The sequence below is a fragment of the Acartia tonsa genome, chromosome 4 (assembly GCF_053477335.1).
Source record: "Acartia tonsa isolate MP-2025a chromosome 4, ASM5347733v1, whole genome shotgun sequence".
NCBI lineage: Eukaryota > Metazoa > Arthropoda > Copepoda > Calanoida > Acartiidae > Acartia > Acartia tonsa.
Genome location: NC_137263.1, coordinates 217958 through 290046, shown reverse-complemented (window position 1 = coordinate 290046; position 72089 = coordinate 217958). Strand labels below are relative to the sequence as shown.

At 33.2% G+C, this 72089-nt stretch overlaps 1 protein-coding gene and 1 long non-coding RNA gene across 2 annotated transcripts; both read left to right on the top strand.

Moving 5' to 3' along the window:
* Positions 1–20518: 20518 nt before the first annotated feature.
* LOC145315589 (uncharacterized) lies at positions 20519–28018 on the top strand. The gene is made up of 3 exons (XR_013878085.1): positions 20519–20589; positions 26971–27057; positions 27857–28018. It is a non-coding gene; the product is annotated as an uncharacterized LOC145315589 (long non-coding RNA).
* Positions 28019–29630: 1612 nt separating this feature from the next.
* LOC145318115 (adhesion G protein-coupled receptor L2-like) lies at positions 29631–61663 on the top strand. The gene is made up of 30 exons (XM_080159465.1): positions 29631–29712; positions 33477–33560; positions 35093–35140; positions 35871–35897; positions 37001–37059; positions 38543–38912; positions 39141–39218; positions 39558–39621; positions 39770–39822; positions 39984–40045; positions 40128–40204; positions 40851–40913; positions 41279–41346; positions 41425–41482; positions 41781–41883; positions 41977–42089; positions 42450–42502; positions 42768–42847; positions 42913–43002; positions 57632–57746; positions 57990–58071; positions 58204–58301; positions 58836–58922; positions 59176–59277; positions 59406–59460; positions 59768–59838; positions 60131–60197; positions 60279–60370; positions 60656–60756; positions 61496–61663. The coding sequence occupies exons 1-30, from the start codon at positions 29631–29633 to the stop codon at positions 61544–61546; spliced, it is 2553 nt and encodes an 850-aa protein (XP_080015591.1). The 3' UTR covers positions 61547–61663.
* Positions 61664–72089: the final 10426 nt, after the last annotated feature.

The following is a 72089-nucleotide window of genomic DNA, read 5'->3' as shown; positions in this document are numbered from 1 at the left end:
CTGACGGTCAACCACCCCAGCTCCGCACAGCCAAGCGAGTGGTCCTGCCTGGCCGCGGGGTTATGGCAGTCCCTGTTGAGCTAGTAGGCCATCGCACCAAGGATGCCATTCAACTAGCTGCCCCAGAACAGAGGTTTGGGGAGGACCTTGTTATTCCAGAGGGCTTGTATGCCCACAGGCCTGGCTCTGCCACTGTGTTTAGAGTACTGGTGGTCAATGAGGGGGAGGTGCCCCTCTTGCTGGATGCTGGCCTCCCAGTGGCAGGGGAGCTGGTCAAACCTGACATTCTGGAGGTCTCTGATACGCCTCCCCCGCGTCTCCACTCGGTCCAAGAACCTGCTGAGCCCATAGACATGCAAGAGTTGTGGGAGGCCTTGGAGATGGAAGACAATGAGTTCCTACGCAAGGACCCCTTGCTCAAAAAGGAGGTCTGGACTACATTGTCAGAATACAGGGACGTCTTCTCCAATTCTACCCCCGGCTGCACAGATGTGGTGGAATTGCAGCTGCGCCTCAAGCCAGGGACCCAGCCGATCCGCCAGAGATTTAGGGATCTGAACCCGCGGCAAGAGGCTGAACTGGAGAAACAACTGGACACTTGGCTGCAGGAAGGAGTCATAGAGCCGTCGGACTCCGCCTGGAGCAGCCCCCTGGTGCCCATCAAGAAGAAGGACGGGAGCACCCGCTGGGCCGTCGACTACAGGGCCCTCAACAAGTGTCTGGAGCTGGACAGCTACCCCCTGCCTAGGATCCAGCAATTGGTGGAACGAGCTGGCGGGCACCGTGTCTACAGTGCTCTAGACGCGGTGGCCGCATACTACACCATCCGTGTGTCTGAGGATAGCCGGCCCTGCACCGCCTTCACCACCCCCAGGGGCTTGTATCAATGGAAAAGGATGCCCTTTGGCCTGGCTACGGCACCGTCTGTCTATTCCAGGTTTATTGCAGGGGTCCTAAACCCACTAGGCACAGCCAACCTCCAGTCCTACCTTGACGACGTCCTGACCTTCCACCAGGATACCTGGGCCCACCTGGCCAGGCTCCGAGAGGTCTTGGAAGCCCACCGCAGGGGAGGGATCCGCCTCAAGCCAGCCAAGACCAAGTTGTTCCGGTCCAAGGTGGATTATCTGGGTCACACCCTCAGCCGGGAGGGGATAGCCATGCAAGAGGACTATATTGACCGCATCCTGGACTGGCCAGCCCCTAGCACCCCCAAGGATTTGCTGGCGTTGCTGGGCTTCTTTGGATACTACCGCCTGTTCATCCCAGAGTATGCAGACCTCACCTACGAGATGAATCGGCAGAAGACGGCCAAGGCCCTAACCTGGACGCCTGAGATGGAAGCCCAGCTGCTGCAACTCAAGGACAAGTTCCGACAGGCCCCCATCCGAGCGCCGCCCAGGTTTGATTTACCAGCAGTGTTCCAGCTCACCACAGATTTCAGCAGCCGCGCCATCTCTGCCATACTGAGTCAATGCCAGGAGGGTAAGGAGAGGCTGATTGCCGCCGTGGGACGCAAGACAACCGACCCTGAGACGCGCTACCCGTCCTGGAAGGGAGAGATGGCCGCCATTATCTATGGGATCCGAAAATTCCACGGCATCTTGTCCTACCGCAGCTTCCAGATCAACACTGATTCCTCTGCCCTGCTACAGATGAAATCACTGAACACATCCACAGGGATGGTGGCCCGCTGGCAGGAGGAGCTAGCGGCCTTAGACTTTACCGTCTGCCACAGGCCTGGCACCCAGAATACCAACGCCGACGCCCTCAGCCGCCGGGAAGATGCCAACATGCCAACGGCTAGCGCCGAAGAATTAGCAGAGCAGGCTGAGTATATCCACAACCTGGCCCAGCTAGGGGAGCCCGCAGCTAACCGGCCTCCTGCCGCCCGACTGGATTCAGCTAGAGTGTTGGAAGCCCAGACACAGGACCCCCTCCTGCTCCGTGTCCGCCAATGGGTGGCTGATGGCAAGGCCCCAACCAAGGCTGAGCTGCGCGGCAAGGAACGAGACGAGCAGCAGTACGCCAGCCGCTTCTCAGCCCTGGGGCTTGACGAGCATGGCTGCCTCACCACCACTGACCAGACTCTGACAGGAGAGAGGACAAGATACCTGCTGCCTTCGGCCCTCCAGCAGGATGCGTTCTTCCTAGCCCATGGAACCCCCATGGCTGGGCACTTTGGGATGGACGCAACTATCGCCCGCGTTGCCATGCACTTCTGGTGGCCCAACCTGGCCCGTGACGTCCGCCTGATGGTGCAAACCTGCCCTGAGTGTGTCCAGAAAGTTACCAAGGAGAGGCTGAAGCAGGGGATCCACGTGCCCTCCCGCCAGGGGTATCCACAGCAAGTCCTATTCATCGACCTGGTGGGGCCACTGCCAGAGACCCCAGCAGGAAACCGCTACATCCTCACCTGCCAAGATGGATTTAGCCGGTTTGTCAGCCTCTACGCCATCCCCAACAAGCGCACCCTCACGGTGGCTGAAGCCCTGTTGCACCGCCACCTGGCCACGTTCGGATGCCCCCTGAAGATCCATTCCGACAATGGAATGGAATTTACCGGCCAGGTATTCCAGGAACTGGCCTCCCGGCTCGAAATTGGCCTGACACATCCACCACCCTACAATCCGCAGTCCAACCGAGTGGAGAGGTTTCATAGGACGCTCAACACAGGCATGCGCCTGTTCCTAGACAGAGACGATAACAACTGGGAGCCCCACCTGCCTGCCATTGCCTTTGCCTACAACACCAAGGCCTGTAGATCCACTGGTGTGACCCCGTTCCTGGCCTTCTTTGGGAGAGAGGCCAAACTTCCGGTGGACATGGTGCTCCGGCTGCCAGAGACCGAATATGCTTCAGTTCCAGCCAACGTCCAAGCTCTGTTGCAGCGCTACTATGCAGTTTATGATGCCATCCAGCAGAAGGAGGAGGGAGCCATCAGGAGGAGCGCGGCAGCTTACGAAGGCACGGCCAAGTATGAGGTTGGAGACTTGGTCTGGTACCTGGCCCCTCGCCTGGTGCCAGGAAAGGCAGCCAAGATTACCAAGAGATGGACTGGCCCCTGGAAAGTAGTGAGGAAAGCTACAGAAGTCCATTATGTCATCAAACCTGCCTCTCCAGTAGCCAGGATCTCAGAAGTTACCGCGCATGTAGGCCGACTGCGCAAATACACTGGAGATGTGACTGCCCACCAGATCCCAGAAGACATCCAAGTTGACGTGGACGGCGACGAGGATGCCACCGAGCTGCCAGTTGGAGCGGCGGCGCCCGCAGCTAGCAACCCAGGAGAGTTCCCAGTGCACCAGCCAGCCGCAGCCGCCCCACAGCCTAGCGGCCAAGATCGTGACCCAGTGGAGGAAAACCTGCAGGAGCAACCCAACGAACCACCGCCGCCGCCGCCCGCTCCAGAGCCACTCAGAGATGCCATCTGGAACCCTGACGCAGACATGGAGAACCTGCCAGCCGGCAGCGGACCTGTAGGAGAAGAGCCAGCCACTGCGATGGAAGAAGCCGCCCCAGAAGAAGAAGAAGAAGCCATGTGCCCCCTGCTGATGACAGCCATCCCCATCCGGGTAGGAGCTAGGAGGCCAAGCAACCTGAATCAAGCAGGCGCCCCCATGGAATTCTATGCGCCCTTTGCCATCACCATTCCACCCTTAGGAACCACCAGAATCTGCCTAGGCCTCCGTGTCCAGTTACCAGCCGAGACAGAACTGATCCTGCAGACGAGGCAAAATTTCCAGCGGCGAGGCTTGGCCGTGGCCAACCCACGCCTAGAAGCCAACCAGGAGCTGACAATGCTGATCACCAACCACAGTCAGACCGAGCAACGAGTGTCCCGAGGAGCCTGTGTAGCCCGAGCTGTCCTCCATCAAGCTGTGCCCCAGGAACTGCCTGTCCGGCGCAGGAGCCGGCTGTCGTATCCCCAGGTTCAAGGCCTGGTGGCTCAGGAGCCACGCAACCCTTGAAGGGGAGGTTGTGGTAATACGACACCCATACGGACAGGCCGAATACAGAGTTGCTTCGCTGTGACTTATGATAACAAACCCCCCGCACTAATCCTATTATATCACTATCCATCTCATGACCGCTGTTAACCCCGCACCCGGCGGTCAAACTAAGCCTGCCTAAATGTGGGGAGGGGACTTGAACGTGCAACTATCACGAGTCCATCATGCACTTATATAATCGGGAGGCACTGCCTCCCCTTTTACCACCGCTGCCCCCACAGCCTGTCTACCGTCGGGCGCTAAGCCCTAGCGCCCCACACCCCCTTCAAACCTAACTATTGTCATATTTTTGTTGTATATATATAGTAAACATAACTTGTAAATATTATTCAGTTTAAATATATAATTCTGTATGATTGAATCCTGCTTGTTTGTTTGGTAGAATACTTAAAGGCTAGGGCCCGTTGAATCCGAACTCGTTACCCCGGGGGCCGAGTACGCTCGGCTTACCAGACAAGCACCTAATTATTATGATAACAGATCTGTAATGTAAATGTATATACCAATAACTACCTGCACCACTATTCCAGTAACTTTTTTCGTCTGCTAGCAAATTGTTTATTGCTACTTGGCTTATGTTTGATGAAATATTCTATTTTCAAAGACCCAATTGAGAGTCAGCACAAGGTCATTGGGATGGGTGGATACTGTTATGTAACCCCTTCCCCCTACAGTGTTTCACTCTAATATTATGATTATATAAAGCTCCCAAGGGAAAGACAAATATTATATTATTGACGGGGGACCGGGGGGGGTGGGGGAGGGTGTCCATTGCATTATTAAAGAACTGTGAACGAGAAACTTTCTCATCAGATTATCGAACCTTAACATCATCTCATTTATATAATCTCAAATATAGGGCAAAACTGTCTCTCATTTCCTTAAAAAACGGCCTTTTCCGCCGATTTTTACTATGTCCAGGAAAAAATGTTTGGACTATATAAATGTGCAGTTAATTGTCTTTTTTTCCTTCTATACCTAAAACTAAACTTTTGTCATAGTTCATTATTTTTCCTAACGGTTAAGCTGACTTTTAACATAATCCTTGCTTTAAACCAATGTATAGTTACTTACAAATTGGTAAAATAAGCAATATTTTTATTGAAAACCAAATACAATAACAAAGCTTGAAACAGGTTTTTCAGGTATCCAAGTAACTTTAGATGGCCCATCTCTTGCTCACCTTTAATTACAAATTTGATAAATAATAAAGGTGCAATATTTCTTTAATTCTTCCCTTGACCTATGTGAAGCTTCACTGCTAAGGAAAGCATATCAGTTCACCTGTTAGTGAGATCTTTTGCTACAAACACGCACACACAGAGACCCACACACACACACACACACACACACACACACAGACCCACAGAGACCCACACACACACACACACACAGACCCACAGAGACCCACACACACAAATCTTGTTACTTTTCTTTTTGTTTTGTGTTTGTAAACTTTTTCAGCGGCTGGATGCATAAGTTCAACGAGATACAGAGGGAAAAAAATAGCCTAAAACTATCAAACTGAAGATCAAAAATGGCCCAAAACTGACTTGGAAACGGTGTCAAGCTTTATAAAATTTGAAAAGTTGATGGGTTCAATATCTAACAAATTTTAATTATTAGATAAGCTAAAATATGAATGTATTTTTTTACATATAAGAAATGCTTTTGCTAATAACAGGTGCAACAAATTGGACATCTAAAGAGTTGATTGTCTATTAATGGTTGATTACTTTATAAGATGGCCCTACCATAGGTCATTTGGAGACAAACGGCTGTAAACAAATCCTTTTAAACCTCACATACTGTAATGATCTGAAGCACCAATTGTTCCTCAATGTTATGGAAAGTATGTCTAGGGTAGGTTTTTGGCTATTTTAATAAGATAGGCGTGAAGATATAGGCTAGGGCATAGAGTAATAGATTTAAAAGTTAGCTGTAAATAGTTTTTAGTAAAAAGCTTTTTTATTTGGTAAGATTATTGTGTCTGATTTACCATCTACTTATTAATATATTTACCCCACATTAGTAATAGTTATTCATTGCATTGTATTATAGACAGGTCTCTGCAGATAGAAATATTAAAAATTTTAAATTTAAGTTTTGTTGGCCCCGCTAGGACGAAGGACCAGGCTACTTAAATTGGTATTGATTTGTGATTTTTTTATTCCAATACTCGCAGAAAATTGTCTATGATACATTACAATACATTATTTAATTACTAGCGGCTACGCCCCTAGAGGCCTCTAGGGGCACTTAAGAAGGAGAGAGTCGAATTTAATACCCAATTTCTTATTTTAGATTGGTGCCCCCCCACTCATTTTTAATTTTAGTTCAAAAAATTAAAAAAAAAAATTTTTTTTGGGGGGGGAATTTTTCATTTTTTGTGGGGGGTTGGGGGTGTCCCACCCCCCAAGAAAATAATTATAAACCTTCCCGGGACGTATGAGAAGCTACCCTGTTAAGGAGAACCTGATCGGTTCAGCGGTTAGCGAGATCCTTCGGTACAGACACACAGACACACAGATACACAGATACACAGACACACAGACATCCTGTTACTTTAGTATAAGGATTTATTCTAATCCAGCGGATGTTAATCGGTTTAGAAGCCATACTGAAAAAATATTTGTCTGTCTGTTGGTTTGTCTTTGTGTCTGTTTGTTTGTAGCAAAGGATCTCGCTAACCGCTGAACCAATCGGGTTCTCCTTTACAGGGTAGCTTCTCATAGGTCCCGGGAAGGTTTATAACTATTTTCTTGGGGGGTGGGACACCCCCAACCCCCCAAAAAAATTAAAAATACCCCCCTAAAAAAAAAATTTTATTTTAGATTTATTTTTTAAAATCTAAATTACGAAAAATTGGTTTGATCATACCTCTTGGGGCAAAGCGCCTAGAGGCTAGAGACAGAAATCAATTTTGTGGGGGGCAAATCCGCATGTTTCTATGCATTTTACTATAATATTTTATAACAATCATGCTTGTCCTTCATGAGAAAGATAAAATATTTCATGGGACATAATATCAAAACAAAGATAACAACATCCATAGGTACCAAAGCAAAAGTTAAAGCTATTTTCTTATAAAATAATTATTCTACTGATTACTAGGACAAAATATTCAAATTTTAAAATTATTTTGTGTGGACTTCTAAATGCTTAATAATGAATGTACTTAATCATATTGAATGTTCGTTTGTTGTCTGTTTTAGTTGATAAGCTTTGCTTTTTTATACTTTGTTTAACTTTAAGTAATGGATTTATTATTTTTTGGATCTTACACCAGATTTTTATGTTCTATAATTAAGTGAACTCTGCAGTGAGCTAAAATAACGATCTCCCCCATTCCCTCCTCTCCAATTCGACCAATAAATGTGAGGGGGATATTGCAACCTGAATTGACAACAATTTTTCTCCTGTCATAATATCCACATATATTCTACATCCATTCTTTAAGTAACGCATTCTTTATTAAATCAAACCTGGTTTTGAGTTTGTAAAACTGATATATTTCACAATACAATTACGAGCTCCTCTCAATTTGTTACACTACTATCATATTAGTCTGTAGAACCAATTCCACATGATTACTTGGTGTTTTCTCATTGTCGCTTCTTATTGAAATACATTCTATTTCATTGTCATAATAATATTACTTTCCTAGATCACTAACAGCTTAACCCGTAGCCTCTAGGGGCTTTGCACCCTCTACCCCATTATACATTAAACCATTTGCTGACTTTCCTTAAGATTGTAAAAATACGTTACAAGATCTTTTAAAATACAGAACAACTTAACACTTATTTTATTATTGAAAGGTTGTAGTTTATAACATGTAAGAAAAAATGTAATTGCAAAACTTAACATTTTTACAGTTTAAGTGTAACATATCTATAATACAAAGTAGCTTGATGTCTGTCCGTCTGTCCGTCTGACCGTCTGTCTGTCCGTCTGTCTGTCTGTCCCTTAAGATCTCGGTAACCACTGAACCGATCGGATTCTACTCTTCAGGGAATATACCTACTGGTCCTGTGGTGGTTTTAGGCTATTTTCTTGGGGGGTGGGACACCCCCAACCCCCCCAAAAATAAAAAAATCCAACCCCCCAAATTTTTTTTTTTACATTTTTTGTAAAATCTCAGTTACTGCTGATCAAATTGGGCTCTACCCTTCTAGCAATATACCTACTGGTCCTCTGGTGGTTTTAAGCTATTTTCTTGAGGGGTGGGACACCCCAACCCCCCAAAAATAAAAAAAAATCCCCACTTCCAAAATTTTTTTTTTTTAATTTTTTTAAAACAAAAACCAGTAATTGGGTTGGGGGAACCCCACTGCAACATGGGGCGAAGCCCCCATGAATCCCCCCCCCTAGAAAAAAAATTAAAATATCTTTTTTTTTATTTTAATTTTTGTGTATGCGAACAACCTAGGTCTAATTTTTACGAATTGAAATTTTTGTGTATACGGCAAACAACCTGGGTTTAATTTGTACAAATTAAAATTTTTGTGCATAAAACGCACAACCTGGGTTTAATTTTACCACAGAGTAATTAAACAAAGAATAATTTTTTGAATATTTCTATTAAGGAGGGTTGACTTCCCAAAACTATATAGGGCGAAGCCCCTAGAGGCTAGGGGCGAAGCCGCTAGTTTGAATATATAATAAATGCTTATCACGCTGTTATTAGTCTTTATCATTTTGTCACACAGAAAGGTCACGCATTAAAGTTGCAAGGTATCTACATCTTTTCATTAAAATATAATTAATTTTTTGAAAATCTTCAGGGAACTAGGGATGGAGTAAAAGATGAAAAAAAAAATTTCTAAATCATTTATAGAATTCTCTCTTGGGTAGCCTATAAACATTAGGACTGACAGAATACATTAACTGCCATTGTCATCTTCCTCCCTGATATTTATATAACAATAAAGTTTATGTATATTGGCACTCCAATGTAATGTTTTTTTCTTTTTTAAGACAAGGAACTTATAGACTTTAAGCTTCACAACTAGAGGATACAGCAAGATACAGTTGCAATTAAGGTATTTATAACTTTTTATTAATGAATATTACTTAATTTTTTCAAATTTTCAGGGAAAAAGGGATGGAATAAAAGATGAAAAATAGATTTACCCCCAATCCATTCTTTCTTATAAACCTTGGGATAAAGGAGGACCTGTAGAATCAGTTGATTGTCATCTCCCTCCCTGATATTCATATAACTCATGTAGTTTATGTATAATGGCAACATAATTTTTCTTTTCTGTTCAGGAAAATTTGCCATTCTTGTGGACTCTAGGCCACCATCTAGAGGATACAGTTAGCTTATGTCAACAATAAAATTAATTCAGAGGAAAATCACGAAACCTATACAAGATTTCAGCTGTCTCTTGGGGGACAACTCTAAGTAGAATTGACGATATTTTATCTGCCCCTCCCCCCCACAAACTTATTTAGATTTATTTGGCTATGTCTTATTCCTGTTGTGGCCTATAAGCCAAAACATCTAGAGGATACAGCACAACAGGTACAAAAGTTTTTAAAATTCAGCATGAAATGGGGGAATAGATAAACAAGGATGCGATATCTATAAAATCGGAGATCAAGATGCTGTCCTATCTTCACAATCATTATTAAAACAATGATGCACATGAAAAGTGTTCAAAAAGCTTAAATTGAAATTAAATGAAAGTAATAAAAGAGTTGCTTGTTACACTTTGTAAATTGTACCTGAATATTCATTTATGTATAATGGCACTCCAATGTAATGTTTTTTTTTATTTTCAGGAAAGGTTGACAAATTTGTCACACACAAACATAGAAGATACACCAACAACAGGTAAAAGAGTCTTTAAAAGCGAAGCTTTTCTATAATTAAGGTCGTCCGTACGTCCATTGAAAAGATGATTCCTGTTAGATAGGATTGCATACCTCTTTAACTGTTGCCAGAAAGTTTTTTTAAACAATGATTCCTAGGACACTAAGGAATAATATTTTGAATGAGCATCTCTAAGTATGTATAACAAGGATGAAACATACATAAAGATAAAGATCTCAAAATCAAATGACATTATACCTTATCCTCCTTAGAATCATTATTCAAACATACTAAAATATGAATATGAAATTTAAATAAAAGTGCTATGTTTCTGGTAATGATAAAGTTGCTTCGCTTGATAAGTTGTACTTATCTTTTACAGTACAGACAGATAGAAAGACAGACTAATACTTATTGTTTTTAAAATTTATTTAAATGATATTAATTCTAATATATTTTTTTATAACAGTGAATGATCGCCACCAAATTGGTTAAGAGGATCTCCCCACACCTCACAGAGAAGAATTTTAAAATACCATACCCTCCCCCCCCCACTCCCCATTGCACATTGCACCTATATAAACCAACCTAAATATAATATTTGATTATTGTGATGTGGAATTGTTGTTATATTTGATATCTAATAAATATTAATTGTGATACCTTGTTGTGATTGTAGCTCTGTTACTCTACTATGTGTAGATTGGTCTGTCTGTTTGTTTGTGGGTCTTCTTTTTACATTTTTTTATGACTCTGTTTGAGGATTAGTAATATCCAATTAGCACAAAGACAAAGACGTCCAAGATTTTTCTATTCCTTATATATAGATATTTTTCGGGGACTTTAGTGAATTATAATAAGGGTTGATTCATTAGTTAAGTGTTCAAACGTTTCAACCACTAATTTTAATCTACAGAGGGCATAAGTTTTGTATTATCATTAGGGATGTACATCAATTTATCTGCCATTGTCTTATCCCTTTAGAACCCTGGTAGCATATCTATATAAGTATCCATGTCCCTCACTTAATTATTTTTGCCCATAGGGTCAGAGAGAGAGAGGTGACAATTTTTTGTCTGTTATACTAGTACCCAAAGTTTTACAATAAATTCTTACTCGTTGGCTTAACAACTTTGGGGACTTTGAAGTGAAGTTTGATTGGTTTATTGAGTTGAGCGTTCAACCAGAACACAGTAAAAGTGTTGGACTGATTATGCCGCAAAAAAAATTAGCCAATGAGATGCCACTATAAATTTTACCATTGGTCAATAATATAATTATTAGGGAGGGAAAGAACAATGGACTGTAACTAATCCAAGTTTGAAAAAAACGTTCTCTCATGTGTTTACTTAAAAACTTTGGGTACTTCTATTCATCTTTGATTGGTTGACTCAAACTATTGTATTCAAACATTTCAACCAATAATTTTATTTTATAACTGTAGGGGTAAATTTGCGTTAATTATTTGTTTATAATAATCTATCATCCATTGTCTTATCCCCTAAGATCCCTGTATAGCTATAATATACTAGATACCTATAGCTACCCTATAACTAAACTACGTATTTAGTAACTTACTAAAATCATCTCTCTCTCTCTCTCTCTCTCTCTCTCTCTCTCTCTCTCTCTCTCTCTCTCTCTCTCTCTCTATGTTTCTATTCTTTTCTCTTCTTTTTCTCTCTGCCTCTGTCAGAACTATAACGGCAGTATAACGTCATATTATTTCAAAAGTTTATGTCCACAATATATGGCTTAAATAAAAAGTGGTTGCAGCTGACATAATTACACAGTGATAAAGGGATAAGACAATGGCCGATAAATTGATATACATCACCAATGATGATACAAAAAATTACCCGTTCAATAGATTATGATGTGTAGTAGAAGCGTTTAGACACTTAAATCAAAATCCAATAAAAGTCTCAAAAGTAGTTAAGTCAACAAATAAGAAAATTAATATAAAACTTTTGGGACTAATTTAAGTTTTTAATAAACAGCCCATTGTCCACTCTCTCCCTGCATAATACCAACATTCACTAGGCTGTTTTTAATATAAAGTTTTTGACAATATTTTTTACCATGATCTTTCTCTTCCTCATAGTTTTATTTTGATAATTTGTATTAATCTTCGCATCTATGATCTTTTTGGTCTTGTTAACAAGAAGAAGGGACTTTTTTTTTCATTTCATTTTCTTTTATTACTTTATTTTTTGTTATCATTTTCTTTAAATCTAAAATACCCATTTAGATTTATTTTAGTTAATCAATAAATGTTAAGATTAGTGACATTTTAAACAGGGATCTAAAGGAATAAGACAATGGCCGATAATTTCCAATGATGATACACAAAATTTCCCCTATTGTAGATTACACTTATTGGTGAAAACGTTTGGACACTCAACTAAATGAATCAACCAATTAAAATTCGTCCCCAAGGTTGTTAAGCCAACGAATAGGACAATGTTATTTTAAGACGTTGGGGGGGACTAGTGTAATAAACAGTCCAATGTCCCCTCCCTCCCTACATTTTAAAGCTTGCATTAATAGTTAATTATTTATCATATCTTATTATAGACAGCTGTCCGCGGATATTAAGTTATAAATCAAAACCCGTATTGTTAAACCTACGGGGGATGAAGGCCTGGTCTAACAAAACTGGTTTTAATATTATGATTTTTATTTCAATATTCGTAGAAAACTGTGTATAGTTCGATATGATACATGATTTTTCAGTATGGCCTAGAATCGGTTCTAATCCAGCAGATATTAATCGGTTTGGTAGCCATACTGGAAAAGGCCTTAATATTATTTAGGTTTATTCCAGCAGCTACGCCCCTAGGGGCCGTATAGGGCAATTGAGAAAAGGGGGGAGGGGTGAATACGATCAATTGTTTATTAGATTTGAAAAGAAAAATAAATAATAAATTTTGAGAGGGGCTATTTTTTTCTAGGGGCGATTTCTCTAGGAAGGATGGTGGTATTCTCCCCCAATATAGTTATTAACTTTTCCAGGACCTTTGAGAAGCTACCCTGTAAAGGAAAACCATATCGTTTCAGCGGTTAGCGAGATCCTGCAGTAAAAACATATAGACAGACAAACATCCTGTTAATTTATTATAAGGATTAGATTGACTTCGAGTATGGGATGTATTCAACATACAGACAGACACACAGACTGATGGATAAACAGACAGACTGATTGATGGATGGACAGACAAAGTGAGTTATACAGAAGAATACTTTATAATTGACTAGGGGCTGCGACTCCAGTTACTAGGGGCTCTGTATTTGAAAGGGTATGTATAGGGAAAGGCAGAAAAATTGTCTAAAATCATCCAAAGACTTTAATCTAAGATTAAATAGCCTGAAACCATTCCAGAACCTATTTGAAGTTTCCTTAAAATTAAGAACTCAATCAGTTCAAAATCCTTTAAAATTTTAAGCTGCAGTAATAAAATAAGAATACGTTTTTTAATAGGATGTTTGTTTGAGAATTAAAATGACCTTAAAATATACACTTTTAGTTCTGTTATCTTTTTATTATAAGTAAACATTTTAACAGAATGCTTTTTCTTAGGAAATTTCCATTCCATTTTCAATTCATGTTTAATTGGATATATAATATACATGGATATATTGACATGGGTAAATTTCTCGTCAATTTAGCTTGCAGGTATGGATTTCATTCATTAGTCAGTTCGCTCATGGGGATGTGGTAAAGGAGGGTTGATGGGGGGTATTGTATTATTATTTTAGCCAGCTGAGAGCATTGCTTTTTCAGAGTACATGAAATATATGGTGCAATATCCATGTAATAATAGATCAATTCAAGTTTTATACACGAAGCAATGCTTTTTTGTTATCTTACACTGGGATTTCTAACTACATTTTATAACTAATAAATATTATGTATTCCAATTAGCGGCTACGCCCCTAGAAGGTATTAAGGTGAGATGGGGAAAAAGAAAATAGCTTAAAACCATCACAGGCCCAGTAGGTATATGCCCTGAAGAGTAGAGCCCCATCGTTTTAGTGGTTACTGAGATCTTAAGATTCAGACAGACAGACAGACAGATGGACAGACAGACAGACATCATTCTTTTTTGTATTATAGATAAACGTGGTCACATTAAAGTTCAAGTTTTAAACTCGTAGCATTTTTTGTTATCTTTGCATAACCTTGCTTCAATGCTTATTCATTAGAATTTCTAATTACGTTTTATAACTAAATTAGTGGCTACGCCCCTAGAAGACTCTAGTGGCACTTAATTTGGGGACGACATCCCCTCATTTTCAATTATAGTTTTTAAGCAAAGAAATATAGTGGGTTATTTTTTTTAATGGGAGGGTGGTGCCAGGTGGTACCCTCCTGAAAATAGTTATAAACCTTCCAATGACCTATGACAAGGAGTACCATATCGGTTGAGCGGTTAGAGAGATCCTTTGCTTCAGACAAAAAAGACAGAGATTTTGACATATTAATTATTATAATATTAATTAAACTTTTAGAGTGTATTTCCAGTGAAGTCTTGTAAACTGCTGAATCAATGACTTCACGCTGTTTAGGGAATTATGGGTATGGTCATTAGCAGGTTTTAAGCTATTTGGTGACTGAGGGATGGAGTTTACGTTGATATTTTTATAAAAGTATTAAAGCGACTTTCTGTTTGTCTGCATTGAAAACTTCTATTCTGATGTGGCTCTGTTTTACAGTGAAGCTTTTTATATAGTTCCCAGAATGGTTTTTAACTATATTTGGGGAGAGTTTAATTTCATGAGAGTTGTATGAGGAAAATACCCAATCCCTTCCAAAAAAAATATATATTTGAAAGCAAGGGAATCAATCTCAACATTATAGTAAAACACTGGAAAGAGAAAGGGTTAAATAACTGTATTTCCCTATTGCAATGACCTTGTGCCGACTCTAAATTGGGTCTTTGAAAATCAACCAATGGTAACGGGAATATCAACACAGTCAAGAAGCAGAAAACAATTTGTTAGCAGACGAAAAAGGTCATTGAAAAAGGGGGGAAGTATTTATCTGTATATACATCTATACTATAAATCTTTTATCTCACCCCCATCCCCATACTAGGGTTGGGCCGGATACTTTTTTGGCCGGATACCGGATACCGGATATCCGGCTGATTTCAAATGCCGGATATCCGGTATCCGGCCGGATATCCGGCATTGGCCGGATATCCGGTTATCCGGCCAAATTACCGGATATCCGGCCGGATAACCGGCTAAATTACCAGATATTAAAGTAGCAAAAAAAAAATTTATTAATAATCTTTTGAGATTTCATATATAAAATTTACATAAGGATAAACATATTCAAAAAATGTTCTTCTAGCTTCAATAATAAGAAAATTATAGCCATTTAAATTTTAAAAAGCAGAGATTTTTGGTGTAAAATATAAAAAAAAGTTATAGCCGGATATCCGGCCGGATAGTTTCAATATCCGGTATCCGGCCGGATATTAAAAATGGCCGGATATCCGGCCACACCGGATATCCGGCCCAACCCTACCCCATACCCTCTTTAGAGCGTTCCTAGAGGCCTATATGGGCGAAGCACTAGTGTTAAAAATATTAAGGAGAAAAATTTAACATTGATAAAAATTATGCATCCGGCAAAAAAACGTGAAATTTATCATACATATATTCCATGGAAATTTGCTAAATAAAATTATTTTCAAGTGCTTAGTTACAAATAACAAAGATAAGAAAAGAAAAATTGTACATTCTATCAGGCAGGGAAGGACATTTTATGTTAAAACAAGGATGATAACTTCCATGAAAGAAAAGCCTTAAAATCAGAAGAACAAACAAAAAATAACTCTTGTTAAGTGTCAGAACTTAATAATAAGCGCATTCATTTGTAAGTCAATACAAAACTGTATATAAATTTGTTGCAAAGTTGCGTAAATAAATTTGTAGTATAGATGTATAACCAGACAACTACCTGGATCCCCCTGTTAAGGACCTTTTTTCCCTTTTAAAGACCCAATTGAAAGTCGGCACTTGATACATACAGTTATTTTACCCCTTCCCCCTCTAGTGTATTAGGTTAATGTTGCGTAAATACAGGATACAGTGTAAGGACATACTTTCATTTGATTATAGAGATGATGCGCTTAGTATATTGTACCTCATAGTCATAGAAATCATTATTACAAAACGTCAGATGAATAGGATAATCATATCATATACAGAGTTGTTGTCAAAAAAGTTATAAAAAAACAGCATGTTTTAAATGGACAGACGAACATTCTGGTAATAGTTATAGATTTGCTACGCTTTCTAAATTGTACCTTACTATTATAGGAATCATCATGCAAATTTTAAAATTGATAGGACAATTGTAACATATCTTAGTGAAAAGACGGACCAACCCTAATTATTGAAAAGCCTCGCTTTTAATTGGGACAATTTGAATTTATTCCATATATAGAAGCATAACAAAAAATATGTTTAAACCTTACAGTCGGGTTTACGAGAAAGTGAGATAGGCTGAGGGGTCAAAAACTATTCAAAGTTTGAGCTAAAATCTGTATATGTGTTCAGAACCTACATACAAAGGTTATCAGGAAATGTATAACTAAGTATAGAGTATCTTAGATATTGATGTATGTAAATGCATCACTCCACCACCCCCTCCCCCTTAAATGCTTAATGGCCTGACAAAAAAAAATGTGTAGATTGTAATAGAAATGTTTAAAGAAACCTTTTCTACAAACAGACAGAGTTTTGTAGGATACGTTTTAAAGAACAAACATTTATACTTTTTTTTCGTTATGAATGTAAAACACTACTATTCTAAACATTTTTTCATTTGAAACCTACTGATCCACCCCCCCCCCCCCCCGGGCCCCCCCCACAAATTTTTACAGAAAAAAATGAAAAATAAAAAGGGATACTTTTCGTTATGAGGCCTGTGCTTAAAGTGCCTTAAACTTGCAAGGCTATTCAGTGCCTAATTTAACCTTACCAAACCTGCTGTAAATGAATCAATAAACAAATAACTTCGACTTATCTGTAATTTATTTTAAAATAAAATAGGGTGGTGGGAATTTTAGTGCTCAACCGGCCAGGGATCTAAAGGGATAAGACAATGGCAGATAAATTGATGTGAATCCCCAAAGTTAATACACAAAATTATCCTTTATAAAAAATACTATTGGTGGTTAAAACGTTTGGACACATAACTTAATAAACCAGTCAATAAAAATTCATTTAAAATTGTAAAGTCCCCAAAGTTGTAAAACCAGCGAATAAAAAAAAAATTTATTAAAAACTTTGAGGAATAGTGTAAGAAACAGCCCATTGTTCCCTCTCTCTCACTGTCAATGGCACGCCGACCATAGGCGTCCAAGGGGGGGGTAATGGGGCGATTACCCCCCCCCAAACAATTTTGGGGGTGCCGTACGGCACCCCACCCCTACCCTGGCGGTGCCGTAGGCACCCCCAACAATTTAGGAGGGGGTATTTCCCCCCCCCTAAACAATTTTGGGGGCGTAAATACCCCCCCAAAATAAAAAATCTCTAATTAAAAAAATTTTTGCGCGCTTCGCCCGCATTTTTAATACTATATATTTAATGAAATTTAAATTACCCCCCCCAAAAATTTTACCCCGGGGGTAAATTTTGGGGGGGGTAAACTAAATTTACCCCTGCCAACAGATTTCAGGGGGGGTAATTACCCCCCCCCCAAGCAAATTTTACCCCCAAGGTAAAAATTTTGGGGGGGGTAAAAAAAATTTGTAGCGTGCTTCGCGCGCCTTTTTACCCCCCCCCCCAAAATAAAAAGCTTGGACGCCCCTGACGCCGACCCCTCTTTTGGGGGATGTTATCAACCTTGATTTAAAAAAATCTTCCTGTCATTAATTCTGTAATTGATTGTTTATTTAGGTTTGTTAGAATATTCCTAATTGAAGCTAGCATAAAGATTCAAGTAACATTTACTTCCAAAATCCAAATTAAAATGACCCAACAGTTATTGTAAAAAGAATTGTTTTTTTTTCAGTCAGAATGTTATTTCTAACATGATTCTTTATATAGTTTGTTATTCCTAAGATGATTAGGCAATATATCAAATGAAAAGAAATTTGGCATAAAATTAAAATATGTTTACATAAAGTATCCTTTTTCAACAGGTTTACATTTTGCTCAGACTTTGAATTATATTATGTTTCAATAAATGTTTCTACTAAATTGTAATGATTGTTTGTCTCATTGCATTGTTTGATATATTAAGTTTCGCTTCTGTGGTTGCTTTTATTCTTAATTTTACTTTCCTCTTTTCTCTATATCACTCTCTTTCTCTCTCACACACACACACTCTCTCACACTCACACACACACACACACACACTCTCTCTCTCTCTCTCACTCTATAACAAACACACTCTATCTCTGTCTTTCTCTCAGGTACAGGTACATGAGTAGCTCCGCACTATTTATTTTTCTTTATCTTACTACCTCTCTCTTCAATTTTAGGATTTTTAAGTATTGAAGCTGGGAAGGTTTATACATATTTTGGGCGAGGGTAACACCCCTAGAAAGAAATTATCCCCCCCAAAAAAATTTATTTTTACTTTTACTTTTAAAACTGAAATAAAAAATTGGGTAGGTCAATTCAATTCACCCCTCAAGTGCCACTATAGGCCTCTAGGGGCGCAGCCGCTAGTAAGAATAAAAAGAACTAAGATTGACATGATGACGTCAACGGAAAATTCTAGTATGTAATGATAAAAATTTTGTGATTGTTTACTTATTATAAAACTAAAAGTGTACATTCATTTTATGTGATAAAAAGAAAAATATTTAGTAGCTGAGCTACTCTACAAGTTTTGCTAATTTTATTTTGTTTCTACATTTAACTTTTAATTTTTAGCACTTTCCCACAAAGTATCTTGTTAAACAGTGAAACCATCAAACTAGATTTTTAAAATTGAAAATATGGGGATGGGGTAGTTTTTTTGTTTGTTTATTACTTTAGGTAGCCCCGCAGGTTAGGGCACCACAGGTACAGGCAACCCTAAGAATAGGGGAACCATGAAGGGGTTAACCATACAAAAAATTACATCCTCACATTCCCTATTTTAATTTTGTTTATATAATATGCTAAAGTTTCCCTACTAATGGAATGGATATAGAATACGTGGATATTATACAGGGGGAAATTTGTCATCAAATTAGCTTGCTAAATGGAACTCAATTATTGGTCAGTTCTTTCGGCCAGTAGAAGATAAGGGATGGGGCTGGATAGGGAATCGTTACTTTAGCCAGCTGCCAGTATTACTTTATCAGAGTACATGAAAATCTGGTCCAAGTAATAATTTATTGATTAATATTTTATTTGTCATTTTTATCTTTCATATTAAGTGTGGAGAAGAAAACATTATAAAAACTGTGTATATATGAAACAAGGATGACAACATCCATGAAAGCAAAGCACGGAAACTATAGGAAAAACGGACATTATATAGTGTCAGAACTGAATAATCAGAATATTATCAGATTATTGAGTTGCTTCGCTTATAACATTATACTTTGTTGTCCCAGGAATCAATATACCAAAAATCAGATCAATTGGATAATTAGATCACGTAAAAATTTCTTGTTAAAAAAGTAAAAAAATCAACATGTCTAAAATGGACGTACGGACATTCTGGTAATTATTATAGAGTTGCTACGCTTGGACGGACCAACCCTGATTTTAGAAAAGCTTCCCTCTTAAAAAAGGAATTATCTAAACAAGTATGACAATATACAAACCAAGCATAGCTTATCCTCACATAAGATTAAAAGCAGATAAGTGCAGAAGGGGGGTGGATATAACCTCTAGATGTTCACCTCCTAACCTCTAACCCCCCCCCCCCCCTCCTGACAAATCATTGATAAAATCCTTATAAACATAAAAAAAGCTAATGGACACTAAATTTCAATGGTTCCCAAAATTTTAAAAACTTGCTCTCACATTTGTTGGTTTCGAAACTTTAGTGAGCTCATTTGAATCTTGATTGTTTGGTTCAAACTATCCAGAAGTGTGTAAATCCCTATTTATGAAGTAGCTGCGCTACATTATACATAATAAAAAATATGAAAAATATAGTGATAAATTTTATGGAGAGAATTTATTTCTCTAGTTTCCAAGAATTTTCTTATCTTATGCTTACGTTAATTTAACCTATTCTACCTGGCTATGAAGCTACTCTATTACATAAATATCTGTATGTCTAAGTGTATCAAAAATAAGAATAAGATTTTTTCTTGGCTGCTATTTATGATAGTTGACTATAATTATTGTTAATGGAAACAATTTGTTTTACAAAATAATCAGTCTTTATTTTAAGTTTTTCAAAAACATATTTATAGGCTATAAGCAAACAAGAGCTGGATCTTTAAATCATTTCAATGGTGCGCCAAGTCGGAGTGCCTCGAATTTCAGCCAATCACAGCGCGGCATTTCGTAAAATGCTGTGCTCTAATTGGTGTACACTAAATTAATGTTATTATTATATATGATCATTTTTCCATTGTCTGATTTGTTGAATTTTGCTTTTAAGCTTAGTAGCCTTTTTCTAATTGTTCTAACATAATTTATTGTCCTTGATAATGATAATGATAATAAACAGCATACACAAGAGATAAAAAAAATATTTAAGAAAATTCTAGTTAGTTGTTAATATTTAGCCATTCAAGATGGCTATTGTTTATATACTAGTCATGTTTTTTGCTTTTGCAACAGGTAAAAGTCTTAACCTTTAATAGACCAAGGGGTTGGGTTGGGCTTCGGGGAGGGGGGGGGGGCTCAAAACCTCTTCTACCAATTTCTAAATATTTTTTTAAGATTTTTTAGTTATCAAAAAAATCAGGTAAAGTTTTACCTTCTTTAATACTTTATTTAGCAACCTTTGTCTTTGGGTACTTTATTTTACCCAAAAAAATTCTTATAATCTATTAAATTGTTTTTTTTGCAATTTTTAAAGAATGTAACAGAAAATTAAGTGTTTATTCCATTGTTATGATTGGAAACTATTTTAATTTTGTAAAAAAAGATCAGAATAGCAAATCAGTCATATCGTTAGTTTCAAAAACTAATTTAAGGCTTCAAAATATCAAAATTGGTGCCAAATATTGCTAAATTCCCTAATTTTCATACTGGGGGTTAAACGTGTGAAATGAAGGTATATGATAAATATTGAAATAGCTATACATTTTCATACGGCCAGGATATCGTTGTAAATCACTAATTATCCCTTTCCAAAACTTAGCTAGACCGTTTAATTTTATTGGGCAATTTGAGTTTTTTTAAAAATATTGGATTTCTCAAATAAAATAGCCTGTTCATATGATCACGGAACCTTTGCATATTTCTAGCAAAAGTTTTTTTTTGTTGGCTTTTGTCTGAAGCTTAACGTTAATAAATACACAAATTTTTAAAAGCAAAAAAGAAAGATAAATATACAAATTAAACTATAAGAAGCTACCCTGTAAAGGTCAGCTAGATAAAAACAGACGCAAACACGCACATTCAACATCAACATTTGTGCCGTGTTGTTATTTTTGTTTTTTTGGTCAGTAGCTTAAGATTAAGAAATATCTGAACTAGTATCCTATTAGTATTATATAGGTTATTTTTTTCTAAATACTTACTCTTCTTATATTTATTTAAGTCTCGTTGTGAAAGATCCCTCCCCTAATATATGATATGATATGTCATCGGTCAACTTTTGCTAAAAGAGGTGGGGGGGGGGGGGGAGTATAGGTCAAGTGAAAGTTAAATCCTAAAGGGTATTTATATTTCCATCCAAAGTTGCAAGTCAAATATGAATATGAAGGGGGGGGGGGGTTAAAATGTATATTGTCCTTGTTCACGTGACTAAGTTGACCCTTTTATCAGGTCATAAATGTTGTAAGTATGTATAGCGATTTAGTAAACATATATATTGGGGAATATTAACAAGGATTAAAACATCCATAAAAACTAGTACTGAAACTTTATGACAAACGGATACAGGAAGCAAATGCCTACATTACCAGAAATGAAAAAAGCTATCCGCTTTCTTATGGATGGACCAGCCCTAATTACAAAAAAGCTATTGTTCTGTAAGATTAAAAACGATTTCTGAAACTGTATAACAAACGGATAATAACACTTAAATAGTTTCAGAATAGTCGAAGGAATCAAATGCCTAAATTACCAAAAAAGCTATCCGTTTTTTACGGACGGACAAACTGACCCTAATTATAGAAAATTATTGTTCTGTATGAAGATCTCATATTTCTCATGTGAGTTCAGTTAAGTTGACCCTTCCAGTTTCCCTTCCTTAATCAGGTGACATAAATTTTTCCTCCCCGCCCCCCCCCCAAAAAAAAAATATTGTACAGCGATTAAGCGAAGATATGTTAATTTTATTTACCATAAAAACGAGTACTTAAGTCAAGTTTTTATTTCTATATATCAATGATTTCTTTGTATGTAGATTTCTAGAATGATTTCTATGTCTTTTTAATCAAAAAATTTAATCAACTTATATCGACAAATTACTGCTTTGTGAAAAAAAAACTATAGATATATTTTAAAAATTAAAATCCACGGAAAATGTCTATAATATGATGCGATGCTGGGGCCGGGGGTTAGCGAGATCTATTAGTACAGACACATAAAAGATAGACAGACAAAAAGAAAAAACTAAAAATTATTAAAGTGATTATTTAAATTTGGGTACTATCATTATATCATATCTTCATCTTAATTGCTATATAATTGGCCAAAAAGCCTTCATAAAAGACAGGAACTTAAATCTTTAGTTGTAACATATAAAATCAATACAATCAATCTTACCTAACTTCCAGCCAATTTGGTTGGTCTACATTAAATTACTGACTTTTATGAAAGCTATATTTATATCAAACTTAAGTTAACATTTCTTAAAATATTTTTGTAAAACTTTAAATTTCATTTGTGTTTATTTGTTTTCTTACCAATGAAAGTTTAAAAAATGAAAAACAATTTGAAATATTCATCCTCTTACAGATATTTAATGTACTAAAATTTCAACCACTTCCAACCCCCCCCCCCCCCACCATCCCCTCCCGTACCCCTTCATATATACCAGTGGTTACGATATTCTCCACCCCCATCTTGTATCAATGTATTAAATCCTGCTTTGTGAAAAAAAAACTATAGATATATTTTAAAAATTAAAATCCACAGAAAATGTCTATAATATGATGCGATGCTGGGGCCGGGGGTTAGCGAGATCTATTAGTACAGACACATAAAAGATAGACAGACAAAAAGAAAGAACTAAAATTATTAAAGTGATTATTTAAATTTGGTTACTATCATCATATCTTTGTATAATTGGCCAAAAAGCCTTCATAAAACTCCTAGGAAAGTACAGACGATATTTTTTCATCATTACTACTATCATCATTATAATTTTATATCCATGTTTATTTATACGGTCAATGAAGAAAGTTAGTTTTATAAGTTTGTTTCTGTCAAAAATCAAAATGTATTTCCGTGAGAAATGAAATCTTGTTGTTTCTCTCCCTCCCCCCACCCCTCCTTCTAACCATTACCACCAGGCTAAACCAATCAAATGAAATTCTCCCCTCTTTTATAAGTTTTTAACACCTGCCTTTGCATTTATATTTCTTACAGATTTTTCTTTCTCATAAATTTAAATGAATTCTATTTCAAATATTATTTTTTCAAGATTATATTAAATATTAAACACAATTTTACGGATATAGGATGTACAATTATAATTTCTACTATGAGTTATCCTAAAGGGTATTTATTTCCATCCAAAGTTGCAAGTCAAATATGAATATGAAGGGGGGGGGGTGAGGAAAATTTTTAAGGTTTAATTTATACTAGGACAATTCTAAGATGCTTAAATTAATAATGAAGAGCTATTAATTACTGACCCAACGGTTTGAAATAGATATTTATCGCATTGTGCCGTATATGTAATTTAGAAGCCATATTGGAATAGATATTTATCCTATCATATTATGGACAACTGACATTATTCTTTTATTTTAGTAATTATGGGAAAAGTGAAACAAATTTAAAATGCACGGAAAAATGTCTATAAAAAAAACTTAATTATGAAATAGCTTCGCTCCAAAAAAAATAAAATACTGAAGGGAAACAAATCTAAAATCTTAAATATATATGAACATAGCTTTGTAAGTATGTCTGTCCAGGCGATAAATTTAATTCAAAAAATAGATATTTATCACATCGTATTATAAGCGTATGACCGGAAAATAAAAACGATTTCTTTCAACTGAAGTCCAAAAAAACCGTATATAGTTATTCCGAATTTTACGATTTGTATTAATATAAATAGATTCAGATTTCAATTTGAGATCCTTTGGTAGAGATTAACAGACATCCTATTATTTTATTTTTTGGTTTTCAATGATAACTATGATATATAGACAGAACAGAAATGTACAATCGTTAGATTATTAAAACCAGTTTTTTTAGCCCTGAGGAGCCGTTTAACTATGAAAGAAATAGCTATCTGTCTTAAAGAACGAACGAATTAAAAAGTAAAAACTTTGTATATTTGTTTTACATAGAAAGAGTAGTTTTTATTGCAAATCAAATATATTTTTTTTGCATTTGTATGTTATCCGTGGACCGTGGGACATGAAATTTCGTTGTTTCTCTTAAATAAATTAATAACCCCTCGCCTCCCCCCTCCCCCAAGCCATGTTATACAGACTTAGTATTCCCAGCATCGAGGAGGACGAGGATGATTCAGGACCAGCAGAACAACAGGTCCAGGAGGAGACTGAGACTACAAGCCCAAGCAGTGATGATAATGTTCTTGGATCACCTATGTTCGTAGCTGTGTTCAAACAGAGAAAGCTGGCCTACCAACAAAAACAACAACAGGAACAAGCAAAGAAGAAAATTGATGAACTTGCACTCATGAGATCGCAACTGTATCAAGGACTAAGAAAATGGCGCGTTCAAAATGCCGTAACCCTGACAGACTATTATCAAAAATGGACAAACGTTAACGGAGCACAGAAGAGAGGTTCCAGATCAGCGACACTGGAGCTAATCCATGGAACAGTTGCCAACATGCTTGAAGAAGACCAGTACCCCGCACAAATCAGGGAGCTTTTAGCGAACCTTATCCTTCTGCCTGTAAGCAATTCGAGGGTGGAAAGAATATTTTCCACCTCAAATTGCTTTTCAGCGAAAGGAGGTATAACCTAAAGGGCCATCTGGTTAAGGAACTAATGTTCCTGGGGTTTAATGATTTGGTTCCCAAATCAAACCTCACGGATTTTTTAAGTTAAGCCATGATGAAGTTTGTTTTGAGATCAATCATTTTACAAAATATTGTATTTTTTGTATGAAAGAATAATAAAATGAAATAAACTTATTAATACAATTGAAAGTAACAGGATCATAATAATGTATTGTATTTGTATTTTCAATTTTGTTTGAACAATATGAAATAAACCTATTATTTATTAGAGCTAATTTGTTATTTAACAATCTCCGCTAACCCTCCCAACTCGAACTCTCATTGGTCTGTTTGTTTCGTGTCGTCCGACAGATTTTGCGCTCTCCTTGGTTAGGCTCGGAATTGGTAAAGTTAAAGCTAAGAAGATGTCTTTATTAATATTACTAAAGTAGTAAAGAGGAGGGAGGGGACTCGAGTATTATTATTATAAAGTCTCCTGTATTTATTTAAATGTATGATTTATGGGGATTAACCCTCGGAATATGGGAGGGGGGGGGGGGTGGTAAGTAACTGGTAACATGATATTACGGTCAGCCAAGGTGTTCGTACAGAAATGTTGTAAGAATTATTCTTTAGAAAATTCAAGCTATATTTTAAATTTGAGAACTTAAGTAACTGATATAGATATTATAAAAAAAAATTTTGTTTGGTATATTAGATAAATAAATAGCTATTTCTGATCATTGATACATCAAAGTCAAGCAATATTTTGAAAAATTAAGTATCACATATAGATATTACATATAAATAAATAGCTACTTCTGAATCTGATCATTGATGCATCATTGTAAACCACCCCCCCCCCCCCCCACGCCAGAATTCATTAACAATATATATGCACCTGTTTCTCTACTTTGTGTGACTCACGTATAAGATATTTTAAGAAATATGATTGGGGGGGGGGGGGGGGGGGTTACATCACATTTTAAAAAAATAATACATAATTAATAAATCTACAAAATCCTATTTCTTTATTTGAACTGACAAACACAACAGAACATAAAGTAACTGGAAAGATGATAGAAAAAAAATCTATTCACCAAACCTTATTATTCCAAGTCATAAAATCCTAGTGAGGCCATAAACCTTCTTCGTATGATAATATTTTTATGATTTTCTGACAATGTTTGACCGTAAAGATATGTGAACATATGTAGTATCTTACAAATACATCCCAAATCTAGCATAAGTTGACCCCTTCTATCCGTATGAAAATATTAACAAAGGTGTGAAGTCTCAATTTCCTGTCGTTTGAATATATTGGGAAATTTGTATATTGTTAGGGTTATTTTAGTATTTTGAAAATATTGAAAACAGTAACATTTCTCTACGAAATCACCCATCGTTTAAGATTTTGAGTATGTTTTGAAAAATACTATAAACTAAAACTATCATTGTAGCAAATAACAAAATCTAAGTCTGAATTTTGTATTGCAGAATAATAATTTTCATTCAGCATTATTCATAATATGATAAATTTCACACAAAAAAAACATACACCTCAATATGCAATTTAAATAGACTATTTTCAAGTCTTGATATCTTAAAAAACTTTGTGGTAGAAAATTTAAATTCTTTCAAATATATGCCATATAAATGTAGTTTAACCAATTAACCAGGAAAAAGTATGCAGTTCACTAAATTAAGTTCAAATGCATTTATTGGAACTACCCCTTTTAAATAAATAATTTCATTGATCAATAAGGAAATTAGAAATCCCCATTTCTTAATTGGAAGTCCTAGCAGAAAGTTATTAAAATCAATCAGAACAGATACAATTATGTTCTTTAGAATATAAACTCTTTGAATCTTTAGATATGAGTATATTTTTTACAATTCAGGTTCCGACTATTGTCAAGAGCCTACAGATGCCCTCTGTAAAGATGTTGTGGACAATGGAATTTATACAATCTACAACAGATGGCCTTGTAAGAGTTATAATTTTATAAATTAATTATAAAAGTTTTAAACTAACTTGCTAAGATATATTCAAATATACATATTATTATATAAAAGAGACAGGATGGCTTGATATTAGTTTGTCTGTGTGACTGTATGCCAGTGTTTACAACAATAATAAATAAACTACATGAGAAGCACTTAAGAAAGGATTGAGCATTTACTTTTTACTTTAGTATTAAAAAGAAAATTAAAAATGATTTTTGAAGGCCTGTTAGATGGGTGAAGGAACCTTCTCCAAAAGTAGTTATTAAACTTTCAATGAAAAATACAAAACTTTATTGTAAAGGAGAACCATATTGGTCAAGGGGTAGGAAAATGCTTACACTACTAACATAATTTGTGCCCTGACAAATTAAGATTTAGTTTTTGTCTAGATGCAAATCCAATAATCTTATCAAAATTGTTAATAGCCATGGCAGACATATTAATATTATTGACATGATTTTTTTTCAAATGCCATTATTATTGTTTTAATTTAATCAAATTTTAAATAGTGGCCATGGTTGACATTTTATCAACCTAACAATATTCTACTACTCACTTCAAGGGAGGGAACATTGGATTATAAATAAAACTAGTCCACAAAGTTTTGTAAAAATGCATTCTTATTCATTGGCTCAAAAAATTTTTGGTGCTTTGATTCAATTTAATGATCTTTGTCCTATTCCTCAAGATCCTTTAATAGTTAAACAAAATTTTGCCAGGGTCTTTATCATTTATAATCTAATATTTGAATGGCTAGATAATTTATAATTTTAATTAAAGGTGATTGTCAGAAAGGTTGGTGGTGTGAGGGTGGAAAACTTCAGACTGACATCTGCACACCATATAGTGATGGAAGAGAAAAATGTAACAATACTTTATTTAAACAAGTTTTAAGTAGAAAATTGTTTTTGTTAATATTTATCTATTAAACAAAGTAGAATGCCGTCTGTTTTAACATCTTTTCAACTGTCTTAAGCTTAAAATCTTGGTAACTGCTCATCTGATTTGGTTCTAATCTTAATAAACTTAATGTTCCTGCGGTGGTTTAGAAATATTTTCTTTAGAGAGGGGACACCCTAAAAATAGAAAAATGCTCTCCCCCTCCCCTCCGCTCCCCTAGGTAACAAAAATTAATAATAGTGGAGAACTTCCACCACAACATGGGGTGAAGCTCTCCATAGAAATATTACTCCCCACACCCCATGAAGAATTTTAACCAAAAATTTATTGGAACTAATTACAAAGGTTTACACATTACAATGTAGCACTAAGCATGTGAAAAAATTTGAAAAAAAGGATGAAAAGTGTCTCTGCCATTTGGGGAAGATAGCTGTCTGGATTATGGATCTGTTCTTATAATCAAGACCTAATTTATTGTATATCCAATTGATAGATAGATATAATATGATGTACTTTTTTATATACCTAGAGAAGAATGTGAAAGAGGGGGACTTAGATAGAGAGTATTAATGGGGGGGAGGGCGAAGAATATTTATTGAATGTTTCCTAATAATATAAGTTTTACATAATTATATTTAAACTCTTAAATACATGAAATTTTTTTAGCTTTTTTTGTTATAAAATATTATCAATAATTATTTGAATTTTTGAACATAAATGCTGCAATGTTGTTGCGGGGCTTACATTATTATCATTAAATCCTATTTTTCATTATTTTTATATCCTTTATCTACAACTTTTTAACCTCTATATGGAGCATTACCTGAGGGCGGAATAGCTAATATTCTGTAACCCTAAGCCTGTTTGTATAGTCCTATTCATTTCAAATATTGCATAATAAGTTCTGTATTAATAACCAGCACTCTTAAAATTGAGATTCTCTGTAAGAATACCCAAAAATTATGAACATAATTTAAATACAATGAATTTTTACTGTTCAGACAAAATATATACATTATATATATATAATGCTAATAGGATATATAAGCTATATCCTATTAGCTTGAATTTTAATTATTGATAATCAAATACAGGAACTTTACCATTATAGACCTAAGAACAGACATGCTTATGATAAAGTAAAAAAATGTTTGTTTGTTTGTCTGTTTTTACCAAAGGATCTTGCAAACTCCAGAACCGATTAGGTTCTCCTTAACAGGGTAGCTTTTTATAAGTCCTTGGAAGGTTTATAACTATTTTAGGGGAGAGTACAACAACCCTCCTAAGAGAAATAACCTTTACAAAAAATTACCCCTCAAAATAAAATAAAAATAGATAAGTAATGGGATTTGGAGGGGGGGGGGGGTATATTTTACTTTTTTTCCAAATCTGATTTTTTAAAATTAGGATTCAACTCACCTCTCCTCAAGTGCCCCTAGAGGTGAAACCGCTAGTATTATAATGCTTTAAAAAAATAAGTATCTTGTTCAAATGTAACCCCTATCATTCACTAATACAAATATCAAACTCTCCCTACGCATTTGTAACAGGTTACAATCAGAGCATTTAGATGCAATAATAGACAATAATAGAAATAAAATCATTTATAAGACTTTATACGTCCTAGTTATTAATTACAATTGAAACATTAAATATGTTATTTTTGTTTCTAGATATTAATCTTTTTGGAAATTGTGTGAATGTTGCTGATGCTCCAACAGATATCTGCAACACAGGTAAAACATTTTCTTTCACCAGGGAAGGAGGGGACATTATATAAACATATTTTCATATTAGATCTTTTTAAGCTTTTAATAAATCTTGATTGGATATTACCAGGTAGAATGTTCAAAACTTTTCAACTACTCATTTTAATCTGCAAAGGGATACTTTAATTGATTATAATTAGGGGTATATATTAATTTAGCACTGATTGTCTTATCCCTTAAGATCCCTAAAATTTAATCTTTTAATTCTTATTTGGCATCAATTTGCATTAACCCATTAGTGCCGAACTGGGTTTTAAAACCCGGTGCCAGAAAATGTAAAAAAAACCGGTTTTCGGCTTCATAATTGCATCATTCTCAGTATGAATCCCCCCTCTACTACCCTGGCTTTCATTTCCCCCTGGAGCAGGTAGTTTTGCTTACTTCCGTTTGCCGGTATAGATCAACAAAGTTTGAAAATCATGAAAATTCAAAATACCCCATCTAACTTTTTTGTTTTTATAGTAAAGTCGCTGATTTTTTTCGTTAAATCTAAAGTTTATTGACAAGTACATCTATTTGTGAATTTGTTTTATTTAAATTATTATTTTTTATATGATTTTTTTATCGTTTTTTTACGCCCTATATAGGCCCGGTTCGGCATTTCCATTTTGAGTCTGAAATTTTTATTACCCGGTTTCACTAATAGATCTTTTTTGACAACAACAACAAAACAGGGTTTTTTTACCCGAAATCGCCAGCTAAACACGAAATTTGAAATAAATCGCTTCGTATTATACTTGTAGCTCTTTAGATTACATGAGGTTGTGTAGTTTTCAATTACGGATCGTATCAAAGTTCTAAAAAGTGTTCATCTCACTTTTGGCGTTCAAAAATTACATTTTTCGATTTTTGGTCAAAATAACCGGGTTTATACAGGTCAACCGGGTTTTAAAACTGGGGGAAAGCACCAAAAACGGGTGTTAATGCCTGGTTGGTATTTATGGCCAAGCCGAACCGGTTTTTTTTGCAACTTTCCTGTGCACGCCACTAGAGCAAAACAAAAAAATACGAATTCCGTTTTGACCATTATAAAGCTTCCCTGAAACTTACAGCTCGATCGGCCCATAAAAGTGGCGCTCGGCACTAATGGGTTAAGTTAGATACAATTCCAAGTGGGCAGTGTACAAAACGTTCTTTGAAAAGAATTGATACAAATTTACACCAAATTGTTAACCTGCATTGGGTATTTATATGACACAACATGAACTTAATGATAATATAATTATTTGTTGAATAAGTAAATAAGGCTTATAAATTTAAAACAATATAATTGTTTTATTTTGACATGCATAATTTTACTTATATTCTGTTTTTCTTGTTTAAAATGCTAAATTTTTACCTCCTTCCTAAAAGTTTGTTAGGCAGTACATACAATAGATTACACTAAAAAAAATCTGTATAAAATTAGGCTGCAATTTTAAAGTTCAATAAAAAAGATCTTAAATTAATTTGGATTTTATCTCAAGTGTAACGCAAAATGACTGAGTTGAAAAATCGAATGATAAATTAAGTTTTTTTCAATTTTAGTAGGCAAACCTTTGTTAAAATATTTTTCAAGGAAAGTTTTTCTATAATTAGAGACAGTTGGTCTTTACATCCGTCTGTCCAGCTCTTTTTGATGATTTTCCCATATTAGAATTGACTTATCAATTTTAAACTTTGCATGATATAAAAGTTACATACAAGTATGGAATCTTAGCTACTCCATAATCACTACCAGAAAGTCCATATAAAATATTATGCTTTTTAACAGTTTCAGAAATAGTTTTTTTATGTTATACATTATCCTATTCATATGATTACAATATTATAAGCAAAGTATCTCTTTAATCAAGTCCTAAAAATGTAAGTATGTCCTTAAAAATTTACACAGTTTTGCAACTAATTTACTTGATATGTGTTTAGATTTTTACATTTTCTGCTTTTTTAATTCTTACACTCTACAAGTGTTAATGTTTAATTGCTTATCGTTTCAGATCCTCATTTCATTTATGTTGTCATCCATGATTTTAAATTAATGTTTACAAATTCAAATGTATTTGAATAATGCACATATTTATCATAATACCATCATAAAATATATTTAATGATAATGTTCTTGTGATATAACATTTTTTAACCCTCAACGGTCGGGGGGGGGCGTTGAACGCCCCCCCATCCGGTTTTTTCTATCTCATTTTCTGTGTGTGAAAGATAAAGAGCCCAAACTGCTTGACTTTTTAAGTATGGGTATGACACATAACTGAGAGTTGGAATTTTTTGAATATCTCCATCCTGGCGGGCACAGGATGCCAGCAAACCTGGCAGGGTCATCCAGGTAAAGAGCAAAAATATTTTTTTGACTAAAACAAAGCATTTTATCATACCAAAATACTGAAAAATCATCTAGTAGTACATCCTTATATGAAATACAGGTGTTCAAGTCAATTTCAGGTTCCAGGTATGATCCTGCAGGTCCTGATCCTCCAGGTCTCCAGAAATCTTTAAAAGGCTCCTGTGGCCGCAATTTTTGACTTAGAGACTTCAAATTTTAAACTTAAGCTTTTCTTACATGTCTACATAACGTATTAAAATTTCATGAAGATCCGCCGCCGTTTTCCCGCCGACCGCCGACTGCGGCGGCTGGCAGCTGCCAAGTACAGCTGCGGCCGCTGAAATTTATATTTTGATATTTCTAATATAAGATTTACATAAAGATAAACATTTTCTGGGAAAACATTTTTCTTCTACCTTCAAAAATAAGAAAATTACAGCCGTTTGAAATTTTTAAATAAAAAAAGACCTAAAAACAAAGGTTGTTAAATAAAAGGGTGAAGGAAGCGAAAATTGACTTAAACTTATAAAAGGTCGGAAATTCATTATCAAACAGGGGACTTGCACAAAAAAATTTAGCCCTCTAGCTCTAATAGGAACTGAGATAATTAGGGGGGGCGTTGAACGCCCCCCCCCCCCCCCGACCGATTAAGGTGCGGCAAGGGGCCGGACTGTAAAGGGTTAAAGCAAAGCCTTTCTATTATTAGGGTTTGTCAGCCCATCTGTCTGTCAATATTTGGCAGCTCTTATTGTTGATTTTGGCATTTTCGAATTGTTCTATCCATTTCATGATGATTCCTTTTAAAGATTATGATAAAAAAGCAAGATAACTCTATAATTGTTACCAGAAAGTCTTTTATAATTGTTATAATATTTATATTAGGACAACAAAGTATAGTTTTGTAAGTAAAGCATTTCTTTAATCAAGACTTAAAATATAAGTTTGTCCTTAAACAGAATCGTGTATTTAAACAATTTTACAACAAAATCATATTCAGTTTAGTTCAAACTTGAGAATTAATATTTTAGTTATTTCAGTTCTGACAGTCGTTGATGTTGGTTTGTTTTACTGCCTGATTTTAGAGCTTTACTTTTATGGTTGTTTTCTTTTATGGTTGTTGTAATCCGTATTAAATGATAGATATTCTTGTAGTATGAATTGTTAGTAAATCATCTAGATTGTCATATTTAGAAATTGAAGCATTAAATACCTAGCATTCATTCTGTATTTTTAAAATTTTATAGCAAATAAGATTATAATTTTTTGAGCATACAATTTAAAAAAAACACTGTTACATTATATTTCCTAATGTTTGTTTGTTTAATTTTTAATTTGTTGTCCATAGCTTCTAAGATGTTGTCATCCTTGTTTTCTAAAAAAATAATAAAGTCAAACTATAAAATTATTATTTAATTAGATGATACCTGTCAAGATGAACGCCCAACAGATGCCAACTGCACAGCATTTCAAGACGGATCTTCTGATTATTTTCCCCTTCCATGTGAGTTTATTTAGTTTTATTAATTTAAACTTTAACTTTCTGTTTTTTTCCTTGTTGTTAGGCAGTATATAAAGTAGTAGGTTTTTTGTGTGAAGTTTAAGACCTCAGTAATTGCTACGCAGTAGAGCTTTATAAATGTCTTGGTTTGGTTATATTTTTTCCCTCCAAATCATTATTCAAGAGGCTAGGGGCGAAGCAACTAGCATAAAACAAACAATATTTGTCTTTTTTAAATCATAAGCTACTCTATAATTTTTGTCTAAAGCAAATGATCTCCCTAAAATATTCATCAATTTGCTTGTGCTGTATAGAAATTTTTTGATGTGTAAATGTATATTTCCTGACCGATGTGATCAAAGCTTTTATTTTATGTTTTTCTGTATTTGTTTCCAGCAAAGAATAACATAAATATCTGCTTTTAACTCATGTATGTATATCTTAGGGTGGATTTATGTAATTTTCTTGCATATTGTTGAGTCTGGGGGCACATTTGTCTATAATACAAAGAAGAAGTATGTAGTCTGAACTTTTAAGGGGGTAAAACCCAATCAAAAAAATTCTCCATGTTTTAAAAGAAGAGTAAGAGTAACTGAAACGGTCAGGGGGGGGGGGCGTTGAACGCCCCCCCCATCCGGTTTTTTCTATCTCATATTCTGTGTGTGAAAGAAAAAGAGCCCAAACTGCGTGACTTTTTAAGTATGGGTATCACACATAACTGAGAGTTGCACAAAAAAATTTAGCCCTATAGCTCTAAAAGGAACTGAGAAAAGGAACCCCCGACCGATTAAGGTGCGGCAAGGGGCCCAACTGTAAAGGGTTAAGTATTGTATGTATGTTCCAAGGTGCGTGGAGAGAGGTCTAGTACCCAAGTGACACCTAGCCCTTTAGAGTCTTAACTCTTTAACTTAAACACAATCCTATCCCACACCTTCCCCTATAGATGCAGTTTCTAGGGCAAATTTACTAGTATATCATAAAGTAAAATACATTGTCCTATGGTTTGTAATAAGTTAAAATGTGTTATGAATGCTGTTAATTTGCCAATACAAAGCCTTCTAAAATATCAATACATTTTTTTCAAATTAAATTTCCGGCTAAAACCTAAACAAAACAATAGATTAATGTCTCTTTTATATCAAACTATTGGCTGCGCACCAAGTATCTAGGGTGTAGAAAAAAGTGTAGTACATACAAATTTTCTCACATTGTATCATAAATAGCATTTCACAGATATAATATGTACAATTATTAGATTAAAACCCTTTTTTTTTAACATGAGATGCTAAAGTCACAGGCTAAAAAACTGGTTTTAATCTCATGATTGTATTTACATTATTACCTTGGTAGAAAACTAATTATAATACAATGCTAGCAATAGTTTTTTTCATATGGATGTGAACTGGTTCTAATCCACTGGATCGGTTTTCAATGTTGCCTGAGAAAAAACCTTATTATTATTTCAAATAATAGAATAATGCAAAATAATGAGAAAATCTATGTTCCAATGCTAAGAACCTGCTATTTATATTCAGGTAATTGTCGTGGTGTATGGTGGTGTAATGCTGGTGAAGTCGGAATGAGTAAGTTATTGTTTTTAAATCTAATCTATTCCACTTTGTACAAATCTTATTACATAATTTCCCTGCTAGATTCAACGAATCAAATTATTATTTTACTTCCATAAATTATATAATATTAATTATCTTTATACATTAGTAGCACAGCAACAATATGAAAAAAAAGAACATTAAAAGAACATTAAATGATATAAGTTTATGTTACAAATAAAGAAGTACTCTATGCCCTGCTTAAGAGTATGTGTCTGCATGTGAATTTATGCATTCAACAAACTTTAGTGTCAAAGTGTGTGTGTGTGTATGTGGTAGTGCCTGTGTGTGTGTGTATTAGTGCGTGTGTGTGTGTGTTAGTGCATGTGTGTGTGGTTTTGTGTGTAAGTGGAGCATAATTTTTTCTTTCTGTCTATCATAGGAGTAAAGTAAATATTAAAATAGTATCAAACATTATAATATAATTCTTACAATTTTCAACATTATGGAAGATACATAAACATAAAATCAATGTATCTAACTTATTTTTGGTAATGCTTGACCAAAGATTGTTATCTGTCTGCATTTCTATGTTTATATGAACAAGTCATTATTTTAGTTGTATTTAGTTTATTTTGTTATTTTATACAGACCTTTTAGAGTAGCTTCAGTATTTTAACTTATATAAGATATAAAGTGTGATATTAAATGCTTTAAAAGAATAAATTTTAACATTGCATACCTAATTATAAAATATTATTAGATGAGAATTGGTGTGATGAAGGAGAAGGTAACATTTCATATTCTATTTAGAATATATAATACGTTTAAGCTTAATAGTGAATGTAAACAATCATAAAAGCAAAGCTCACCAAATTAATTGAAATTAATTATGATATATATTCTGTAATTTAGAATCATTCATTAAGAAACCGTATCCATACATCATACCAAATTTCTATTAGTAATGTAGTCGGACAGACATAGTAGTCTAAGAATGATCTACACAATGATCAACACCAAGCAAATTTCAAAATCTTATTATAGAAATAGTAAACTTTTTTATCTGTAGCTAAGGATCTTGCTAACGGTGTAACTGATATGGTCCCCATGTAAAGCTTCTTATAGGTCCTGGGTTGGTTTAAGGCTATTTTTTTTTAAATGTCTGGGTATGGTTTTCAAATATTTATCTGCTATATCCCTTCCAATATATAGCCCCTAGTTGCTAGGGGCGCAGTAGCTAGTAATAATAAGAAAACAAAGACAGATGGAACAATATGAGGTATTATAAAAATGTTCTTGCCAATAACTGCCCTATATCCCCATGTGCTCGCCTATTATCATGGATACATTAATAAAATTGAAACATTTAATTGTGGTTTCCCCTAAAGTGTCTGGTAATCACAACTCCCTCCCCATAATTATTGTTTAAATAAATTTTAAACGAGGATGGTGCTATTGCTTTTAAGCAATACACTAAGTTACACACAAAAAAAAGTTCTACTCTCCCCTTGTTTCAATCTATTTCAAAATAAGAAGGGGAAGGGGGGGGGGAACTGTAAAACAATGCTGCTCTAATTTGTCTTTTGTTGGCACAAGGAGCCTGAGGCTTGGATTAATGATCTTTATGATGATTTATGCATATACTTGAATTTTTATACATAATACATACATAAATCAGATTCAGACAGTTAGGTGGTTTAAACAGTTTTATAAAAGCAGAAGTATAATTTATTATTAGACTTTTGACATTTCAGCTCTCTATCTAGATATTTTTTGTCTGATATGATTTTTACAATCCTCATTACGTTCATTAGACTGAACTGGAATAATTTCAGCTACCTAACTGCCATAGCTGTCATGGATAAACCTTTTAATGTGTTCATTCTTTAGCCCATGTACAAAACTCTGTTCTTCTTTGTGCTGAGGATATAGATTCTTCTTATTGCAAGGTAAAAAATAATAATAATGAAAAATTCAAAAATTAAGGGGGGGCTGCCATTTACACATCCAGCAAATTTACAGTGGATGTGTTTTTGCCAGTGCATTGGATGTATTTATGACAAACTGAATTTTTACTGTATAAATGACAGTAAAATCAATATAATTGAAAAAGTATGGATGTGTAATACATAAAAGTGGCGCTCAGCACTAATGGGTTAATTGTTCTTTTTTATACTAGAAACACCTGCTATCCCAAACTACTGTGAATATGGAAATGAATCTCTAAAAAGAACAATTTCTATTTGTAGAATTATTAAAGAAATAAGAACTTTATAAGGTTTTTCTTAATGTCATTGCTTGAGCATGAATTTGTTTTTTATTATTCATTTTTGATCAAAACTGTATGTTTAATTTGGCATGCAGAAAAAAAATGTGCTGAGGGATCAAACCCCTCTTGACAGGGTTCTAAAACCTCTAAAACAGCCAAGTTGGTTGTCAATTAAAAAATGTCACACAAAATAAAATTTATATTGGTGTAATATGCTTAAATTTGTTTATTTTGAATTTTACATATTTATGTTTGTCAATATATATCTAGTAATTAAGTATATGATTTGATGTTCATGAGATTTATTTAGATAGATATACTGTTTTCCATCCCATTGAATGTTTGTCTTCTACCCTAAGGCTTGACTACCCAACCATACACATGACACTGATATAAAATCTTTTTGATGTCTGTACATCCTACTTGATTTCAATTTCTATACTTTAAAACTGAATAAAAAACATATATTCTAAAGCACCTTTAGCTGTACTAATGAACTTAAAACATTCTCTTAACAAATACATTGCAAATCTCAACATTTAAATCATTTTAATGATGATAATTTTCTTTGTTTTTTAAGACCATTCATAGAACAACAAAGAAATATTTCTGTTTTATTTAAAAAGTACAGTAAAAAATTCAAAACTTAGGTGTCAACATCTAAAATTGATTTTAGCACATTTTTCTTATGATCAAATCTTCTATCCTTTGCAAGAATGGTGGCAAGCACTTCTCATGCCCTGGTAGAGATATGGCCATTATTGAAAAGGATAGAAGATTTGAACATAAGGAAAATGCGCTAAAACTATTTTTAGATGTTGACACCTAATTTTGGAAGTTTTATTTTACTGTACTATGAAAGGAGTAAAATTGCTTTCAAAAAAGTTTGCATAAAAAAAACACTGTATAACCCTATTAAAGGAGTGTTGAGACATTCTCTATTCTTTGAGGCACTGCACTACTGTACTTAAAAAACAAAGAAAATAAGCCATTAGTCATTAACTTCTGTTGACTATGAGTGAGGTTAAATTGCTTTCAAAAAGTTCTCATAAAAAAACACACTGTAGTTTAATAACTTGATATCATGATGCAACTAAGCCTAACCCTGGGACACGAGGTAATAGAAAATTATTGTTTCTTAATGATATCTTTATATTATTCAGAAACAATTAGAAACTACCACTACTACAACAACTACTACAACTCTATCATCAACAACTACCACTACTACAACAACAACAACTCTATCAACAACAACTACTACCACTACTACAACAACAACAACTACCACTACTACAACAACAACAACTCTATCAACAACAACTACCACTACTACAACAACAACAACTCTATCAACAACAACTACTACCACTACTACAACAACAACAACTCTATCAACAACAACTCTATCAACAACAACTACTACCACTACTACAACAACAACAACTACCACTACTACAACAACAACTACTACAACTCTATCAGCAATAACTACTACAACAACAACAACAGTTAGAGAATGTACAAAAATAGGTAATAAAATAAATTAATAGACAGAGCATACATTGACTTCTTGTTTTTTAAAATAGATCAGACTATTCTGAATCCTGTAAAAAAATGTTTTGGGATTAAATCAAAATTTAAGTTAGAATTTCCACAGAAAAGTAGTAAACAAAAGTCCCAATAAATATTAAATACTGTTTCATAGTTACATTAAATTATTTTTGCATTTGTAGTATTATGTTAATATATTATTTACAGATAATCGTGGTCTAGAATGGGTGGCATTATTTAATGAACTAGCAATAAAAAACTGTTCTGAAACTTCCAATTCCACAGGTGCAGTATAATGTCAATTTCAATGTTTAAAGGTTTAGATTAAACATATTAGAAAAAGACATGGTTTATCTTACAATTAAGTTTTTTAGTGATTCTTACATACCTGAAATTGTAATTGTAAGCTTAAGTCTGTTCCCAAATTATCTATAGTTGATTAATTAAAGTATATAAAAGTCAGTTGTTTAATTAATATCAAGGTTAACATAATATATATGCTACAGAGTTTTTACAGGTTGCTGAAAAGAATTTTAAGAAAAGCCAAGAATTTTTTTTTTATATAATGAAACCTAAAATGTACATTGAGATATAAGTATTGATATATTGTATAAAATATTACAGAAGGATATTCGTTTTGGTTTTGTGATGGAATAATAGGAGACTTTAACACTTCAGAGCCTGATAGGTAATTTTAAATTTAAAACCAACAAAAAAAGATTAATATCCTAAAAGTCTAAAAGTATAGAAGTATAGAAGTGAAATGTTGGTTGAGTTCCTATAAACAAATGGCATTAACAATTGTGGGATAGGTTGAAAACCAAAATTATCTTTAGGAGCCAATGTTTTGAATCCTGGGTAGAGGACATAGACAACATGATAAATGAAGGTGAACATATTTTGAACTGTTAAGTTACCAAACAGTGATTAAAGACTACAAGTTTTCCAAAGAAGTAAGAAAGACAACTGAATAAAAATGATAAGATTTGTAATTCTTAAACTTTACAGTTGAATAATCTTAGACAATACTCACAAATCATTTTTTTAAAGGATCCAATACAGACTATGAGATTGTTGATTTCATCAATGAAGAATTGAGCCTGGATAACAAGGTATTGACTTTTTTCTCTTCTCTAACCTAGAAAATCTAAAGTAATTATCATTGTAAGTTGTTTATTTTCTCATATTGATTAGGAGCAATTTGGAGGATCTATAATCAGATTAACAGAGGCATTAGATAAACTTGTGTTTGATGGACAAAATGAGTCCAGGTAAAGTTTGCATAAATTAATATGCCAAACAAAGGGTTTTTCAGGAAGCCTTGATTTTTTTCATTCTTTCCTGTTGTTCTTGTTTAAAATACTGCTTTTCTACATTTAGCCACAGAAAATAGGTAAATCTAATACATGATAGCACTGACTGTTGATTTAGATTAGTCCTAAACTTGACATTGGGATTAGTACAATTCATAAATTGCAGAAACCTTCTCTTTATTTACAGAGGTTCATTCATAGTCTCTATATTATCAAGTTCTTTTCTAGGAAATTTACTGTTCATTTTTCATGTGATTTTATATCCCTTTAAAGATCTGTCTCTCTCCTGATTTTGAGTAAATTTTTTATGGAAAATGTAATTTAAATCTAAACTTTTATTTCTCTTGGCAACATTTGTTGCAAGAACATATTACAGGTAATGTAACATAGGTCATATAATGTATAATTTACTTTTTTGTTTAGAATAATGAAAATATGATCCTGATATTTCATTTCATGCAGCCTCTGTAAAATTTTCTACATATTTATCAAAAGAATTGATGCAGTTAAACTGCCTGTCAAGCACTGGAACCCTCCACCCCATTTTAAAATGAATTGACAATAACAAGGGCTTATAAGTCTAATATTTTTTTATGTACTATAGTGAAGATGGCTATGACACCAATTTTGTCAACACATACCTGAATGTGACAGATCAGATTTTTAGGTATAAAAAGTATTCTATAAATAATTTATTTCATGTTGAAAGACGTCAATTTTTTTTATTGTGGTAAGGTTAGGGTATAAAATCTCTAATCTCTAAATGAAGGTTAATTTTACCTTAGTAGCTATTTACATTTTTTGTTGTTTTTTAAAGTGAATGTAACCTCATTTAAGTAATTTAGGAAAGGGCAAAATATATCAGAACAATGAAATTGAAAGTCATATTATATCACCAAAGGATATGGTATTATGATTATGCCAAAGCTATATTTTTTCATGTCCAAAATCAATTACTTATCAAAAATTAGTCACTACATATGTTGGCAAAATGAAATACACCATGTGAAATCTAATTAATAACATGTCTAGGTCTTATCTTGGCTGGGAGGAAATTACTGATATGGGAACTAAAATGAAAACTGTAGTTAAAAATCTAGGTATGAATATATAATAGTAATTTTTATCCACTTGCATTTAATTCAAATCTTTTTTATTATCTTTACATTGTATTTTAGAAACAATTGATCAAGTGGGATACAAGCTAGGAAAAGCATTAGCCAATACTAAATCTAGGTAATCTCATTTTATTCTATTAATCCAATCTAAACTTTGAGAAAATTCTTTCATAGTATTAGAGATAATTGAAAGCAGATTAATAAAACTATAATTACAAAAAATATTTAGATTATATCTTCATTAAGAATGTGTAAAGCATCACATTTCCTGTTGGGTTAAAATTGTTTCAATATAATTGTTGAAAATAAGGGAAATCTTGGCAGAGAAAGAAATAAAAGAAAACACAAAATGAAAATAATAAAGTTTTTACCTAAATTTTGTTAAAGTAAACTTAAGTTTTGAAACTGTTTTTCAGAAGACAAGTCTCAGTTACTGAACAATTTGCAGCAATAGAGCTTCAAGTTAAAAATTTGGTCCAAAATCAAGATTCAAATGAATACTGTTTTCAACTTAACCAAGTAATTATATATCAAGATATTTTAGATAAACATAAGTCAAAACTTATAGAGATAATAAAAGAACTTTATGTAGATTACTAGCTTGATATTCAGGGAACAATATGTGTTGAGTTGGAATTGGATAATAAAGATGATAATATTTTTGTCCTGACATCAATCAAGACAAAACAAGATGTTAATGACAAGAACTCTCCTATATTTGCAGAGTAAGTATTATTATTAAGTTATTATTATCAAATATGCAATGTATAACCAGGATGAAAACAATTTTACTACATCTATTTTTGAGTTTGTTATAATTATTCAAAAGTTTGAATGGCTCAAATACTTTTTTTCATATTAAATATAAAAAAATACTTTTTTTTCACCAATAAAAAAATTATTAATGTTACTTAATTTGCATTATAAACGTTTTTGACTCTAACTATCCTGAAAAATTAGACATCCAAAATGAAGCAATTCAAAATTAGGAGTCAGTTAGCTTTTTAACTTTTCTAGTTTTAACAATTAGGCAGTTTTTTATCAGTCTATTTCAAAATATTTCAAACATTGTTTTTTTTTATAAGTTTGCCAATGGATTCACTGAACCATGGAGGTATGCTTGGTGATAGTCTCCTAGGTAATTTTAGATTATATTAAAAGGGATGTATACTTTTGTAATTTCAGCAGAAATAGGATGAGGGGGGAAAGGAAATTTTGAATCAGAATATCTTTTATAGCTAAGTTGAGACTCAAGATTATCTATAGCAATTACAAAGATCCTCCCTCCCCGACCCTCCCCCTCACAAACCACCAAAGTATTTATTCCATATCCATATTTTTATAAATAAACATGAATTGCAAATTCTTTATTAGTAAATAGAAAAAAGTTTGAAATTAAATAGGAATGACCATTAACAATGGAAGTTACAGCAAGGACAACCTGATCTCAACTATAACTTTTATATGGGAAGATTTATATAAGGTAAGCTTGAAGACATATAAAAAAATAAGTCGATAATTTCATTTTATTTACCACATTTCTTGTAGAATATTCCTGGATGCCAATTTATCCCTGAATATCCAGAATGCATCTACTTGGATACTGATGAAAATAAGTGGTCTACTAAAGGATGTGAGGTAATACCTATGTATTGTATTATATGGGAGGTTGAAACCAACTTCATGTTAGTAGTAATATAATTCATGAAAATATTTTATAGTTTCTTTTACTCTTGGCCCATATCAATAAGTAATTTTGTAATAATATTTTTAATTTTCAAGAGAGACTGAACTATGATTGCAGTATTTCAATTTTAAGGCTTTCTTTTTTCAGTCTTCCATAACAAAAAATCCTAGACACATTAAAGATTAATTAATAATCTAATCCCTTCTCTTATTTCGAAATCAATATTTTGGTCAGGTTAGGTTAGATTTTATTAGGTACATTTACTTTGTACTAGAATAAACAACACCACTAAACATGTATTCAGGTTTTGTTCCTAAACTGTTTTTAAAGTAGATTTTTCTAAATCTAAATTTTCTTGAATACAATGAATAAATAAAATTCTATAATACAATTGATATAATAATATTTTATCAAACATGGATGTCTCTAATGATATACTAATTGAGGATAGGTTGTGTGCATATGCTCATTTCAACTATCTGGACATATCTTTCCCAATATTTACCAATATACTTTTAAAATTTATTTCCTCTGCAATAACTGTGGGTCTTGATTGGTTGCATTGCATCATTACAAGCCTAAATGAATATTTTCATTACACCAACAAAATATGGCATATATTAGAGAATTATGCATGTTCATTAATAATAATTCTAATAGCATTCTTAGCAATATTAACCACAACAGATAAATGTATGATTTGACAAAGCTTTTTTTTCTGCTATTTTGTAACAGAACCTTTAACATTGTTTGTACACCTAACTTATTATTATTATAACGTATTTTATTGGTTTTAAATCAGTTTAAAACGTAAAATCACACAAAAATATTAATAAAATATAAAATTGAAAACTATTTACAAATACTACATTAAATTATTTTTTGGTTTCTTTGATATGATCAGTATTTATTTGAAGATATTCCATTTTTTTTGTTTTATTAGAGTGAGGGCAATAGCATCTTTTTCATTAACACAAGGGTATCTAATTATCCAGATTAACTGTTAACACTGGGCCAATAGCTTGGATCTGAAAAAAGAAAGAATGAAAGTATATGTTAGAAAGTTATAAGTTGAAAGAAATGTGGACACTTAATTGATGCTAACCCTTTTATCATCTTCTACACTTATTATATGCGTTTTGATATTTAGGAAAATGCATAAACATTGCTCTATAATTTTTTAAAAAGTCTTTTAGCATTGCCAACACAGGTTTAATTTTCTTATTTATACATTCAAAAAGAAACCTAGCTGAAATAATAATTTCTGTGTTAACAATTATTGCCTTATAGAAAGGTATATTGGATGGTGCACCCAAGAAAACAAAATCGGCAGCCCATGTTATATTAGATTGGTAAAGAAAAGTGTTAAAATATTCTAAAAGCAATTCTGTATTTGTTGAACAATACAGATAAAAATGACAAGAAGTTTCTCTAGGGGTGGGAAGATTTGAAGCGATTGCACATTGTCTATGAAAAACAAAAAAATCTTTTTCTCAAGAGCTTTTTAGAAACTTTGGCCTTAAAAATCTCAGATCTACTGCAGTTCATGGTACACTATTGCTGGTAACGAATGCTTCCTGGTTTCTGGCAATATTACAAGATTTCTGGATCCAGCAGCACGCATATCCCCCTAAAACCTAGGTTCCTGTTAGCTAGCAATCTGCAAATTTTCCGGGTTACCAGCAATAATAAAAGATTACTGGCTTACAGAAGTTTTTACCCCATACCCTTTCTCACAATTTCTTTGGGGGTAAACAGCAATGATTGATAAGGGACAGTAGCTTCAATTATTTTATGTGCATTTCTAATAGAGGTGGGGAAAGGATATAGGAGAATGGGATCTTTACCTATAAATTTAACTGTTTCTATCTTAATATCCACTTTCGTGCAAAAATTTGGGCACGCTTATTTATTTTTATAATACATTGAAAAGTGGAGGAGATATCTATGTAACTATTATCGTATTGGTTTACTGATTTTTTTCTAATTGAGGCTCTGAATTTAAACAGTAAAACCAACGAACTTGAACACCAGTAGAATTTCAAAACTTATACTTATCTTTTTTTTTTAAGTATGAAAAAAATTGTAAAAAGGTATAAACTTGTTGTAAATTAATGGCATTCTTGGACTGTTTGGTAAGGGTTTTATATTTGCTATACTTTTTCAATCACAGAAATTTTCCAAGGATCATCATCATAAGTTTGAAAATTATAGAACAATTATAACATGTCTAAATTGACAAAAAGAGTTAACTGTGAGGTAGAGACAGATGTACAGACCATGATTATAGAAAAGCTTCAGTCTTAAAAATTTATTGGTAGGAAATTGATTTGAGTGAAACCATGTAAGTGCTTAGCTTATGGCAGGAGATTTTTATTTCAAATTATTCTATACCCTCCCATTTTTAGGCTTTCAAATTTTTATTCAATAAACCTTTACACACTAAAATTAAATTGGCGCCAAAATTTGGTTACTATTCCTTAAAGTGTTCATGAAGCCACATGCCACAGATTAATGTTTTTTAAGAGTACTATTTTGAGAATTAAGTCTTAAATACTTCCCATTTAAAAATAAATCAAACTTTAAAAAATTAATTTACTCCCTTGAAAACCTCGTTGTATTTTAAGTTTTATTATACATATCTAAAAACCTATCAAAATTGACAAATAACAATTCTTTTTGTTGAAGTTTACTTGCAAATTTATAGTAAAACAAAAGCTTTTGTTACATACCCTATTAAACTAACCAAAAAATGTTGAAATTGCTATCTACGGATAGGTTAAAAATTTTCTCCCAATGGTCACAGAAATAAAGCCATATATGGAAAAGAATATCACTGATAATGGTACCTGGATATTCATTTTTTCATTTATTAAAAATTTATATAAATATCTACATATCTACATCGCTTTAGATATATGACGTTAAAAATCATTTAACCCTTACAGATCGGGGGGGGGGGCTCAAAGAGCCCCCCCCCCTCTAGTTTTTTCAATCTCATTTTTTTTGTAGGTAAGATGGAGAGCTGTAACTTCATGACTTTTTAAGTTTAGTAATTATACGTCGGCAAGAGTTGATTTTATTAGGATATCTGGTCTGTGTCGGTGGTGGTGTCCGGTCAAAGTCGGTTGGGTAGCAAAAAAAATTAGAAAAAATTCTAAATAAATCTTAATTTCTACATTATGACTTTTGTGTATAAGGTAAAAACCTAAAAATTTTTTGGTGAATACTTAGATATCAATGACCATCTGAGAAAAGTGGTGTTATGACCGTTTAACCGCTCCCTGACCGACTTTATGACCGATTTTTGTCCGGCTTTTACTACAGACATATATCATGAATATCATGGCTTCTATTACAGCTAGAGACCTATAATTTTTTTTGGTAAATACTTGAGCAATAATAAACAGATAGAAATATTAATTTGCGCCGCCAACCGCCGTTTTACCGTCGTAACCGCCGAAAATGGCGGTTTCCGTTATTTGCCGTTTTTCGGCGGTGATCAGAAAAAGTATTTTTTTTGTTATGAAAAATAAAAGTTCGTCCTAAAATTTGGTCATCCTAGCTGCAAAATTGGCCGCTCTACAGCTGTTTTAAAATTTAGCAGCTGGCCGCTAAAAAGCGGCTAAGGAGCGGTCTGACTGCTATGACTAGAAAAAGTAATTTTCTCTAAAAATACACATAAACCACCAGAAAAAAATTTTACGTCTTTATCTGTACCAGGAGCCGAGATAGAGGGGGGGGCTCAAAGAGCCCCCCCCCCCCCCAATCTATTAAGGTGGGAATTGGGGCCCGATCTGTAAGGGTTAAAATCAGTTAATTGCTTTGTATATGTATGATAAAATGTGATATAACCACTGAACAAGTTACATAAAGGCAATTGATAATATTATAATTGGAAATTTAAAATTGAGCTAATCTCGGGACCATCAATTAAGTGTCATAATCTTATTTAACGCCTATCTCAAAAAATGCTTATGTCAGAAAATGCTTTTCTAAAATACATTTTAAAAAACAAAGCATTGTTTTATATCTAGCAATCAATATATTAATAGAATATATTTTGATATTAAGACATATTCATATATTAAAAATTGTTGAGATAAAGTCCAAGCTTTTTATCTCTATTATTAGATGAGATAACAGGTTGGAGCATTCACCTCCCCCCCCCCTTGCCCTCCCTTCTACCAAATAAGGTGGGGAAATAAGCTAGACTTTTTAGGGTGAAAAAAATGTGGAAAGTTTATAAAAAAAATTGGGGATAAGTGATTGGACCAAGCTCAGAGATGTAATTAAGAGAAAAGGGTGTAATTATCAATGCTTATTCAAACACTTTTAAAATCATTCTGCAGAGCTAAAAATACAAATAGTTTTTACAAATATTAAGGTTTTTTTATTTTGGGATAAAATTCTTGCTTAGATTATATCTAATTAATTAACTAAAATCTATAGAAGATATTTAAAAGAAACAAACTATAAAATATGAATTAATTAAATGGTTTTGCTAAAAAGCGTTTTCTAAGATAGGCGTTTTTTGAGTACAGCCAAATTGAATCAAACACACACTCACACAAACATACATACGGACCCCACAGAACTTGATTGGATTAAAGTTTATACTTCAAAACATGGAATAAGATAAAGAGCACACAAATTATATTCTTTTAATATAAATCTGTTATATATGGATGTACAATAATTAAAGCAAGGCTTGTATTTTAATCCTAAACACAATGTAAAGATGGTTACTGAGGTATTAAATCAAGTCAGTTAGCAATTAATATTTACAAAAACGGGAATAAAATAACATGTCTTTTCAGTTATGGGAATAAATTTATTACTTTTACAATATTCAGTAATGTTTGGTTTCTATACTTCAACTTAACTAAATCTGTTGGTACCATTTGTACAATGTACAAGGACAGGTAAGAAGGGGGGGACGAAGAATGAAAGAGGGGAAACACGAACAACGGCTAATGTAAGTTGGGTTTCTAGACAAAATCTGTGTGATAATAAATAAATCAATAAATTAATAAACTTGTTTAACCAAGTTGTCGAGATTTTAACTAATATCACCAGGGATGTCCTAGGGGGAAAAGATAAAGGGTAGGCATCCCCAAAATTTTTAATATTTACCCCGCTCCAAATAAAAAAGCTTGGATGTCAATGTCTCTTTATCTCAAAATGAACTTGGTGGTGCTGTAGCATCCCCAAAATTTTAATTTTCAATTCCTCCCCCCCCCACAAAATAAAAAAAGCTTGGACGTCCTTGAAAAGCTTCATCTATGTTATCAAGATTTTCAATGATTAACAACCTTTTGTTTCAAAGACCTAACTCTGTGTGAATGAAACAGTCATATTACTGGATAAAAATTAATTAAAATCAACTTATATATTATCCAGATTTTATTTGATTGATGACCTTTTTGTTTTAAATCCCCAACTCTGTTGAATGAAACAGACAACTACTTAAAAAATGGGCCCTGAAAGTTTATTTTATACGGATTTTTATTTAAATAATGTTTAGTTGAAACTCATGTATATTGATTGTAGGAATATGAATTTAAGGCTTTAAAAAAAAATTAAATTAAAAAACAAAATTTGGATATCTAGGGTTTAAATATAGGCAGGTGTTTAGAAAAATTTGATTCTTTTCTGATGATTGGGAGAAAAAAAGATTGCTTTTGTTTATGGTAAACCTATAGTAAGACTGCTAATTTTTTTGCTGGATATGTATAGCAAATTATATTTGTTAATTCTTTTTGCCCAATTTTATTCTTAAATGATGTAATTTCTGAAGATTTCAACAATTTTTCATATCTTAGTGTACCTCAATAGATATATCAATATTTGGTAACTGATTTTATGAAATTAATGCAGGTTTTATATCTAATTGTAAACCAAGTTTAAAAATTTATTTCAAAAGAGATGTAGTACAACAAAATTTTTGTAGTATAAATTTCGTTGTTTTTATGTGTAAGCAAAGAAAAGAGTGATTTTTCCTTAGTCTTATAAGTGCACAGATTGTTGTGGTATTTTTGTGAGAAATGGATCTCGGTATCCTTAATTAATTTATTTCTAACTTAACCCTTACAGATCGGGCCCCAATTCCCACCTTAATAGATCGGGGGGGGGGCTCTTTGAGCCCCCCCCTCTATCTCGGCTCCTGGTACAGATAAAGACGTAAAATTTTTTTCTGGTGGTTCATGTGTATTTTTAGAGAAAATTACTTTTTCTTGTCATAGCGGCCAGACCGCTCCTTAGCCGCTTTTTAGCGGCCAGCCGCTAAATTTTAAAACAGCTGTAGAGCGGCCAATTTTGCAGCTAGGATGACCAAATTTTAGGACGAACTTTTATTTTTCATAACAAAAATATTACTTTTTCTGATCATCGCCGAAAAACGGAAAATAACAGAAACCGCCATTTTCAGCGGTTACGACGGTAAAACGGCGGTTGGCGGCGCAAATTAATATTTCTATCTGTTTATTATTGCTCAAGGATTTACCAAAAAAAATTATAGGTCTCTAGCTGTAATAGAAGCCACAATATTCATGATTTATGTCTGTAGTAAAAGCCGGACAAAAATCGGTCATAAAGTCGGTCAGGGAGCGGTCAAACGGTCATAACACCACTTTTCTCAGAAGGTCATTGATATCTAAGTATTCACCAAAAAAAATTTAAGTTTCTACCTTATACACAAAAGTCATAATGTAGAAATTAAGATTTATTTAGAATTTTTTATAATTTTTTATAATTTTTTTTGCTACCCAACCGACTTTGACCGGACACCACGACCGACACAGACCAGATATCCTAATAAAATCAACTCTTGCTGACGTATAATTACTAAACTTAAAAAGTCGTGAAGTTACAGCTCTCCAACTTACCTACAAAAAAAATGAGATTGAAAAAACTAGAGGGGGGGGCTCTTTGAGCCCCCCCCCCCCCGATCTGTAAGGGTTAATGGAATTTTTAAGGCATTATTTAATGAAAATTACTTAAAAAATAAGAAAAGGTAAAAAAAATGCAATTTGAAAAATTTTCTTCTCAATCACTTTAAGAGAAAAGGATGTAATTATCAAGGCTAATTCAAAACTTGTTTTAACCTATTCTTAAAAGGTAAACCTAAAAATATAATCTAACACTTTTAAAATCATACTGCAGAGCTAAAAGTATGAATAGTTTTTACAAATATTAAGGTTTTTTTAGTTTGGGATAAATTTCTTGCTTAGATATTATCTAATTAATTAACTAAAATCTATAGAAGATATTTAAAAGAAACAAACTATAAAATATGAATTAATTAAATGGTTTTGCTAAAAGCCTTTTCTAAGATAGGCGTTTTTTGAGTACAGCCAAATTGAATCAAACACACACTCACACAAACATACATACGGACCCCACAGAACTTAATTGGATCAAAGTTTATACTTCAAAACATGGAATAAGATAAAGAGCACAAAAATAATATTCTTGTAATATAAATCTGCTATATATGGATGTACAATAATTAAAGCAAGGCTTTTATTTTAATCCTAAACACAATGTAAAGATGGTTCCTGAGGTATTAAATCAAGTCAGTTAGCAATTAATATTTACAAAAATGGGAATAAAATAACATGTCTTTTCAGTTATGGGAATAAATTTATTCCTTTTACAATATTCAGTAATGTTTGGTTTCTATACTTCAACTTAACAAAATCTGTTGGTACCATTTGTACAATGTACAAGGACAGGTAAGAAGGGGGGGACGAAGAATGAAAGAGGGGAAACATGAACAACGGCTAATGTAAGTTGGGTTTCTAGACAAAATCTGTGTGATTATAAATAAATCAATAAATTAATAAACTTGTTTAACCAAATTGTCGAGATTTTAACTAATATCACCAGGGACGTCCTAGGGGGAAAGATTAAAGGGGTAGGCATCCGCAAAATTTTTAATATTTACCCCCCTCCAAATAAAAAAAGCTTGGATGTCACTGTCTCTATGATATAAAGATTTCTCCCCCCAAAATGAACTTGGTGGTGCATTAGCATCCCCAAAATTTAATTTTCAATTCTTCCCCCCCCCCACAAAATAAAAAAAAGCTTGGACATCCTTGAAAAGCTTCATCTATGTTATCAAGATTTTTAATGATTAACAACCTTTTGTTTTAAAGAGTCAACTCTGTGTGAATGAAACAGTCATATTACTGGATAAAAATTAATTAAAATCAACTTATATATTATCCAGATTTTATTTGATTGATGACCTTTTCGTTTTAAATCCCCAACTCTGAAATGAAACAGACAACTACTTAAAAAATGGGCCCTGAAAGTTTATTTTATATGGATTTTTATTTAAATAATGTTTAGTTGAAACTTATGTATATTGATCGTAGGTTGGGAAAACCTTTAGTAAGACTGCTAATTTTTTTGCTGGATATGTATAGCAAATAATATTTGTTTATTCTTTTTGCCCAATTTTATTCTTAAATGATGTAATTTCTGAGGATTTCAACAATTTTTCATATCTTAGTGTACCTCAATAGATATATCAATATTTGGTAACTGATTTTACCAAATTAATGCAGGTTTTATATCTAATTGTAAACCAAGTTTAAAAATTTATTTCAAAAGAGATGTAGTACAACAAAATTTTTGTAGTATAAATTTCGTTGTTTTTATGTATAAGCAAAGAAAAGAGTGATTTTTCCTTAGTCTTATAAGTGCACAGATTGTTGTGGTATTTTCGTGAGAAATGGATCTCAGTATCCTTAATTAATTTATTTCTAACTTAGTGGAATTTTTAAGGCATTATTCAATGAAAATTACTTTAAAAGAAAAGGTAAAAAAAATGCAATTTGAAAAATTTGCTTCTCAATCACTTTAAGATGCATAGTTACCACACAATCCATCCCACTCAATACTGTACAGATAGCTGTGGTGCGACTTTTTAAATTCCATTTATGTGCCATCCCCTCCCCTTTTTAGGCTGTATGTACATTTTATTATTGTTTCATGCTTTTTAATACACTAGCGGCTGCACCCCTATCATATAGGGGCACTTTATTTGAAAGGATATGGAAGGCAGAAAAACAGCCTAAAACCAAACCCAGACTTATTTGTAAAATTAAAATAGGATGAAACCATCTGAGGATCTATAAGAATCTTAGCTACAAATGAGAACCATAGCATTTAGCAAGATTGCTACAGACAAAAAAGGCTTATTACTTTATATAATAGGATTAAAGATATCTTTATAATATGAAGCACCTTGACGCTATAGGTATAACTGCTAGTCTATCCTATCCTATTATATAAAGTAGTAAGGTTTTTTGTCTGAAGCTTAAAATCTCATTACCTACTAGACTGATTGGGTACTCCATTTTAACCCTTAACGGTCGGGGGGGGGGGGGGCGTTGAACGCCCCCCCATCCGGTTTTTTCGATGAGATAAAGAGCCCAAACTGCTTGACTTATTAAGTGTGGGTATGAGACATAACTGAGAGTTGAAATTTTTTAAATATCTCCATCCTGGCAGACACAGAATGCCAGCAAACCTGGCAGAGTCATCCAGGTAAAGAGCAATAATATTTTTTTTGACTTAAACAAAGCATTTTAACTTACCAAAATACTATCTAATATAGTATCCTCTAGTAGTACATCCTCATATTAAATACAGGTGTTCAAGTCAATTTTAGGTTTCAGGTATGATCCTGTAGGTCCTGATCCTCCAGGTCTCCAAAAATCTTTAAAAGGCTCCTGTGGCCGCAATTTTTGACTTAGAGACTTCAAATTTCAAACTTAACCCTTAACAGTCGGGCCCCTTGCCGCACCTTAATCAGTCGGGGGGGGGGGGGGGTGTTCAATGCCCCCCCATATTATCTCAGTTCCTATTAGAGCTAGAGGGCTAAATTTTTTTGTATAAGTCCCCTGGGTTATGATGAATTTCCGACTTTAAGTAAGTCAAAGTCAATTTTTGCTTCCTTCACCCTTTTATTTAATAACCTTTGTTTTTAGGTCCTTTTTTACTTAAAAATTTCAAACGGCTGTAATTTTCTTATTTTTGAAGCTAGAAGAACAATTTTTTTGCAGAAAATGTTTATCTTTATGTAAATTTTATATTTGAAATGTCAAAATATAAATTTCAGCGGCCACAGCTGTACTTGGCAGCTGTACTTGGCAGCTGCCAGCCGCCGCAGTCGGCAGTCGCACAAAAACGGCGGTGGATCTTTATGAAATTTTAATACCTTATGTAGACATGTAAGAAAAGCTTAAGTTTAAAATTTGAAGTCTCTAAGTCAAAAATTGAGGCCACAGGAGCATTTTAAAGATTTCTGGAGACCTGGAGGATCAGGACCTGCAGGATCATACCTGGAACCTGAAATGGACTTGAACACCTGTATTTCATATAAGGATGTACTACTAGAGGATATTTTAGTATCTTGGCAAGATAAAATACTTTGTTTAAGTCAAAAAAATATTTTTGCTCTTTATCTGGATGACCCTGCCAGGTTTGCTGGCATCCTGTGCCCGCCAGGATGGAGATATTCAAAAAATTCCAACTCTCAGTTATGTGTCATACCCAAACTTAAAAAGTCACGCAGTTTGGGCTCTTTATCTTTCACACACAGAAAATGAGATAGAAAAAACCGGATAGGGGGGCGTTCAACACATAACACAGGGGAATTGCACAAAATTTTTTAGCCCTCTAGCTTTAATAAGAACTGAGATAATAGAGGGGGGGGGCCCCCCCCCCCCCCCCCCCCCCCAACTGATTAAGATGCGGCAAGGGGCCCGACTGTAAGGGGTTAATTAGGCTTCATATAAGGCCTGTGTTAGTTTAGGACAATTTATTTTCAGATGTAATCTTGGGATGGTTTTAAGCTATCTTTCCTTCAGAGTCCTTCTTATTGCCATAGGATGGTTTTTAGCTATTTTATAAATTACCAATCCATATCCCCTTAAAAATAGAGCAACTATATGCTAGGGGCGTAACCTCTTATAGTATGATAAAGCACAGGATTTAAATTTAAATATTTATGAAATACGGCATGCACTTAAGGTTTGGTTTTAGGATAGTTTCTTTCTCAGAAAAAAAAGTTTTGAACTTAACATAGACAAACATCAAATCACTTACATATAGCCTAACTGCTTCAACCCTCCAAAATGTTTAATAATATACGGATGATGTGGCCATTTCTGTGGTATTCCTATCACTTTCAAAACTAAACATACTCAAGATTTTTTTTTTTGATTTTATAATATTTATACTGTCCCACCTAACCCCCTTCCTTCTGTTTATAATATAAAAGCAAAGTCATACATGTTCTATATAGCCTTCTTCAACCCTTCCATATTTTTATTATTGTGCGGTTGTCTGGGCCATTTGCTTTGTATACCTACTAATATTTAACCCTTACAGATCGGGGAGGGGGTCATATTGACCCCCCCCCTCTATTTTTTCAATGTCATTTTTTTTGTAGGTATGATAGAGATTTGTGACTTCATGACTTTTTAAGTTTAGTAATTATACATCGGCAAGAGTTGATTTTATTAGTATATCTGGTCTGTGTCGGTCGTGGTGTCCGGTCAAAGTCGGTTGGGTAGCACCAAAATTTTAAAAAAATTCTAAATAAATCTTAACTTCTACATTATGACTTTGTATATAAGGTAGAAACCTAAAATTTTTTTGGTGAATATCTGAGATATCAATGACCTTATGAGAAAAGTGGTGTTATGACCGTTTGACCACACCCTGACCGACTTTATTACCAATTTTTGTCCGGCTTTTACTACAGACATATATCATGAATATTGTGGCTTCTATTACAGCTAGAGACCTATAAATTTTTTTGGTAAATCCTTGAGCAATAATAAACAGATAAAAATATTAATTGGCGCCGCCAACCGCTGTAACTGCGCAAAATGGCGGTTTCCATTATTTGCTGTTTTTTGGCGATGATCAGAAAAAGTAATTTTTTTGTTATGAAAAATAAAAGTCTGTCCTAAAATTTTTTCATCCTAGCTGCAAAATTGGCCGCTCTACAGCTGTTTTAAAATTTAGCGGCTGGCTGCTAAAAAGCGGATAAGGAGCGGCCTGACCACTATGACTAGAAAAAGTAATTTTCCCTAAAAATACACATTAACCACCAGAAAAAAACGTCTTTATCTGTAACAGAAGCCGAGATAGAGGTCATATTGACCCCCCCCCCCCCCCCCAATCTATTAAGGTGGGAATAGGGGCCCAATCTGTAAGGGTTAATACAAAATCATTCTGTTCATAAGTAACAGAATTCTGCAATATTTATACTAACTCCCTCCTCCCCCCTTTCCCTTCAATTATTATTGATGTGCGTGTATACATTGTGGCAATTATAAGGATTTTTTTTAGTTCAACCTTTAAATTGTGGGGAAAGTGTAATAAAAGGGTAATGGGGATTTAAAAGGGAAATATTGCTTATAGATAGGAATATTTCAAACTTGGCAGTTACTATGGCTATGTTGCTGGCAACCAGGAAAAATAAACATTGGTGGCTCCAGAAATATTTCATGTTATGCTAGATCCAGGAATCTTGTAATATTGCCAGGAAACAAGAAGCATTCGTTACCAGCAATATTTTACCTTGAATTGCTGTAGATCCAAAATCTCCGTTGATACATACGTGAAATAAAAAAATTTCATTATCTGGTGTAGAATTGTATATAGAACAAGAAGATATGATAAGATTACTAAATAACAAATTTGAATTTCAAAAAGCACATGCTATACTGATCCCCTAGAATCTAAAGGCTTTAGATTTAACCCTTATCAGTTGGGGAGGGGGGGCGTTTTATGCCCCCCCCCCTCTGTCTCATTTTCTGTGTGTGAAAGATAAAGAGCCCAAACTGCATAAATTTTTAAACTGAGAGTTGGAATTTTTTAATATCTTCATCCTTCAGGCACAGGATGCCAGCAAACCTGACAGGGTCATCCCTGTAAAAAGCAAAAATATTTTTGACTTAAACAAAGCATTTTGTCTTACCAAAATACTAAATTAACCGCTACTTGTGTTCAAGTCAATTTCAGGTTCCAGGTATGATCCTGCAGCTCCTGAACCTCCAGGTCTCCATAAATCTTTAAAAGGCTGCTGTAGCCACAATTTTTTACTTAAAGACTTCAAATTTTAAACTTAAGCTTTTCTTTCATGTCATAGCATCATTACATAACATATCAATTATTATCATTTTCCCGCCAACTGCGGCGGCTGGCAGCTGCCAAGTACAGCTGCAGCCGCTAAAATTTATATTTTGATATTTTTAATATAAGATTTACATAAAGATAAACATTTTCTGCAAAAAGAAATTTCTTCTAGCTTCAAAAATAAGAAAATTACAGCAGTTTGAAATTTAAAAGTAAAAAAGGAACTAAAAACAAAGGTTGTTAATTAAAAAGGTGAAGAAAGAAAAAATTGACGTTTACTTACTTGAGGTCAGAAATTTATTATATATCAAAGAGGGGACTTTTTTAGCCTCTAGCTCTAATAGGAACTGAGATAATAGAGAGGGGCATTGAACGCTTTCTCCCCCCCCCCTGACCACTAAAGGTGCAGCAAAAGTCCTGACTCTTAAGGGTTAAAGATGCAACATAGCCTAAAACCATGCCAAAGCTTCAATCTAAAATAAGAAGAGCCTAAATCCACCACAAACTTATGAGAAGACAAACTCAAGCATTTCAAGATTTATTAAATCCTAACTTTCAGAAAAAACCTTACTACTTTATATTATTACTAGCGGCTTCACCCCTAGCCTCTAGGGGCTTTTTCCCTAAAGGTTCAGGGGAGAATTAAAAATTTTCTTTTACATTTTTTTAGATATTTTCTGTATTTCATAACTTTTTATAACTCTTTATAACATTTCATAACTCTTTATAACTGTTTATATTTATTTATATTTCTCTATATTATTTTATATTTTCCAAACCCTTCGAATTTTTTCTCTTTTTTCATGTTTTTAAAAATTTCTTTGCCATTAGCCTTTTTGGGGCTTCGCCCCTACAGGAGAAGGAATGCTTCACAATCTTTTTGAATATGAAAAAACAAAGTTTAAAAGAAATTTTAAAAGAAGAATAAAAATTAAAAATATAAAAAAGTATAAAAAGATATAAAAAGATATAAAAAATTTAAAACATATATAAAATTATATAAAAACTTAAAAAACATTAAAATTAGAAAAAATACAAAAATCTTTTTTTTAGGGGGAAATTTTCATTTTTGGGGGGTTTGGGGTGTCCCACCCCCCAAGAAAATAGCTTAAAACCACCACAGGAGCGATAGGTATATACCCTGAAGAGTAGAATCCAATCGGTTCAGTAGTTACCAAGATTTTAAGCTTCAGACGGACGGACAGATGGACGGACAGACAGACAGACGGACGGACAGACATCAAGCTACTTTGTAATATAGATTAGGATATTATAAACAAGCAACATTTTTTTCAGTTTTTTTCTATACTTATCTATGTACTAAAGTATCAAAACTAAGTTTACCTATCTGTTTGAGAATGCAAAAAAAATTCTGAAATTCTAATTGATGGTTACTCAAGCTTATATATAATGTAGACTGGACCGGTATATGGAGAAAATGACAAGACAGTTGTGACATGTGTTTGTGATCATCTAACTAGTTTTGGAGTCATGATGGATTTTAACAATGAAGTTAAAGCTGATGATCCTGGTAAGTTTATTTTTAATAGTAAACAGCTTATCCATTTAACTTTCAGTCCTGGATTATTTTTGATTTTTTTTTAGCTATTTTTAAATGCTTCATTACAAACAAAAAGCTTTTATGAAATTACAACTCTCTAAATACTGGTGATTATGACTTCTGCAGACATCAAAGATTTTTATTTTGTTTAGCTATCTTTAACCTACTTCTAAAAAGCTCCACTAAAAACATTAAAACAGTATTTTTTTTCAGTGCTTAACTTTCTCTCCATCTTTCTTGGTTCTTCATCAATTTTGGCTATCCTTGTCACTGAAATATTACTTTATTTTGGAAGGTAATTCTAAAAACTATTTGACACTTAATCTTTAATATCATGAAATAAATATTTTGCTCTACATTTCTTCAATTATTTTTATTTCATTAAATTAAATATAAATTTTTTAATATAGAATGTTTTTTTTGTTAGGAACAAAGATGATGATGAAGTGAACATGAAGAGGTCTGCTGAGAGAAATCTCAACTTGTGCATGTCATTTGCACAACTTGGGTTTCTCATCTTTGTAGGTAAATAATTAGTAATGATAGAAGCTGTAAATAAGGGAGAGACAATAATCATTTTTTTATAAATCATATATTCTCAAATAAGTCAAACAATTTTGTAGTAATTGGACACTATGCAGATATTCAATAATATTTTTGATAGAAAGATAAAAATACTATTTTATATCAAAATATAAAATTAAAATTAGTCATTCAATTTCTTTTTTTGTTTTACAATAAGTTACAGTGTCATATCCATCAACTTTATAAGTTATTTTTAAAATTCTTTTCTATAATGCTTGATCTCTATATATTTCATCTCCTCTCCATCTCTTAAAGTAAATGTATAATAAAATTTACCTGCTATACTCCAATAATATGTAATCATTTAACACACAGCCCAATCTCCATCTTTTAAAAATTAATGAACAATAGGTTAAATTAACATCAGTATTTTTACCGATAAAAACCATATATGGTTTGGAATTATTCTCTGATACAAATGTACAGACACTGTTATACTGTGTGTCATGTATTTGAATATTCATTAATTCCTAGGTAGAAATGACGTTTTACCCTGTGTTGTTTGTGAGGGTTTTGGAGCTGCAACCCATTTTGCATTTGTGGCCTGCTATGCTTGGATAGGTAATAATTTTATTTTTTTTTATATATCTAACCCAATGTAGTTGTTGATTTTAATAACAGAATTAAAATATTCATCGACAACAAGTTTCATAATTTACAAATAAAAAAAATGAATGTTATATAATCTGTTGGAAAACTGCTAATAAATATAGAAATTGATAGAAATTAGGTTGGGCAGAGTACAGGGTAGCCCTATCATGTTGAAATCCCTATGCTATGAGACTGATTCTTAATAATCTTGTTATATTTTTAGTAATAGATTCTTCACAAGTGTACTACCGCTACAATTTGGATGCCCCACAAACAAATCTTCTCTACCTGTCCATTGCTTCATATGGTTTAGCATTTGCAATAGGTGAACTATATTCATTAGAATCTTTTTTTATATATTAAAATTTATTTTAGCTTTCAATTTAAATGAAATTTTAATCTTATTAGATCAAAAATAATTTATGTTGATTTATTATTAATATTCTTTATTAGCTGGAGGAGTGCTCATCACCAGTCTACAAAATGAATACCATCTCTACCTTAGGAGGTAAACAATAAATACATACAATTACTAAAAACAATTATGTTTCTTTGTCTCTCCATTAATATTTGACAAAATACTAAATTGACTTAATCATGCATTTTTAAAATTTAAATAAACACATTACTTGTTCTAAAATATAAATATGCATGCATTAACATTTTACTACATTCAGATGCAAAAAAACAATAAATCATTATATTCATGTTTCTCCTGACACTATTTTGAAATCATGCAGCAAAATGATTTTCTTCTAGAAGAAAAGTTTTTGAGTTATGAATAGAAATAATTGAATTTTAATATGCATTTTCAGAGGTGTGGGAGGCCATGTCGACAGTTGCTGGTTGAATGACTGGGCTGAATATGCAATCATCATTCCCATAGGTTTATTTTTTTTATATTTTCTTTAAAGCCAATCTTTTCAGTAAATCTGTATGAATGTATAAAGTGTCATTTAATTAAACATGTTAGAATTCTATATATCTCAAACATGTAATGATTTAACAAAAACAAGGTACAATATTTCAAGCAAATTATCTCTAAATTAAGTCCTAAAAGTATAAATATGTAATTTGTAACAAATTTATTAATAATCTAGTTGAGACCAATTATTATATCCCAACACCCCTCCTCCTGAATTCCCTATTTCCTTAAAAGAACTAATGTAATTTTTCAGGAGTTTGTGTGCTTTTATGTCTGATGAGGATGTTCTTGACATTTGTTTGGGTAAAGAAAAACTACAGGTAAATGTTTTATTTTCACTTGTAGATTTAGATTGTTAATGCTAAAATAGTTTTATTTGCATAATAATTTAACTTATTTAGTGAGACAACATGTGAAATAATCTTGGATCTTCTGGTATCCTTCAGAAGTACACTGGTCCTAACCTTTGTGATGACTCTCAATATTGTCTTTGGTAATTTTGTACACTTTATAAACTTTAAATATTTTTCTTAAACTTGAATTTGAAAATAAGAAATTTTAATATTAAAGGTTTATCTTATTCACACCATAATGAACTGACTTTATACAAAAAAAGATAAAAGGAAATATGTAATTGATACTCCACCTCAAAAAAGTTTAAAGATGGATGTGACCTAAATTTAGTCACTTTCAGATCATGTTTAGTTAAAAGGTTTTTGGAGTGATACAAAAATACTCTAATGTGATAGGATATATGTACATAGATATATTTTTTTAGCCTTTTTTGCTGACTCCCAAATCTATGGCTACATAATTGTTCTTCTCAATGTTTTCCCTGGATTCTTCATCTTGTTGAACAGTACTGTTTACAACTCTGAGGTAACACATGGTTATATTTAAAATCTAGTGATGCTTTTGTTGTATATTGTTAAGATAGTGACTTTAGGGACTCTATATTCAAATGGATATTGAGGGTCAGAAAAATAGCATAAAACCATACCAAGACTTGCTCATAAAAATTGAATAGCCTAAAACCATATCTAGACCTATAAGATGCTTCACAGTAAAAATGAACCATCCCAGTTGAATGGTAAGTGAGATCTTCACTATAGCCAAAAAAAGCTTACTACTTTATATTATAAAATAGAGTGATCAACACAGGTTAATTAAACATGTTATTTTTATTTGATAAGCCCAATACAAAGTGTTTCATTGTTAAAAACAAATCTTCAGTTTGTTTATAAATTAAAAGACATGATGCTTACATGAGTAGAAATTATATACTACTGTTTAATAAATCAAAAGATGAATTGTTTCTGCAGTGGAGGTAAAAAAGTAGTAGGGAAGGGGAGGTGATTTTGCTTGATAAAAAGGGAAAGGTAATGAGGCATTTAAATTTAGGTTTTTAAAAAGAATATAGGATAATACAAATTGTTAATTTATACAAAACTGTTCTATAGTGAATTCACATTTGCAATAACAAAGGCCATTAAATCCATAAAATCACTACTGCACATAGTTTTCATGTCTTTTTGCTAATGTGAGAAACTTTGAAATAACAAAAAGTCAAAACACATCTTCTGTTCTATCATATAAATAGCATTTATTTTATTTTCAGGTAGACATCTTTGGAAATCTGAAGAAGAACTTCAGAAGAAAGAATGCCTAAGGAATATAAATTTGATTGGATTTGATATTCAAATGTCTAAGAAGTAAAATCAACTTTTATTTCTAATAAATTGATGAAACATTTTAATTTTAATTTCATGATAATCATACAGGGTCATTCAAGAGAAATGATTTTAAAAAAAACTTAATTATGCATTAATAATAAAACTATGTATAATCCTTTATATTTTTGGAAAACCTATTATGAGACATTTATGTTTCAAATATTTAAAAATGATTATTTCAACAAATTATGCCCTAAAACAGGTTTTTCCAAAAGCCTTTTTTTCAAAGATTTATTAATTTAAAGGTTGTAAAAAAATTTGCACATTCAAATTGTGCAACTTGTGTTAATAGTAGAGAAATATTGTGCATATTGTTAGAATCGTTTTAAACTATAGTTTTTAAATATATAAAAACCATTCCTGTGCTACGTATAGTATTGGAGCTACATGGTAAAATGTTCCAATTACTTAAAACTTTTAAACCTTTTCTTAACGTAGCTCCTTAACTATAGATAGCACAAAAACGGTACTTATATTTTCAAGAACTAGAGCTTATGACAATTCTAACGGTATGCGCAACATTTTTCTACTATAAACACAAGCCAGGCAATTTGAATTTTAAAAATATGTGTATTTTTGCACACCCTTTAGGTCTATAAAACTTTGAAAAAATGTCCTTTGCAAAAAACGGTTTTTAGGGCATAATTTGTTAAAATAATCATTTTTAAATATTTGAAACATAAATAATGGACAAATGGCTTTTGCAAAAACCGGTTTTTAGGGCATAATTTGTTGAAATAATCATTTTTAAATATTTTAATCATAAATAGGTTTTCCAAATATATAAAGGATTTTACATAATTGTTTTATTTTCTATGCATAATTAAGTTTTTTTTTAAATCATTTTTCTTGAATGACCCTGTAGATTAAAAGATAGATTTGAATATTATTACCAACATATAATTTGATTTTTTGTACAAAGCAAGCCTGTAGGACATTCTGATATTTCAATCATAAAATAATTTTTCCTTTAAATCTTTTATAAAGTTTTTTACTCATTAAAAAAAAACAGGTATTGTTGGTTTTGTGACATCACCTCCTAAGGGGTGTTTCATAATATTTTAATAATTAAATTAATGAATTTAACTAAATTTCGAATAGAAAAAATACCTGGATATTACCTCAGGCATGCTTTACCGACCAGGAATTGATTGATATAATGAATTAAAGAATTTTGGTTTGGCCACAATTAGTAATTTAGGAATTATTAATTGTTCTATGTATTTTTTATATTTTTTTGAATACAGTTTTTTGCATTAAAAAATTGTTTTTTTTTCCATATTCTCATTTTCAAAGCCAAGCTTTTCTATAATTAAGTTTGGTCCGTCTGCCCGTCCATCAGTCTGTAACGGTCAGCTCTTTTTGCTTAGGCATGTTAGAATTGTCCTATTGTTAAACATTATCCTGCATTTAAGCAGTTTTATAACAAATTTACTAACAATTTTGTTTAGACTTTTATACATGTATAATCTGATTATTCAGTTCTGACACTCTACAAGTTTTAATGTTTGTTTGTCTTACTGCTTCATAGCTTGACTTTATGGATATTTTCTTTTTTGTTAATAAGAATAAGAATTAAAACATAAAGATGTATCTTTAATTTATATATTTTTAAAGAGTTTTTTGAAGCTTTTGCATGTGTAGACTTATCGGAATTTATGAGGATGAAACTACAACCTTAACTTAATTATTACTAAGTAGATGCTTTACTTTGCAATTAATGTTATAATCGTCCTACATATTTTAAACCTTGCATAAAGAATACTGTAGCAATACTGTGTTATCTTAACAGTGTAGCAACTCTATAATAACTACTGTAGAGTCAGAGCATCCATCAAATTTTTAGGACTAGGAGATTTTATAAACTTTTTAAATTATAAAACAAAAATATTGTACATAATGTTTTACTTGTAGATTATCTATAATTTTGAAGGAAGTATGTCCATCTACAATGGTAAAAAAAAATCTTAAGGCAGTTTACTTCAAAGTGTTTGAAAGAGTACAGAACCCCCTCCCTCTTATATTGGAAAAAAGGTATTTTTGTGCGTGTTTATTTTTAAAAGCGAAGCTTTTCTATTGATTGATTGATTAGCCATAGTCTCTTAGGTTTTGGACCTAAGTAGTCATGGAGTAGGCTGAGACACTTTTGTACAGCCACTAGCACTATCAAGCTCCACGTTCAAGCACATTATGACTTGACCCGCTATCTCTTGAGAGCTACTCATTATTACCTCACCCTCGCCAAGTATGGCAGGGGTCCCAAATTAAGACACCGTAATGAATGACGCTCACTGCAGAGGTGCTTGGGATAAGGGTAGTACTGATATTATGCACGTGACTATTAAGTATCCAAACTTACTCAATAATCCCCTTCTTACACAACCAGGGGAAGTTGCGTGAATGTATTCAACTGAGAAATTCGAGTTGCCACATGGGGAATAGAACTCAAACTCTCATCGCCGTAACTCAGTGCGTTACCACTGAGCTACGATGCCCCTAAGCTTTCCTATAATTAGGGTCGGTCCGTCTGTACATCTGTCAATACCAGCACTTTTTGTTAATTTAAACAGGTTAGAATTGCACTATTGACTTCAAACTTTTCATGATGATTCCTATAACAGTTAGGTACAACTTAGAAAGCGCAGCAATTCTATAATTGTTACCAGAAAGACCGTAAGTCCATTTAGAACATGCTGATTTTTACATCTAATTTTTGTATATTAAAATTATCCAATTCATTTGATTTTTGGAATACTGAATTCTATCACAACAGGGTACAATATAATTAGCATGCAAAGTATCTCTATAATCAAGTCCTAAATATGTAAGTATGTCCTTAAACATTATTAGATTATTTTATACTAGCGGCTATGCCCCTAGAGGCCTCTATTACACGAAAAATTGTTTTTTTGCAATCTATTTTAAAATCAGTTAATTACCAAAAATATTTTTTCACCGATAGATGGTGTTAGTTATGTTTTTAGCTAATTGCCAAAAATTTTCGCACGGCGTCATTTTATATTTTTGTCGATTTCTCTAGTGAGGGTGGTGTTACCCTCCCCCAAAATAGTTATTATCCTTCATGGGACCTATGTAAAGCCAACCTGTTAAAGAGAACCCGAGATCCTTGGGTACTAACATACACACAGACAAACAGACATCATTTAACTTTATTATAAGGATTGAAAAAAAAGTTCAGGTTTAAGCATAGCAAAAAAAAACTCTAAAGGGATAAGAGAATGGACTATAAATTGATGATTCACAGGGTTAAAACATTTGAACACTCAACTTAATGAGCGAATCCCATGGAGGGAGGGGACATTGGGTCCCCAAAGTTTTCTGATTTGTTGGCTTATCAACTTTGGGTACTTTTATTAAATTTTAATGATTATGTTGATTAATCTGAGAGTCCAAACGTTTCAACCACTAATTTATATCTTCAGAAGGGGTAAATTTGTATATCATCATTGGTCAAGTTAATTTATTAACCATGGCCTTACCCTGGAATGAACTAATCATAATTAAAAAAAACCCTAAGTTGCTGTGCCAATGAATAAGAAAACGTTATTAAAAATTTTTGAGATTATTAAGTGGAAAAAACTGTCCAATGTCTTCTCTGTCCCTGACAAAAAACCTACTTTTAGGTCAAAATCATTAGTTTGTTTCCTAAACATTTGGAGCACTTTCAAGCTCAATATAGTGGCAATAAAAAGGGGATAAATTTAAAAACTTTTGGCCAAAGTATCCCAAATGATGTCATATTAGATAAATAGATTATTTGCCATTTAGTATATTTTGGGTAAGGGTTTACACTTTTGTCCCAATTTCGTACTATAAAGCACTATAAAGAGCTTTGAGCAATACATTTTTACTATTAATTTTATTTTCACGCTTATTTGTTAAGCTGCGAAGCTTATTATAGTGCCCACCATTGCACACTGGTCTGAAAACACAATTTTGGGTCAACAATTCGTTTTCAGCCGTCTTTTGGCCGATTTTGATGCCCAATATGGCAAATTGGGGGTTTTAGGGGCCAGGGAGTCCATTTATGAGAAAAAAAATATATGACCTCATTAGTCAAAGACCTTTAAAATGACCTTTCAAGTCTGATTTTTGCCGTTCCTGAGGTTTAATTGGACAATTAGGGGGGTTAGGAGGTGTCCAATCAAGACAACTCTGAAATACTTTTTTTATAGGCAATTGCATTGGCCAAATTTCATGTGAAGTAAAAAAATTTGTACATATAACCGGTTTTCCACCATCTGCAAATTTCAATAAAGTGTTTGTTTATTTTAATTTGTATGTAATATATATTTCCTATATTTTACACTTACAACAAACACACTAAATCTTTAGACACACTTAAGTGTTTCACCTCAACTACAACTCACCTGTAAGATTTGCATGTGGGTATTGATAAAAAAGTGTAGTAAAATTAAAGAATGATCCCGAGGATAATTATTTCATTGTGATTCTTAATTTTAATCATGTGAATATTAGCCTGTTAATCACATGGTGACATTAGACCCACAAGAAAAGTTACCTCATGCAATAGAGGGTCTATATAACTATACATCTTACACAATATTCCTGAGGTGGAGCTTTTGGTGATCTGCTCATTAAAACATTCTGCAGTTATTATTTAACAGGCTACATTTATTTATCCCTCTTTGACAATTTTAAGTTCAGCCCTGTATCCATTAGACACATTTTGATAAGAGTATATTTAGCATTAGTATTGACCTAATATTTGTATCATAAATAATTTTTTTTTCTTCTCAATGACGCTTATTGTTAGGGACATTCTAAATTTCTATTTTTTTTGTATAAAATATTATATTATGTTGAATTAGTCTTGAAATTTATAATTTAAATGTACACTTTTTATGTTAGACAGCAATTTTCTCTCTCTTTTTTTTATACTTCTGCTTTATAATCAACTAAAACATTTTTTTCTATAAGAGAATATCTTGGATTAGTTTATTTTAATATTGTTATAATAACTCTTATAATTCATATGTAAACTTTTTATGACAATAATTAAGACAAATAAAGAATCAAATAATAATAACATTTAGTGATGTTTGGACACTCAACTAAATTAACCAACTAATTAAAAGTCCCCAAAGTTGTAAAGCAAAAAATAAAAACATGTTTTTTTAAAACTTTGGGGATTAGTGTAATAAACAGCCTAATGTTTCCTCCCTCCCTGAATTAAACAAAATCTTAAGCTTTGCCTATTTGTGGTTAATATCATTAAATATAATGTGCCTATTAGAGTATAGCAGAGACCTAACCCTGCAGGGACTATACCTAAAGGGCTACTATGTAGCTAATATCATTAAATATAATGTGCCTATTATAGTATAGGAGCGCCCTAACCCTGCAGGGACTATACCTACAGGGCTACTATGTACCTAATATCATTGAATATGATGTGCCTATTATAATATAGCAGAGCCCTAACCCTGCAGGGACTATGCCTACAAGGCTACTATGTAGCTAATATCATTAAATATAATGTGCCTATTATAGTATAGGAGCGCCCTAACCCTGCAGGGACTATACCTATGGGGCTACTATGTAGCTAATATCACTGAATATGATGTGCCTATTATAGTATAGCAGAGCCCTAACCCTGCAGGGACTATACCTATGGGGCTACTATGTAGCTAATATCACTGAATATGATGTGCCTATTATAGTATAGCAGAGCCCTAACCCTGCAGGGACTATACCTATGGGGCTACTATGTAGCTAATATCATTGAATATGATGTGCCTATTATAGTAAAGCAGAGTCTAACCCTGCAGGGACTATACCTACGGGGCTACTATGTACCTAATATACCATAGTGTAGTGGTTAGCGCACTACGCTGTGGTTGGGAGAAACCGAGTTCAAGTCCCCACATAGACTTTGCACTTGGTTGACAAATGCTGTTGCAATTTGTCAGATTATGATCACGCAACCTTCCCTAAGATGCCCTAGGGTTGTAAGGGGGGAGATTTGTAGGAAGTTAGGATTCTACAAATCAAGCAGCTCTAACCATGCTTTCCCTTATACATGCTCCTCGTATGAGAGTGCCATTAAATTGGGTGGCTTAATATGGAACACCTGCCAAAACTCTAGGCCAGGGTGATGTAATAATTGAGTAGCTTCCACATGAATTGCGGGTCAGCTTGTAATGTAACAAAGAATACAATCAGCTGTGTGTGAAGCTTACCAATCTAAGATTTGCAAAAGGATTCTCACTTCCAATCTCCATGTGCATCTGAGTCCTAACTTCAGAGAATCATAGCTACAACAACAACCTAATATCACTGAATATGATGTGCCTATTATAGTATAGCAGAGCCCTAACCCTGCAGGGACTACCTATGGAGCTACTATGTAGCTAATATCATTGAATATTTGTGAATGATAGGGAAAATAAAACTACCTTTTTTACAATTTTTTATAAACAGGGAAGAAGGGACATTAGACTCTAAATTACAATGATTCTATATAATTATGTTATCCTACTCGTTGGCTCAAAAACTTTGGGTACTTGGAAGCCACCCACAGCTTACAAAATCCTAAAAAATCAGTGGCGCTTTTTCAATAGCTTTAAGCCACAGCCGCAACCTACCTAAGGAGTTTTATAGAAGCTGTAGCAATGGATATAAGATATAAATTAATATATTCACAGGGAAAATTTTTTCGTTAATTTAGTATTTTCCTTGCTAATATGAAACTCATTTATTGGTCAGTCCGATCAACCACTAGGAGGGGAGGGAATGAGAAGTATTGTTATTTTTGCCAGCTGCGATTATTTCTTTATCAGAGTACATGAAAATGGGATGCAACATCCACTTAATAATATATCGATTACCGTAGCTTAAGCCACATTCAGCCATACAGCTTCAATTTTTCCAGTATATCCTTTATTTTATCTTAAAATCTCTTCTCTCCTATATTCTGTAATAGAGGCTACACTCCTAGAGGCCTATAGAATGGAGGGTGTATCCAAAAATAGTTAGAAACCTTCTCTAGTCCTTTCTTTAGCTTCACTGTAAAGGAGATCCTTATCTGTTGAGCGGTTTTGTGAGATCCTTTGCTACTGACAAAAAAACTTATTTCTTTATATATTAGGATTAGTTTTCTATATATTATTTTAAACAAATTACTAATCCTGCTTATTATGGAGGGGTAAACTTATAGAGGGAGTTTTTTCAAGTTTTTGGTGTTAAATATTTCTGCTTATCTCTAAAAGTAAACATAATAATTCCATGGATATAGATTTAGGGATATTAATTATTTTAAAAAGAATCAGCCTATTGTGCCTAATAAAAAAAGTTTTCAAACAATACAAATGACCAATGATAGGCCATTATACATTATACTTGGCCAAAGGTATAAAGTATAGTTAATTGTTATACTTGCCTAATATTTGTCGATTGTATTGTATGACGGCATTTTTTATTAGGCATGATAAGCTGCTTCATTCAAAATACATCCTCATAAAAAAATAATACAATGTTTATCTGTGTGTGTCTGTTACAAAGGATCTCGCTAACCGCTGTACAGAAATTATTTTCTTTTTCAGCGAAGCTTTTCATAGGTCCAGGGAAGGTTTATATCTACATCCTCCCAGGAGAAGTCGCCCATAGAAAATGACACCCCCAATTTTATGTTTCTCTTAAAACTACATTAAAAAATGTAGAAATGATCACCCCTTCCTACTTACTTAAGTGCCCCTAGAGGCCTCTAGGTGCCAAGCATCTATTAATAAAAATGTTATAATTATACCTTTGAAATTATTGGAATGGAGATAAAAGTATCTTTCATTGGCCATTTCTTAATCCCTGAACAGTGTATAGCAGGGAGGGAGGGGACATCGGGATAATTCTTACACTAGTCCCCAAAGATCTATAATTATGCTTTCATATTTGTTGTTTTATTGGTTTTTTGATTGGTTGGTTCATTAAGTTTCAACAATTATATACAGCATGACCCTCAAAAAAGTATTTTTAAGCATCTGCAGCCCTTATTTCTCAATGAATTATAAAAAAATGCTTATGTCCTTGTTCTCCATAGTATTCCACATAAGTAGATATAAATTTTTTTTTTTTACCTCCATTAACACCGGAGATTTTTAGAGCTAAAGTTTTGAAAAAGTGACTGAGAAAAAGAATTTTTTTTTGTTTCTCTTATTTTTTGGATGGTTATATTATGTTTTTCTGGCAACTGAATAATGATACACAAAGAAAAACAAGTTAACTAATTATTTCTTTTTTATTCCACCAAAAAATATAAATTTTAATGGCAAAAAATACTACTGAATGAATTGATTATTTGCAAATTTTAGGTTATTTATTAACCCTTATTTGAGAAAAGGATTAATTATGACAGTTGCTCCGCCCCCTTTTTTGACATCTCAATCACTTAATAGGGGGTTAATTAAGCTTTTTAGACTAAAAAATCATTATGTTTTAATTTTATTTTCTTTATAACTTTTTTGTTGTTAAAGTTAGGATTGTGAAACAAAAACAATTTTCCTGCTATATTCATAAAGATTTATTTGGTTTTTTAATCTTAAACAATTTTGCCTAATCAGTAAGTTTTTCAAAATATCATTAAACTAAAAAGACTCAAAAAATATGTGTAAAAAAATGCTTTTTACTCAAAAACTAAATTTTTTATTTCATTTTTGTATAAAGTTTCTGCTAGTAACAAAAATAAAAGGATTTCTACCTTAATTTTGCTAAAAAAGTCGTTTCATGTTAAAAGTTACTTTTTCCTCAGTCACTTTTTCAAAACTTTAGCTCTAAAAATCTCCAGTGTTAATGGAGGTAAAAAAAATATTTTTATATCTACTTATGTGGAATACTATGGAGAACAAGGACATATGCATTTTTTTATAATTCATTGAGAAATAAGGGCTGCAGATGCTTAAAAATACTTTTTTGAGGGTCATGCTGTATTATATATAGAAGGGGTAATTTAATGTATCATCAATGGGGATATAGATCATATCTTCGGCCATTGTCTTATTCCTTATGATCCCTGAATAGTTTATGTAGTGAGTCTTTAGAACAGGATAATCCTTATATAAAAGCAACAGTCTTGTATACTAATGGATCTTGCTAACCACTGGACCAATATGGTTCTCCTTTACATATGTAGATCCTGTAAAGATTGATAACTATTTTGGTGGAGGGTAGATTTACCCTTCTAAGAAAAAATAAACACTAAAAAAGAATAAAAAACCCTAAAATTTTACTTTAAATAAGGGCTAGCAGCTACGCCCTCTAGGGGCACTGATAGTGGGGATGAAAAAGTTGCCCTCCCCCCTTATTAAATTTCTGTTTGTTTCTTCAGCCAATCTGACACACACATACAAACTGACACTCATACACACACACAAATATTCATACACACACACTCACAGAAAAAGACACACACAACAAGAGACATCCTGTTACTTTTACATAAGGCTAACTGTGCTAAATGTTATAGTATGCAGAAATAATCTCTTAACTTAAATAACTCCGAGTGAGATTATATTGTAACAAAAAATAACACCTTCCATTACTGTTAAGTTGCGAAACATACAAATAAAAACTTTATATCATGGGCCATTTGTGGTCAACAAAACTTGCATTAAAATTTTCTATAATATAATATCTACAATATATAATCATTTAAATCGGGTTTGAAGTCATTCTGAAATAGCTATATTCACAACTTATTATAGACAGCTTTCCGCGGATATTAACCCTTACAGATCGGGGGGGGGGGGGTCATATTGACCCCCCCCTCTATTTTTTCAATGTCATTTTTTTTGTAGGTAAGATAGAGAGTTGTGACTTCATGACTTTTTAAGTTTAGTAATTATACGTCGGCAAGAGTTGATTTTATTAGGATATCTGGTCTGTGTCGGTCGTGGTGTCCGGTCAAAGTCGGTTGGGTAGCACCAAAATTAAAAAAAAATTCTAAATAAATCTTAATTTCTACATTATGACTTTGTATATAAGGTAGAAACCTAAAATTTTTTTGGTGAATACTGAGATATCAATGACCTTCTGAGAAAAGTGGTGTTATGACCGTTTGACCGCATCCTGACCGACTTTATGACCGATTTTTGTCCGGCTTTTACTACAGACATATATCATGAATATCGTGGCTTCTATTACAGCTAGAGACCTATAAATTTTTTTGGTAAATCCTTGAGCAATAATAAACAGATAAAAATATTAATTGGCACCGCCAACCGCCATTTTACCGCCGTAACCGCCGAAAATGGCAGTTTCCGTTATTTGCCGTTTTTTGGCGATGATCAGAAAAAGTAATTTTTTTGTTTTGAAAAATAAAAGTTCGTCCTAAAATTTGGTCATCCTAGCTGCAAAATTGGCCGCTCTACAGCTGTTTTAAAATTTAGCGGCTGGCCGCTAAAAAGCGGCTAAGGAGCGGCCTGACCGCTATGACTAGAAAAAGTC

What these genes read in the sequence shown, in the direction of transcription:
- LOC145318115 (XM_080159465.1), top strand. Translation starts at nt 29,631, where the DNA reads ATGTTATTTTTGTTTCTAGATATTAATCTTTTTGGAAATTGTGTGAAT. An exon ending in TAGATTCTTCTTATTGCAAG is followed by an intron (nt 37,060 to 38,542) that starts GTAAAAAATAAT and finishes TATATTATTCAG; the next exon opens with AAACAATTAGAAACTACCAC. An exon ending in GGTCTACTAAAGGATGTGAG is followed by an intron (nt 43,003 to 57,631) that starts GTAATACCTATG and finishes TATATAATGTAG; the next exon opens with ACTGGACCGGTATATGGAGA.